The following is a 68,202-nucleotide window of genomic DNA, read 5'->3' as shown; positions in this document are numbered from 1 at the left end:
GTTTGTTGACCAATCCAAACACGCAATACAAAATTCAGTCACCACACGGAGTAAGTCGTCTAATCCGAAGAAAGCAGTCTGTGACGTCACATCCCCTATGTAGAGGCGCTTGCGTCTCTGCTTAGTCAGTCCATGCGACACCGTTTTCAATCATGACGGAAACTAAGAAGACGATGAATTGGGGTGCACCGATCGTGGAGACGAGAAGCGATGAAATAGTTGCGACTACCCAAGTTAACACAGACCTACTTCCAGAAGAGGATACTTGTAATTGGAATTTTGTGGATTTTCTTACCTCGCAAGATATGTTCCGGTACCAGTACCTTTGCCAGTAGCTTTTTCTTCTTTACCACTCGCTGATCATTTCAAACAAGACAGAAAGAAGAATTTGAGAAATTTATACAGCGTCAAAAGGAAGCAAAACAAGCTTTTCTTCTTCCACAACAGCGAGAAGAAGACTTAAGAAGGAAACGAGAGGAAGAAGAAGCAGCTAAGAAACAAGTTAGTGAAAGTCAAACGGTCCCGGTACTCTTAAACATTTTAGCAGAATTAAGGAATCTGAAACAAATGTATCAGACTTCTTTATTACGAAAGAAGAGAATAAGACCTTCCCGAGCTAAACAACCCAACACTGTGACTACACCTACCGTACCACACCCAGTCATTTCTACCAAATCGGCATCGACTGGACGCAGTCCAGAAGTTGGCCCTGGCTGTTGCAAAGGCTTAAAGCAGTTAAAGTTGGTTGCCTCCCGTTCCTGAGTTTGTTTTTTAAACAAGCAAATGCCCAAAGGCACTTTTGAGGGCCACCTACTTCTCTCGAAAAGGGATACTATTTCAATTGCCAACATCAATTAAAAGTCAAAAAGTCCTTTTTACCCCTATTGTACGTGTGATCGTATGAGTGAATGAGTGTAGGTTCCTATTCTAAAAATCAAAACCAAGAGACACTTAGTTTTATGCATGGTCTATCCTCGTCCAAACTTTACAATCCAATTCACAGCACAACAAATCACTTTAATAAGTTCCTAACTTCTTCTCTGTCAGTCTTCACTCTCTTTGTTTTCAAGATTTCTTCACTTTCACAGTTTTTTCCTCCATTTCGTCCTCACTTTCTCCCCTTCTTTTCTTCTCATGTTTCTCTTTCTGCACGTGTCTGGGTTCTTCCTTGTGGAGGGCACCTCTTCTTGTTTTCCTCAATCCATCGATTCTTTTAGATGCTTCTGTCTTTTCTTATGACAATCTGAAGACCAATGTCCTTTTTCTTGACAATGATACCAGGTATCTTGACTTTTATATCTTCTAGCCCCTGTTTTGCTTTTTTGACGTTCGGGCCACTCCGAAGAGCAATGTCCTTTTTTCTTACAGATATGCAAGTATCTTGACTTTTATCTCGAAAGGAAGGAGAGTAGTCCGTCGGCTTGTCTGAAGAAAATTTTATTATGACCCCTCACAAAGCACTGATCAAAAGTTAGATCTGTGTAGGCTCTTCTATCGTTCTGCTCGATTTGAGAGTGAAATGAATATTGAAAGGCAAGATACACATAAAACTACGACTTACCCTTACAGGGTGAATATACAGATTTCAAGTTCAACGTACCGTTGGAGAATGCAGAGGGCTTTATCACCGAGAAGTGGGATTCTTTGTTAACCACGTTGAAACACCAACGTCAAGTCAAACAAGACGATCGCTTGAGACTTTCCATTCATCACGACAGCTTGAAATCCCCTCTTTAGATCGAGTTTAGTAGACCAGCAGACCTGACACCTTCCAAAGTCATCGACAAGATACAACACGTGCAACAATCCAAGGACCAGTTTCTCATCACCGATGGAAAAGCCACACTGTTTATGACTCACGTGTCTCTTCCTAAAGGGACATGACGAAAAAAGGTGTTATTGGTAGACGACCTTCGTAGTGCCAACAATAGCCGTTGCCCACGTCTCTCCTCCTCATGGGATCGGACAACGCAGAAAAGTGTTATTCGTGGACGACCTTCGCAGAACCAAAAGGAGCCTCGACCGAATTAACAACCCTCAATACCAGATGTGTTTAGCCATAGCCCTGGTGGTGGAACGAACGTATGCCAACAAGACCGACACGGCAGAATGGAAAAGGGCCTGCAAACCTATTCGACAATCGAACCGACCCAAACAAAGAAATGAAGCAGAACTTCTGTTACAGCAAGCGGGGTTATCCAAAGACACAGTCTGTGGCATTCCTGAAATGCAAAAATTGCAAGATGTCCTAGCTTCACGCTATACCTTGAAAGTACACCCTCACGAACGACGCGGGTCTCTGTTGTTTCGAGGCAAAGATTTTAAGGATGGAAAATACATTCACGTATATCATCACGATGAACATTTCGATGCCATTAAAAGTATCATCTGATTCCTGGGATACAGTTATTACTTTGATAAATGTGACTATGGCTCTAACAATCGAGAGTAACACAAACATAATAGATCGAAATGATCAGGATCTGTGAACGCACTTTTGTCAGCCCAATATGTTACCAACAACATTGTGGACACTAGCTTCACTGCGGAAACGTGATTGTCAACTCCTGAGATTGTGCCCTACGTGTGGACAAGGCATAAGTACCAATAATGCCAAGGCACACGTATGTTCACATTGGCGAATTGCGATCACTGGATCTCAGACCTCATCGACGAAACGTGGGGCCAAGAGGGAATCGAACGTTACGCAGATTGTCATCGCCATGCCATGGTGATGGCTCATAATTACGATGGACAGTTTCTTTTGAGGTACTGTATGGAACAAGGCACTGAGCATCCTAAAGCCACTTTGAACGGAGCCAAAATCATTTCCATGCAAGTGGGACAAGTACAGTTTAAAGATGTGATGAGTTACTTGGCCATGCCTTTGTGCAGAATGTCAAAAGCGTTTGGAATGACAGAAATGGCCAAAGGTTATGTTCCACACTTTTTCAATACGAAAGCCAATCAACACGCCGTCCTAGTCCATTTGCCTGAGTCTGACGACTACGACCCCGACAACATGCGTACCGAAAATGGAGAAGCTTTCTACGTTTGGTACCAGACTCAGGCCTCAAACCCTTTTTACTTTCAAGTTAAAGTAATGTCGTTCCGACGTGGAAATTGTACGGCGCTGCTGTGGAAAATTTTGAAAACTGTTTATGGTACACGGAGGGGTCCATCCTTTGAATGTGGCCTACACCATTGCCAAAGCGTGGTCCTTAGTGTAACGCCAAAGATTCATGCCTGAAAACACCCTGGCTGTCATTACCCCTCAAATGACCAACTTTGTCAAACCTCAATAATCGGACAAAGCCTTACGCTGGCTACATTACTTGTGCGACAATGAAGGCAAATGGATTCAGCACGCCCGCAACGGAGGGGGAAAAATAAGACTGGAACGTATTTGGCAGATGGCTGAGACTTAGAAATCCCCCGTGTACGAGTTTAACGGTTGCTTATTTCACGGATAACGCGTCTAATACCTGAACGTGGCACTAAAAATCAGTATTTGCAATAAACCATGGAAGACGTGTACCAGGCCACTTGTTAGCGACGGCTGAATTTGGAACAGCAAGGATACCATGTAGAGGAAATGTGGGAACACGAGTACGATTACCGTTTGAAAATCGATCCCGAGTTTAAACGCATCGCAGAAAGTTACAAGTTGATGGACCGAGTGAACCCGAGGGCTAGTTTTTACGGAGGAAGGACAAAAATGCCACTTGTTTGCTATACCAAGCCGACGAAGAGAAATGAGATGAAATCAAATACTTGGACGTGTGTTCCCTGTATCATTACGTGTGCAAATATTGTTGCTTTCCTGCAGGGCACCCACAATTGCTGACGGAACACATCGACCTGGAGCACATGAGACAATAACAAGGATTGATCAAGTGCAAAGTTTTGCCTCCCACGGACTTGTACCATCCCGTCTTATCTCACCATTGCCAAGGCAAACTGATGTCTCCCTTGTGCCGTACTTGTTCCGAAACGTGCAACCAAGACCAGCCTTGTCAACAGACCCAGGAAGAACACACCTTGACGGGAACGTGGGCCAGCGTGGAATTGGTCAAAGCTCTGGACCTAGTATACCGAATGTTAGAAGTGTACGAAATTTATCACTTTCCCAAGACACAGAAATACCACAAGGGTGACCAAACTCAGGAACGTATTTTCACAGACTAAGTGAATTATTCTTGAAACTGAAACAAGAAGCCAGAGGTTATTCTTCCTGGTGGCAAACACCAGAAGACCAAAAAACATTCAAAGTGAACTGCTGGAAGCAGGAAGGCATCACTTTAGACCAAATCGAGAAAAACGAATGTAGGCGATCGTTTGCCAGAGTGGTGTTAAATTGTTTGTGAGGTAAAATGACACAACGACCGTGTTTACCCAAGACGGAGTATTTAACAGAACCTTCCCGATACTTCCAGTTGATTCACGACAAGGTCAAATACACGAAACACGTGGACGTCGTTCTCGATGATTTGATCTTAGGCAATTACGAAGAAGATCTGGACTTTGTACAAGCCGACGAATTTGGAAATGTCATCTTTGCAGCTTACGTGACATTCCATGCTCGCTTAAAATTGTACGAAGGTTTAGAACTGTTACAGAATCGTGTCCTGTACTTTGACACGCACAGTTGCATCTACATCGATCGCCCGGCTCAGGAACACCCTGACATCGAAGGAAACGATTTAAGAGCCTGGACAGATGAAAACCCCGACGACAAGATTCTAAGTTTCGCTAGCAGCGGTCCTAAACATTACGGCTACGAATAACGGGACCCACAAGGAGAAGTGCACACCGAGTTTAAATTGAAAGGATTGACTCTCAATTATCGCACCAGTCAAGTGGTGAACTTAGGAGTATTGAAAGCAGCCTTGCAGTCTGGAGGGGATGGAAGCTTTAAAGTGACCACCTACCAACCGAACAAGATTGTACGTTTACCCACTCACGAAATCGTCAGTCGACCCTTGGAAAAAGTCTATCAAATCGTGTACCATAGCGTGTGAGGCTTCATAACCACTTCACTTTGCCGTACGGTCACATCGATATTGGTCATCATATAAATAGGGACAATGTCCAAGATCGATAGTTCATTGTGACTACCAAGACCAAGCGAGAAAGATGAATACCTTCAGAGAAACACAAAATAACTTCAGACAGGCACAATTCAAGTCGTCCTACCATGTCGTTTAAGAAACCAGATTATTCGTGTTCATTTTTAAAAATCAATAAACGTCTCCTGAAAAAGTATATATAAACTCATGTCTTGTCTGTCTTCATGTCACAAGTGACATTCTTGGCACTATGGCTACCTTTATTGTCTCTGCTCCCTCTTCCACTTTCAAAGTCTTCGACGAACACTTATATCATGCCCGTTGGGAGGCTTTGTATCTTCGTCATCCCTTTAACATTCTCATTGCTGGACCTAGCGGTTCAGGCAAAACCGAATTTGTTAAACGTTTGATCGAACATAAACATCATTTGATTGATCGTCCACCTCAACGAATCGTGTGGTGTTACAAAGAGTGGCAATCGGCGTACAGCCTCTTGCAAGAAAGTCACGGCGATTCCATTGTGTTTATGAAAGGCATTCCTAACGAAGACAACCTAATCATGTCTGACCCCCGTCAAACCAATTTGGTCATTTTCGACGACTGGTTAGGAGAAAACGAAGATGAAATTAAATTGTGGTTTACGCGCAAAGGGCATCATCGTAAAGTCAGTGTCATTTACATTACTCAAAATTTGTTAAAAAATAAAGCCTATCGAAACATCAGTCTCAATGCTAATTACATGGTCTTGTTTAAAAGCACTATAGATAAATCGCAAAGAAGTCATAAGATGGTTTACGGTGACAGCACGTCAATTATTGCAAGGCATCATTCAGATTCCTCATCAATCCAAACAATTATTTTGGATAGAAACAAAGTAGCCTAGACACAACCGGCCTATCCCCGCGTCGTCACTCAAACCAAAAAGCAAATCATTTTGAAACCTGGAGGGAGCGGTAGTCTAGGAGTTGACATCATTCGCTCCCTCTTAAAATCCGATCCTATTGCTCCCAAAGTTCTCCCCAAGAAAAATGTCACTCCCAAAAAAAGCAAAACGAAGTCCCAAGAAGAAAAGAGCAACGGTGTCAAGACCAGGTCACAATCAAAGAAAAAGCAAAGCCCATATAAAAAGAAAAGTCCACAGAAAACATATTTTACCCGCAAGAGTTGCACTTGGGCAAGGACGCAACCTTGCATTCGTAAACCACGACCTGCAACGAAGGTGATTGCATTTCTGGTAGCCTCAGTTTCATCCACTTCTCCGTTGCTGACGATGCTAATCCATCCCAATTTGACTCCCGTTCATCCTCAGTTGATGACACCATGGAAACCCGAGTCTCCAAGAACTTCTCCAGCGTTGACACCCTCCTCCTCTTTAGCTGCAGTGGCAGCTGTTTACGAAATACCTGCTCCCAAAATTAAAGTCCAAGAGAGATCGGACATGTTACAGAGTTTACTGGATTTGTCCAAGTTAGAACTGACTCTATTTAGCCCGTTGAGAACCCCTTCACAACGTGTGATGCCTCTCATCAAGTTGATACAACAAAAACACCATCGATTTTTAAAACGGTATGAGACAAAATATGAATATCAGTGGTTTTGAGATCCTGAAGACCCAAAGATGTCATCCTCCACAGAAAAAATCCCTCTTCTTAACCGAAAGGAAAGAAAAGGAAAGGACTGTCTCATCGTTTAGTCAAACATGGGGACATGTTGCCTTCCTGTCCAAAGCTTATCCACCCATGCGAAGACAACTCATTCAAACTGCCTCCAAAGATGTCATCGATACCGTGTGCGAATGTTGTTTGAACGTCTTGAAAGGTACGATACCTTTGTCAAGACACCAGAAACAATGCTTAGGCAAACATTATCACGTTCTTCGCCAAATGGTTCGAAAGAAAATCTCCATTCGTCAAAAGAAGAAGACGTTGGTCCAACGTAGAGGAAATGTGTCTCTATTATTAAGACCCTTACTGAAAGGAGTATTTGGAACCATGTTGGAAAGACTCGTGGGAGCAAGATAAAAAGGACCTCTAAAGTATCAATATCTCAGACGTGACCCTTGACATCGAATTGAAGGACGAACACTAGCTTTAGTGTCTTACAAACGATGGATGGAATAACATCGTTGGCATGAGCAATGCACCCCGCATTTGCCTCCCAATCCCAGTTTGAACGAGACGCCCCAGTTACAACACGAATTACAGTCGTTGATGGATCGCCACGATTTGTCTGAAACATAAAAATCGCAAAAGTACGGTCAACTCTTGCAACGACTGCAACTCTTTCACCAGAAAGCTTTAGACGAAACAGCTCTACCCACTCTAAAAAGATTTTAAGACCTTGATGAAATGTCCACCACCACCATTAATACTCCCAGTGACCAAGACAGAAAAAGAAGAAGGGTTTCAAACTCCACCAGAGAAAGTAGGCAAGTTAACAACACCACCAGAGAAACTAGGCAAGTTAACCACACCGCCTACATCCAGAACTGGTTGGATTAAAAAGATTATGACCAACCCTTCTTCATCACAAAAGAAAAAGAAGGTGAAGACAGAAGTGAAAAAAGAACCGATTACCCCTGCTCAGACATCCTCCTCGTTGACACCTATTGCTCGTCGGACAAGCAAAGCATTACAAACCAAGAGAATAACACACGAAACAAAAGGGTAGCATCAGTGAAGAGTGGATAACTTAGTAACAAAAAAAAAATGGCGAAGTTGTTAGACAGCATTTGCCACTATCCATCCATTTCCGCGGATTACAGAGGAGTTCAGAAATTGTATCGTGCTGCCAACATTTGACTGCAAAGTCTCCGTTTACCTCAGATGCAACGATGATTACAAGAACAATCTACCTACACTTTGCACAAACCCATTTGAAGAAAATTTTCCATAAGTCTCAAGTGGAATGCATCGATCATCAATGACAAGCCGATTTAGCCGATGTCTCTCCTTTGAACACCTACAACCATGGCTACAAATATTTGTTTTTTGTCATCGATGTCTTTTACAAATTTGCCTGGGTCGTGCTATTGACTTGCAAATCGAGCAGCGAGTTAGTGCTAGCCCTGCAACGTGTGTTGAATCAACGTAGTCGTCAATCTCTTCGATGGCAAACGGACAAAGGCACCGAATTTCTAAACCATGCTTTCCAAAAATAATTATAGAAACGTGACATTCATTTTTTTCATCACCGATAATAATGAAACCAAAGCAAAGCCAGCATCGTGGAACGTTTCCAACGCACTTTGAAAGAACGCATGTGGAAATACTTTACTCATCACCACACCCTCAAGTACATGGACATGTTTCCGCACCTGGGGCAAGCGTACAACCAATCTTACCATCGAAGCATTGGACTTGCCCCGCACAAAGTGACTCCCGACAAGGAAGTGCTGGTTTCTGATCGCCTGTTTCATACGTCCCGGTGGGTGGCTGTACCCAGAAAAAGTGGAGTGTTGACCGTAGAAGATTGTGTGCGCATTCGCAAATCCAAACGCACATTCGACAAGGGTTACCTGCCCAAATGGACCATCGAATTGTTTCCTGGTCGTCATCCTGCCGTCTATAAATTGGAAGACATGAACGGGGAAGTGTTAAAAGGAACGTTTTACTTACCTGAGTTACAAAATGTCACCAAACACGAAGAAAACTTGTACGACATCGAAAGCATTCTCGAACGAAGAACCCGTAAAGTGGGAAAAAGACGTGTAAAAGAAGTCAAAGTGCGTTGGAAGGATATCCTCTCAGTTTTGATTCTTGGATCGACGCTACGCAAGTCATCGACTATAAAAAGAAGTCGCCATCATGCCCTTTCGCACAGACTCAGCTATTGCTACCACTCCTTCACCTAGTTCTTCTTTGCAAGATTTACAGAAACAACCCTTGTGGGTGTGGTGTGGAGAATGTATGCCTAAAACGCAACTTGTCTTTTCTGCCAAATTTTTGTAGTGTATTGTGTCATCGGTGCAGCTGTTGCCAATTTGAGTTTGTAACAAGGAGACAAAGAAGTGTGGACTATTTTATTGAACGGTTGCATCGGTTAACTGCTTCCCAATTGTTCCCTGAAATTCTTTCTGAACGGCAACAACGGGAATCTTGCGTCCAATGCCAGTCACCACTCCAACAACGACAACCCCATTTTGGGCGTAGACACTTCTCTGACTTCCAGCAACCCTTCAGACAGCCACATAACTCTGGAATTATGAACAGCCATAACCAATTTTACTTAACATCACACAGTGATAGTTCCATGTAGATGTTTCCCGAAGCGCCTTATGCTGTTACACGGCAAAATTACCTCAGGCCATCCAATTATATCACGAAGCCCATTGGAAAGTGGCATTGGTGGAAATCATTCACCCGACACAAAACAAAACCATACTGAAAAGCAAAACACTTTTCAGGTGGAAATCCTGAATGCCCAATTGCAAGAAGAAATAAATAAAGTCTGGTTTTCAGGGGACACGAGACCAGCAAGCATCCTTCAGTATATACGCATTGAACATTCCTTCAGGTTATTATTTTAGTGGTGAAAATTTAGTGGACACTATTGTGGACAGGTTCGACTTGGCCTTTGTCAAAGCCCCGAACAGAGCCAAAATAAGTGTGAACACTGAATACCATCAAGTTCCTCATCGCCTCATGATCAAATTTCAGGATAAGACACTTTGTCCCTCAGGTTAAATGGCATTTTGTTTGAAATGGTGGCTGGACATCCACAGTTGGTAGCAAACAAGTTAAGCCCCAAGATCAACATTATTATGGCTTTTTACAGGGTTTTTGTAAGCCCGGTAGAACTGAACAAAGGACTGAATTTGATCTTTGTGTACTCCGATGTGGTGGAGTATGACGTGGTGGAACACACCTCCGTGCCGTTACTGCGTGTCATTCCTTTCACAATGGATAGTAACACGACCAATGGCCAGGAAGGTGCAAACACCTATCACGTATACCGTGAACTTGTACATTCTCACAATTTGCCCGTCAGTAAGTCGTATTTTGACACCGTCAACATTGCTATAAAGGGAGATCTGGGACAAAATATTCCATTCTCCAAATGGAAAGTCGCGGTGAAACTGCATTTTCGTAAACGATTATCTAACAAATTATAAGTCATGTATCCAGTGTACCGAGGCGTTGCTCGACAGCTAGGACACGGTTTAGGGGATATGCTAAAATCAGCCTTTCGATCGGTGGCTCCGGTTGTGAAACCGATGTTGACACGAGGATTGCATACCTTGAAAGTTGCGGTATTGACACACGGTAGAGAATTTCTCCAAAATGTCATCATCGACAAACAAGACCCAAAAGAAACATTCTTGAAAGCAGGCAAAAATGTCTTACTGAAAACGGGTAAAGACATTTTTGGCCGACGAGAAATTCTTATAAATGCTGTGAACGCTACTGAGTCAGGCATTCCTGCTTCCCTGGAGAAAGAACAAGAACAATGCAGAAAGAGACGACGAAGAAAACACCCCTTCACAAGTCTTTACACTTCTAAAGCTAGAAAGACAAAGAAAAGAAGAACTTTTCGAGACTTAGACCTTTCTGATTATTAAACATTAGAAACAGAAATGATGCATGGAGAGTCTTTCGCCTGTTCCATGTCGGAACCGGATCGGTTAGTCATTCCGCCTAACATAATGACAATGCAACAATCACAATGAGTCGAATTTCATCACATCTCAACTTTGACAGCCTCAGCTCACATCGAGTTTGAAATCAAAGGACAGCCCGAAGATTACATTGATCGGAACAGTAGTTACTTTTATTTAAATGTCAAAGAGAACGATACGGATGGTAGCGATCCAGATGCCGATGAGCCAGTACCTCCTGGCAACATAATCATGCATTCTTTGTTTAGCGAAGTGGACTTGCACTTGAATAACAAACTGGTCAGTAGCAGCATGGACGCTGACCCTTATCGAGCGTACCTGGAAAGTCTATTGTCTTAAGGAAAAGAAGCCAAACACACTCATCTGGATGCTGGCATGGCATGGAAACCTGACACAGCGAGTAAGTTCGATCGCAGATAAAGATTGCACCAATAAGGGAGTTGACGCATGACAAAAGGAAATTGCTGGAAGTCGAAGTGTAGAACTGATGGATCGTTTACATTTGGACATGTGATTACAAGAGAAGTGTTTGCAGAACCGCGTAGATATTCGCCTGAGACTGAATCTCAGCAGTACCACTTTCCATTTGATGCAAACTATTACAAAACCTACATCGAGGAAGCCAGACTCTACGTGCAACGTGTGGAAGTGTTACCAAAAGTGAGAAACGACATCAGTCACACTTTGATCAGAACGACCGATAAGTATCCGATACGACGAGTACAAGTGAAAACTTTAACCATTGCCACTGGACTCCTATCAAAGATCGAAGATTATCTGTTCAAAGGACAGTTTCCCAAGTGATTAGTCATTGGTATCGCTAGCAATGCAGCCTTCAATGGAGTCCACAAACAAAATCCTATCCAGTTTAAGCACTGCGACGTGTCCAAGATCGAAGTCAGTCGAGATGGCAAAAGCTTGTGTACCAGACCTTTTGAACCTGACTTTAGTGCCAAGATGAGTTACTTTAGGTCGCATATATCCCTGTACAAAGCCATGGGACAGTTAGGAAGCAACACCAGTCATGTTTTTTTGCTTCTTCGCGTTGTGTGGATAGTATAGTTAGAATTTGAGCTTGCTTCTTCTAGTGTACGGATAGTATAGTTTGGGTTTAATTTTGCTTCTTCGCGTGTGTGGATAGTATAATATTATTATGCTTCTGCCTATTTGGTGTGTGTGGATAGTATATTGTGATTATGTTGGTTTTTGTTGCTTCTTCCCGTGTGTGGATAGTATAGTTTGGGTTTGAATTTGCTTCTCCGCGTGTGTGGATAGTACCTTTTAGTCATGTTCTGCCTTCTTGGTGTGTGTGGATAGTAGATTTTAGGGGGGGTATTTATATTTTTTTGGGTTCATTGTGTGCGTGGATAGTATTGTTTGGGTTTGATTTTGCTTCTACGCGTGTGTAGATAGTATAGTTTGGATTTGGTTTTGCTTCTTCGACTGTGTGGATAGTATATTTTGGTTTTGTATATAATATGACAAGTGAGTATAGAGTATGTTTTCCTTCATGTCCGTATTTAGAAATAAAATTCAAACCGTTCGTCGTTTGCGCCGTCCAACGGAATAATGATGATCATCCATCTATTCAATGAACTAAAGAACTGTTGGTATTGGATAATGAATGGGACATACGTGGTGGAAAGGCTTGAGAAGGAATGGATGCATGAAGTTACGAAGAGTTTGGTGACAAGACAAGTGACCAGTTTCAAAGTAGCCATGGATCTTCTCCAAGGCATGACAAAAGAGGAAGTAGAAAAGTTAAGAAGATTGATTGACCGTCAGTATGTGAGAGTAGCTAGCTTGAAGGAAGCCCTTGATGATGTCACGAGAGTCAGGTGCTTCCTAGAAGATATCTTTGAATGGAGTGAATGGTTATTTGCGAAGTGGGGCTTGGACCAACTCATAAAAGCAGAAGAACTGATGAGAAATGTGCTGACAGAAGAGGAAAAGAAGATTAAAGAAAAGTGGACAAATGAGATGAAAGAAGGGAATATCAAGAAAAAAGAAAGATTTGAGCAACTCAACAGCAACTGGATGAAAGTCCAGGAGAAGTTTAGAGCAATGGGCAATCCAGAATTGATTCCAGAGTCGGAAAAGAAGAAGAAAGGAATACTTGAAAAGTGAGGAGATGGATGAAGAAATGCAGGAAATAAAAGAAGAAGCACAAGATCCTTTTCAGGAACCAAATATGCCTCGAAAAGAAATGACAACATTTTTTAAAAAGATACTGTATCAGTGTTTCTCTCTTGTCTGTGTTATATAAATAGAAGTCTCTCTCAATTACTCAGTGTTGTGACCTTACCTCCCATATTTGCCACATTGTTACTAATCTCCCCTACCGTGACGTCAGACACTCTACCAACTCTACTGGTAGACAGGCCCGCTATTTTGCATGTTTCATTCCCTTGAGGCTATAGCGGCCAAGGGTGAGGTTAAATGTCTTGAGGCTATACAGGCCCAGGGGGTTCTGTAAAGCTAATTCCCATTGAGGTTATAAATCTTGAGGCTATAGTGCCGGGACAGCATATTGACTGGATATCCCACTGAGGTTAAAGTGCACCACTACACTACTCATAAGTGTATAAAATATAGACTATCAGTTGACAAAGATTTATATAATGCATCCGTGCAGAATGCACATATTAGTTCTCTTCAGCAATGGTACCAGACACAGTTATTAGTAAACAAGCCGTAAGTAACATAGCACCATAAATTACAGCTATGTATAGCAAATATGCACTTAATGTCTACCTTAGCAAAGAAGCTCTGTTTAGAAAACGAGCATTGATAAGGTGCTGCTGAAATGTAGTTTCAGCCCATTTATGGCATCATAACATCCGTATAATGAAAGCGAAGTTATGGCATCAACATGTTCTACTAGAAAAGATCTCCTGGTCGTCATCGAATAATTCTTGGAGTAATATGCATTCAGGTATCCGATAAGATCATTGACTTTGCGCGTGAAGTATCCACTAACAATATATCCAAATCATAGTTAAAGGAGCCTATATTAGCTATTCTGTCAGATAACGAGCGATAAGATAATAACGAGCCTCTCGGGGATACAAAGAAAATTTGTCTAATGTTCCAACGTCACGACACAGAAACAAAATGATGCATTTTAATGGAAAATATCTGATTTATTGACTGAAAAATAATAGGATGATATATCATGCATGTTAATGGATCAGATTATTGAAAGAAAGAACTATATAGTAAAAGGCCTGTCGGTAATGTAGTCGTTCAAATCTAATTAATTTCTTAATTTTCTAGAATTTGATTTTATATAATAATTTAGATGGATATTATTCACTTTATTTACATCCTGAAACATCCATATTCATTTGGAAGATCATTATTTACAAGCCCCGCGAAATACATATAAGTGAATCAATCTTAAAGAACGTGGGCATATTAAATGTGAAATCCAGTACAATTTGGATTGAATATCTGGCAATGTTACTTCACATTGAAAGCTGTTCAAGTTGAAAGACAATGTGTAATACCGTACATTGTGATGGTTCGATTCATTGTAATCTCTTCTTGACTCAGTTTAAAACATGACCACTATTGCAAAGTTCTTTAGAAACCGATAATTTTTGTCTGGAATTTCTTGATTACAGTTCAGATGCTTTCTATAATTAGGGTTGATTAGATTGGCAATAACGTATGTTTCGTTACGTTTTAGTAAAGTATGGCCTTTGCTATAATATGTTACACGGAAAGACAAGCAAAAATATATTCCCAAAATAAATTAAACGACGTTGATTTAGAACATAACTGCAGTCTATCTAATAGATACGAAATGCATAACAAGAGACATAGATGTTGCATATGCAAGGTACATATCTAACTCTCATTCAACATACACGCGAATAAGCCTGCTCAGAATATGCTCGATATAAAAAGTTAAGCATAATATATAATAGCAATCAAATTAACATCACGCATATTATAACGAGACCCATCCAAGTCTAAACAAAGAAAACGAAAGTAATATATTAAAATACAATTTTTAAGATCATGGCATCATGAATCTAAAATGTACATTGACACATGCAGAAATCAAATATGTATACTTATATATCATGTCAGGAACTGAAAAAATATAAATAAGCCAAGATATGGATTATATTATACACACATAGAACTCAAGAAATGATGAGTTCATCATGAATATGATCATCAAGAAAAGCTCAGAATTGGTACGCCAGTAGAGGTAATCATATACAGGTTGTGCATGAACAAAATGCATCAATCCAATTACTGATAGATTTGTTTTCAGAGATAGAGAATAATATATTTATTTCCAGTCAATACAATTGCAAACAAATTTTTGGGGACATTCCATTCCTACAGGATAAGCATTTACCTAGGTCTCCTCACCTTTCGAACAACTGTATATAATAATATAAAATGTGTTGTGTATAGAGCTTACTATTTTGTACCAGACAGACAATATAATTATGTGTGGACAATTGGTCGCACTTGTTCTCGACAAAATGTAAACATGATTATCTTTCCATGATATAATTAGATAATATTTGATGATATCACAGAATATGTAATATGTTGATTAAATCCCGGTATATATATATATATATATATATATATATATATATATATATATATATATATATATATATATATATATATATATATATATATATATATATATATATATATATATATATATATATATATATATATATATATATATATATATATATATATATATATATATATATATATATATATATATATATATATATATATATATATATGCGTTTTTTTGTCTCTAGATTATTTCCCGGGCTCTCCATATCCGATGCTATTTTATGCCTTCGAAAGCTTGTTGATAAATGTTAGACATTAAGCTCTAATTCGTTATTTTATCCTAATCTTAATGAATGTACAGTTTTTAAATCATCTATTTCCGGAAGATCGTTGTCACAATATGACGTCGGGCAGAGTAAACGCTTTGGCATGTATAGGTTTTGAATCAAAGAAAAGATTTTAAAAATGAATATAATTAATAACATTTTGTGTCCATTATTTGTCATTGGTTACATAATAATTGGTATGAAACTAAAAATAGAACACACATCTTATGCAACAAAATAAAATGTGATGTCCTTTAATTAGCTGGAAGCACATATCTTTTCAGCATAGTTTGATTATCCTCTTAAAGATATTACTCAGTGTAACATAAACAAAATAATAATTATAATAAACAAGGCATATACTATCGAAACTTTGGATCTGAGACTCCGCCCCAAGCAGGTCACATGCATAATTGTAACCATTAAAAAAATCTTGCTTTTGTTTACGCGAAAGTTTCATCCATTGTTTATTCTGTTGAGTATGATTTCACAACCAAAAGTGGCAGTTTTCCTTATTTTACGCCATATCAACACATATAGGTTACTTAGTACGGAGGTGATCGGAATCTAATGCCTTACCGATGGACACACCACCGCAGCCTTGGGTTGAATCAATGACAAGTTTCGAAACCACACCTTTTGGGTCAGGCGACGATCACGCTAAACACTGGGCCACCGCTTTTGTCAGTTTACTGGATAATATTTGTTGCAATTTCATTTTATTAGTTTGGATCCATAGCTAAAATGCGGGAGTGTACATATTCATAAATATAGCATTTGACGATGACGGACTTCAGTAAAAGGAAAAAAAAAAAAACAGCGTGATAAAGTTAAACATGATATAATGTTAATTTCACTAGTATCCTTATACAGATAGACACTTAGCATTGTCTAAATTGGAAATGTTGGAACGGTGAATCTGGTGAAATAGAGAAATATAATCTATGTTGGGATTTGGACCGAGACAATGAAATCCCATTCAAGTGGCTACATTATTTGTCTACCCACTCGGCAAGGCTCAAGGGGAGACATATAATGTAACCCCGCGACCAAACCCCAACTTAGATTATTTTCTCACCCAATATTTTCCTTTAAAATAAAACGAACTCTTCACTAGTGTAATATAGCTCAAGGGTCAAATGTGTACATTTGGCTCATTAATACAAATATATTAATGAGGGTTCTGGTGCTACCGTTGCATCCGAAGTACATAGTTTATAGGCGTGATCAAAGAAAAATAACAACATTAAACTTCGCATAATAATGATGTATTACCACATTTTATGTAAGGATATTATATGAAATTGACAATAAAGAATTAATAATTTTTAAAAGAATCTTACGTTTTCTGCAGTTTCAATTTTAAGACGATGTATTGTAAATAATGAAACTATGCTGTGTACTCAGCTCTACTGTAGTTAAACTTAGTACAAGCTGTAACTAAGAATAACATTTTGCTTTAGATCATTCATTGGTAATTAGTGATATGTGTCACTATCGTATATAATTCTCCCTTTCTTTCAAAGGTGTGAAACTGTTTGTGACATACTTTTATGTAAGGATATTATATGAAATTGACAATAAAGAATTAATAATTTTTAAAAGAATCTTACGTTTTCTGCAGTTTCAATTTTAAGACGATGTATTGTAAATAATGAAACTATGCTGTGTACTCAGCTCTACTGTAGTTAAACTTAGTACAAGCTGTAACTAAGAATAACATTTTGCTTTAGATCATTCATTGGTAATTAGTGATATGTGTCACTATCGTATATAATTCTCCCTTTCTTTCAAAGGTGTGAAACTGTTTGTGACATACTTGTCTTGATCTTAATATTGATTCTGAAATTAACCTCGTGTATGAAAGATCCTCCAAATACGAACCATGGCGGATAACCATGTGCTTAACTTTCAAGTTCACGGATTCTATGAATAATTTTCGGCTGTTCGCAAGTTTTCGGTAGTTGTTTAGAGAGTTGGTAGTGTATGAAATGTATAGGTCTTTTGTCTATGTGCATGGATACATATTTTCTGTCATAGTTCATTACACACAGAATTGAGAATTTTATCATATCTGTAGCACAGTCATTTTTCAGCTCAGAGTCATTAAATGTAGCTAAGAGTATACAATTTGTTGCACACGAATTATTAAAAAATAGTTCGGTAGGTCTAGCTATATTTAATGACGCTGACCTGAAAATGTTCTGTGCTAGGTCTGCATATAGGATACAATTAACCATGCTGTGCAGAAGTAACCAGCGAAACACCAAAAGGCTCGACATCGTATGCATCTGTGTCTTTGTCTTTCTCGAAATGTTTTTGTATGGCATGTTCCGAAGGATGGATTTACCTTAAGTTACTATGATTTGTTAAACATTTGTTGTTGTTCTTGTTTGATTTTAGAACACCTAGATCAGGAACAGCAGACGATAGTAAGTGTTCATCTTTCAAAAGTAGATCTGATTACTCGGACACCTTAACTGAGACGACTGGTCCGAGATGGCTAAACTGAGATAACAAAAACAACTAGATTTAAATCGCATGGGTGAGCAAACATAAATATATCATGGCATCCATGATTTAAATATAAAATACTGCTTTTTTTAGTTTGCTGAAACACAAATTCAATCAAATTGACTACATTCAAGCTGTGTAAGATATATGAGAAAATATCAACTTAACATTTTTGTGAATTTAATGTCCTAATAATCCCATAAGCTAATTGTTGCATATAACGCGAATAAAGTTTATCTCCCCTGTTACATGCATTCAACATTGAAACGTCAATAGTGATCATAACGTCATACTTCTGAACTCTTAAAATCTCGTCCTATATATATATATATATATATATATATATATATATATATATATATATATATATATATATATATATATATATATAAGCAAGTATATCATTTAATAAAAAGGCATACGCCGCATTGTAATAGATATTTACTGCAAGAATATTGCTGGTCTCAATTTATTAACTAACCAATGCTGCATCTTACCATTAGATCCATATGACCCTGTGCGATACTTTGAAGATTTAATTACTCCTGAGACAATTAAATTTCTTTTCTAAACTGTTGATGCTTACACGTTAGTTTATGTACACTGTATTTACTGAAATATTTTATCTACAACCAAACGATTTTATGAACTTTTCCTGTAATCAACTCGAGTTATGTATGTATGTATGTATGTATGTATGTATGTATGTATGTATGTATGTATGTATGTATGTATGTGTGTGTGTGTGTGCATAGATATGTATGTATGTATGTATGTATGTATGTGTGTATGTGTATGTATATATGTATGAGTGTGTATATGTATGGATGAATGGATGGATGGATGGATGCATGCATGCATGCATGCATGCATGTATGTGTGACCTGCGTGCGCGTATGCCTGCGTGCCTGTATGTATATATCGATATATAAATACATCGATCTATCTATGACACCAAACCCTCTGTTTAACGGAATTCTCTTAGGACTGAAATCTGAAATTGTTTCTTCTTTAACATTATCATTTTCCCCAGTAATCAGAGATCTTACCATCCAAGTTATTTTCATTTCCTAGTAACATTTTATGCTAACAAGACATTAACAAGCCTAAACGAAATTCAAACTTGGACATTTATTTTGGCAGAACAGATTAATTACGGTTAGCAAGTTTTGTAGTAGCCATAGAAAGACACAGAAAATGATCAAAGGGTACGAAAAGTTACAAGAACACATGACTCGAGCTCTAATACAGACTAGGGGTGGCATATTATTCTGACGTCTTTGCGCTATTACAAATCGGTTATTTCTTAAAGCAAATATTAATAGATCCTACCAAATAAATCACTAAAGAATCTGCTTAGACTTTAACTGGAAACCAATAGGACTAACGCATTACTCTTTGCAAATCATGATAAACCAATAGGTATATTATATTACCATCTCGGCATAACGTGATAACATTTTTGTCTCTATTTGGAAGGATTGTATCGAAATATAATTATAATAATGAGATCGTGTTTGCATCAACTCTCATTATACCAAGCTGGCTTGTTTCATTGGCTTGGCTCTTTCTGAACATCAAGGTCACTCTACGGATGCGTATAATCGATATTGTTGATTGCTTCCTTTTGAACTCAACATATAAGTTGATGCAATTGTACCCCAAGTGTACATCTAGTCAAGAAAGTTTGTCACATATCAGAGTTAGATATAACAACCACATGTTCTGTTCAGTGGGCAACCGGTACTAATGATGTATATGGTGTCAATATATGGCATAAAATGAGTACCACATAAATCATCTTTATTATATTTATGTAGGAGATAGGCCTGCTTTTGTCAAGGATTTATGCGCAAATGAAGTCAACATTAATATTATATCCTTGATCGTATAGTCGTATGATTTACACAAATGTTATATGCAGACATAGGGGTAGTTTCATGTTTGTTATCTCTTGCGTAAAGTTAATGGCTTCGATTAGTCAACGTCAGCGCATTAAGTACTGTATTTGTAGGTCTCTTGAGGGGTATCCTACTACTGGCTGGTATTATTTTACTTGTGTTAAGTTTATCCGCTTTATGATATAAATTTCGTATCAGCTATATATTTTAAGCGCTATATATTTCCAGTTTCTTCTGTAATTCATTAAAATGATGAATAATTTGTACATGGCAGTCACTTTACCATATTTTTCATGTTTATCATTTTCTTATTGCCTATGACGTACCTTCTTCCAGCCGATTTCTGTAATTGAGGAATATTTAAAAGCCGTAATTTATTAAAATTATTCATTGTCGAATGCACTACTTTCTTCATGCCTGACACATTCTAAAGACGTCTTTCAAAAGATCAAAGTGGTCATGTTCCTTAATAACGCATTTTATGTATCGTCCTCTAACAAGCACCGATTTGCTGCTTAAACGCAATTATACATCCACGCTGGATGGATTGGAGATCAGTCTTTAACGTCATGGTACTTATTGGCATTTCTAAGCCGTCAATCAATTAGTCATATTCCTGTAAATAAAGAATACATTTTAAGGTGCAGTCTTTTGGACCATGTTCATTATAACTTTGTGTATTTCATCTTCTGTAGAATACATCCGTTAATAAATGGACCCCATTGTAAATACATTTAAACATGGAGTTGTAAACAAGTGAATTTCTCAAAGCGATTCGCCTGATGTTAACTATTTCCTCTGGAAATCTATGAAGGTTGACCTTTATAAAAAAAATATGTTGTATTTTGGAATTTAACATATAAGCGTTCCATACGAATCATATGTCACATAACTAAGCAGAAGGCTTTCTGTAGTATGCTTACGTGACCCTTTGACCTTAAATTTAAATGGATGATGTTCAAAATTTGAGTAACAGGTTTAGTTAAAGTATTTTCGTTCTCTCATTTTTTTCCAAACGTATAGTTGAATTTCTTTCCTACCGGTACTTGGCATGAATCATTGTGAATTAAAAATAAATCATGTATTCATCAACTTTCATCTTGAAAGTCAAAGCTCACACGTTCAAGAGATCTGATGTTATCGCAGGCTCATCAGGTAGGAAATGGCATTATTGCATTCTGGTTAACTTGTAAGCTATTCAAAATGTGGCTTTACATGCAAATAATTAAATATCCTGTTGTGAAACTGCATTCTTTCACCGAAATGTTACCTTTTAGGCGTAATACGTTTACTAAAATTGTTTTATCAGTCAATTCTGTTATTATTCACTTTTCAGAGTATTTCAGATAAGTGTTTAAAACAGTCACTGTTTCTTCTTATCATTTACTGTCTTTTTACTTAGTGTGTGTTTCAATATTAACATTGTCTGATTTCCAAATCAAGTTAAATAATATGACGGCCTTGTTATAATAGCTCAAGTATTTATCTCAACGGCATCTTCATTTAAGATAAATGATATATCGTTAAACCTTTTTCTTTCTGCAAAATTATTATTGAAAAAGCTAGCTTTGATCACACTTTTTTACCGTCCACATTTGTGACATGTAGTATTATCTCCTGATCTCGACAGCTTTCGTTTTCATTTTACGCTACGCTATCCGCATCAGATTGTAGATGATGATGGAGAAAATTATGATGACGTACAGATGAGTTACAATAGTCATGAATATCCTGATGTAATTGATGTAATCTAATTTGTCTTTGAATGGATTCTCATTAACGACTGAGTATAATTTACATTTAAACAGTCAATTATTATTTTGCAACTGCAACGAATGATCAAATAAACGAGTCTCTCAAATTATATCTGAAACAAATGATTCAACGGACTGATCTAGATGTCTGAATGAACAATGTGTTAAGCAAAGAAATCATATAGTCGCAGTACCTATAACGCGGCGGAATGTTCTTCATTTCCTGTAATTGTAGTCCTCAACTTAAGTCAGCTATGCAAACGAGCTGTATACAAACAAACGATTATTATTTTAAACAAAAATCTAGAACCATGAATAAACGTTAAACTAATAAAAGCTGTAAATTTAATACGGAGCAATAGATTATCAACGGCAAAGGCAAATACGATATAATTTGAATGAGCTCTAACAAACTACCAATGGCGTATGACCATACATTTCGTAATTGAAAAATTAAATTGACGTTAGATTTTGAATTAGTTTACGAACACTGTCCTGGAAATCGAATAATCAGCAGGAGCGGTGTTATTAAATGCCGCTATTAGACTGGACAGGGACGCAATTGTTGTGCAAGATGTATCTGTAAGTACATTTGCTGTCACGATTACTAGCAATCAAACATGTTGCACAATTAATGACGACGATGAGAAATATGATGTCGTCGTCAAGAGAGAGGCGACCAGTATGAATTAGGTCGTGCAACCGTCTCAATTCATTATCTAATGTCACATGAAGTTGCTATGATTAATATGCAATACCACTTATCTCACACAACCCCGTCTTACTGCACAATGAACTCGAGGGTGGGGTGGGTGTGGGAGTGGATCAAGTACAGTTATCAGGTCACTCTCCTAGAATACACGTAGATGCAATGACGGATGTTTGGGTTAGATTTACTTTACACAACCCTGTCCTTTTGTACAAGGGTTGGGATAATCCAGAGACAAGGACACCTACTAGCTCTCTAACATTACACCTATATACTAAAAGTAATCTCTGGTAACAGTTACCTCACACAACCCTGTTTTGCTGTAGGTGGGACAAGTACAGCAATACATTAATTTTCCATTCTATACAGGCATATATCTTGATGATGATCTGGCACCAGATACCTCACATAATGCTGCCTTTTTTTCAAGGAAGTTGGGGGACTAGGTACAAGGACTGCCATTAAGTCATTTTCAGACTCTCCATGTCATGACAATTGTCTGATACCATTACTGAACCCACATACCTCTACCTAACTTTATTAAGATGCTTGGTATAAAATGTTTACAAAGTTAGAAACGTATGATGCTGATTTTTCAAAATATACAATATTGGAAGCGATGTTACCTTAAAAAAGACTTTAGGATTAGAAATAGAAGAATTTCCTCCTTGTGTTTCGTGACTGTCTGATGAGAGAATCATGTGTATTGACTTAAGTCTGTGTTAGAACATTAACGTAAGTTATTTACCGTCATCATTTACGCGAGCAGAATATATGGAATCGGGTCAAAATAATGCTTCCAGTTCAGTAGTTCTAGTCTACTTTTATAATATTTGTTCCTTTCTCCTTTTGGTGGTGATAGAAGAGTTTTATTTATGCATTGTTTGGTAGGGATATAAAGGTAACTGTTAACCTTGATAATATGAGCTCAGGGTATTGTTGTGTGTGTGTAAGTCGGCGACAGTGCACAGTGAGTAATAAGGCCTTGGTGATGATCCGGAAATGAAATCTGTGTTCTGTTTACATGCTTTTTTGTTTGCAGTCCACTATCTCAAAAACGAGCAGGTCAACCTTTGACGAGAACTTCACCGTGATCTTTGAAGGTATTTTAAATTAACATATCATTTGTACTGATTGTCACACAGTGGAAAGGTCAGTACTGAGAACCAAATGTAGAGAACATATAGTAAAATGAATCGTGTTATATGTCATGTTAGGGCAGCATTGATTTAAATTTAAATTGCTATAAAAATTGTATTATTAAAGATAGACATGATATTTTCACACCATGTGTATATTGAGTGTAGCAATTAGAAAATATAATTAAATATAAAAATTATAATTAAATTTATTTAAAAATTAATCTAAAATATTTAACATCTAAAAATAAATTTTTCCCTATAAATTCACAGAAATGGTATCTGTTGGAGATGACACTCATTATTATTAGCAGCAATGTATTATACACCATAAAAAAGCTGCAATGGAGGATTTTTTCAAAGCCTGTCAGCAACAATCTTATTAAATTCTGTGATAGCACATAATAATGGTTGTAGAATATGGACAGGATGTGTAACAACAAATGGATTATATGGCCTATTGTCATATAATGATCCCGTGACCAACACATAGAAGAAGAAATATGTTCACAGACTGGCAATGATGGTGAAGTTGGGGAGTCTGACTATACCAAAGCAGCTAGATGCATCCCATTTATGCCATAATAGTTTGTGTGTGAATTTGGATCATCTGATTCAAGAGCGTCATTCCGTTAACAATAATAGTCAGTATTGCAAAGGTTATGGTAGTTGCATTGCCATGGTGACTATCCAGACTGCATGATAAAATTGAAATTGTAATATGGAATAAATTCAGGTATCATGATATATCCTTTACACCCACCACATCCATATCAACTTATGTCTGGCAGGGAGGGATGGATGGATGGATGGATGGATGGATGGATGGATGGATGGATGTGTTGAGTAACAAGGAGAAAGGAACGATTTTGCTCTTTATTTTAGCAGACCATGCTGGTATGACAGTGCTTTCTTAAATCTATTCCTCCCCCCTTCCTTCCATCATTCCTTCCTTCATTCATTCATTCATTCATTCATTCATTCATTCATTCATTCATTCATTCATTCATTCATTCATTCATTCAGCTAGTCTAGTAAGTCATGTCATGTCACGTCATTTTCATTGCTTTGCTGTGTCCTGTACCTCAGATGGGACTGTGTCATATTTCCTCGTCTTGCTAGAATACTTTTCCTGGTTTGTGGATGCTTTTTATACAACTGATGGTAACTGCAGTCTTTATCCATTGTCTCCAGTGATCTCAGATTCCTTGTTGACAGTTTATCTCCCAAGTGTGTCACTTTTATTTTCTGTGATGATCCCAGGCTGTTCTTGAGTCTGCGTATTGTTAAATGCACTCTTGCCTCAAAGTTTCTGGAATAGTTCACCTTTTTAAGTAATGAAACACTGATTGATCTGTTCACCGCCTCACATTTCTGTGTGTTTGTGTTCAGTCGCCGTATTTCTACAATATCACAGGAGAGTTTCATTTTCCAGGATATTCTTATCATTTTCTGTCATGTTGAGATGAGTCACTTGATGAGGGCCCAGGTATGCTCATCGCATCTACCAGATGTTAATACTTCCTCCCCCACAGACCTTTGAATAATGCCGGCATTTGGAGCAGAACGTTGAATAACAGCGAAGAGTGGCATCCAGTACTTGGGGAAGATGACATTTAATTTTTGAAACATCACCACTATTGTCCTTCATCATTTGCTTGAAGATTATATTGCAACGTGCTTTAATGTCTTGGCTGACAATTTCTGTTTGAGCCTATTTCCTTCTCTTGTTCATATTCCTGGAAAAATATTTTCACTAAATATTGCAGAATTACACCGCTTGAACTGCAAACGACCCAAATGGATGGGATCCAACAGTCTTTCTACTTTCCACATTGGATGTAGAATGGTGTAATCATTTCGGAAACCAGCAGCAGCCTGTCGATCTCCATTTGTTGTTGCATGTCTAATGAGAATTTCTTGCAGCACAAACTTGTTTCTCATTTCTCTTGCCATTTTATACTCTAAATGTGGTGCAACTGGTGCTGTGCAGTCAACATGGCCTCCTGGACATTGCACATCAATACCTTTCCCTTTCAGCCATGTTCCAGTCCAACACAGCTTGTGTTCTACTGTAGTCCCCACAATGTATTGCTTCTCTGTAACAGTTTCGCAGGCAATTCCAACAGCTTGTGATGAACGTTGACCAGGTTTATTTTCATGTCCAAAGCTAATGGCATTGTATCATGCATCAAAACAACATTTATTTGCTCAAGATGCTGAACACCACGCATAACATTAACTTGTTTGACTAGTTTCAGCTTGTCTGTCATGTCCATTTTTTTAAGCTCCACAGTAGCTTTCCCTACAAGGTTGGAGGCCCTTTGCATAGATGTTCTGCTAGGTGGCGGAATGTCAGTGGCTGCAAGCAAGTATCTAGCCCTGGTGTATCTTGTAGTCCAGCTTGAAACATCATATTAAAGTGGCATGCTTTGGCCCAGGTTTATTTATTTTTATCTCATCATACAACGTATAGTCTGGTGACGTAAAGCTGCAGTTTTTACACATCATGTATGCTTCCATGCAAGTCCCCATTTTATTTCATTAGCAATTTGGAACTCTGGTCTGTCACATGTGTTGACTTGATTACCATGGCGATGAATGATATCATTCCACATTCAACATTTTTTTTCATACAGATCATACGTGTCCCATCGTGCTCATTCAAATGTGTCTCTTTCAGGTCCACTTTTGCTTTGGATGATGGTCATATAATTTTTGCAGCCCCAGGTGTGCTATTACAGTATGGTGCCTGAATTGACTTGAGACCCCCATTTGTCGGCTTTGTCACTGCTATGAGAGAGAACTTGTCTGCATCAATTATTCTGGTCACTGGAACAGATGCAGCACTGGAACTTGGTAGAGTATCAACAGTCAGATATGTGACTCCTTTGTTATGTGGAATATATCCAGGTTTAAAAACAGTTGTCTTCCTCTTCTTGTAACCTTTCATGTTTTCAGTTGCAATAGCTGCATGTAAAATACAAGAATTATCCTCTCTCTCTCACTTATATTACTAAGAAAAGGCATGCTAGTTGGTTTCAGAGAACTTCATCAACTCTTCAATACCACTGGAAGCCTAACATCTGAAGACTCCTCCCCTTCATGGGTGGAAATGATGTCATGTACTTGGTTAGACCTAGCTTGCGTATTTAGATGCTACCAGATTTCAGGTGTTACCTTTGATTAAGCTCTGGTTTAATTGCTTCACACCTGATAAGAAAAACAATTGATGTTTATGACAAAGGAATGGAGAGACTTTGCCAAAGAACAAAATTTGTCAACTTCAGGTTTTAAATTTTCATTAAAATTTAAGTTCAATTTAAAGTTTCATATCAAAATATGTCTCATGTTTTAAAATTGAATTTTCTAGGACGGTTAAGCAGTCAAGTTTAATTTCATAGTAATTAGAACTAAAAACTAATTACAGTTTATTTGAAGTGTTTATCTTGATTATCAAATTCACTATTAAACTTTAAATTTTGTGAATATATGAAATTCGGCCATTTGGAATTGGCTTGTGCTTGTGTTAGAGTGGTGTCAGCTAAAAGCCTGTAACTGTCCTATTCATGGATGAATTCCTTAAAACTTTGCAGCAGTATTTAAAAGACATTGATTTGATCACGGATGGAAGTTGTGTCCATGGAGGTGAACTTGTCTAACCCTGTCAGGAATAATGTCACACATAATACTTTCAGTTCAGTACCCATGAATGTAGTTCTAGTCTATTTTCAGAACATTTTTTCCTCTCTCATTTTTGTGGTGATAGAAGACTTTTATTTCTGCATTTTTGGTAGGGATTTAAAGGTAACTATTTATTCTTGATAATATGAGCTCAGGGGCTTGTTGTTGGTGTGTATGTCGACGACAGTGCACAGTGAGTAATAAGGCCTTGGTGATGATCCGAAAGTGAAATCTGTGTTCTGTTCACATGCTGCTATGTTGACAGTCCAGCATCTCAAAGAAGAGCAGGTCAACCTTTGACGAGAACTTCACCGTGAAGTCATCTTTGAAGGTATTTTAGATTAACATATGATTTGTATTGATTGTCACACAGTGGAAAGGTCAGTACTGAGAACCAAATGTAAAGAACATGTGGTAAAATTAATTGTGTTCTATGTCCACATAGCCTTTGGTATCTGTTTGAATGCCGATATTAAGATCTGACAACGAGAAGGGAAGGAATAATCTAGTCGACATAGCCTACGTCCAAGGAGCAGATATTAGCAATATAGTCAGTTCTGTTCTCACTGTTTGCATAGGTAAATGTCTACCACAAGAGGTGGGAATTCAGAGTTCGTCATCCTAAACGTGTAATATTTATGGAATGTGTGGTATGGTCATGCGCACAAAAATTTATCTGTATTGATTTCTTATCGGATACAGTATATACAATCCTTTGTTTAACGTTATATATATATATATATATATATATATATATATATATATATATATATATATATATATATATACCACACGTTAAATGTTGTTGAATGCCTCAATTCAGCGAGGGAACTATTTGGAAGATGATATTCTAATGCTAATTAGAATGGGGTTTTCATGGACGCTGCAATCGTTGGTTTGTGGGTTTGTGCTTTTAACGCCATATTTCAAAATATAGTTCACTGACATCTCGCCTCTGATAGCCTGTGTTTAATTCTCGGGATCGGTTAGCGCAGATATATGACAAAGCTTGCCAGTAGTTTTCATTCGATCATTGTAGTTTATAAATGACTGACATGATATCTGGTGGATGAAATGCTGGGAAAGTGTCCTGAGGAACCAACGATGAAAGGAATTCTACGGACAATCATCTTCATATATCCACGCTGGCCTAACCCGAGAATCAGACATGCAGACAGAGGTGAGATGTTACTAAACTCCACAATCGATCGCGTTAAACAACTAGATCATACAGGTCCCGCCTCTATCTGTGTAAAAAATTAAAAAAACGTTTCTTAGTTAGAGGCCATTTGCGAATAAACTAGTGAGCATGACGGTTCACAAAACATTGTTTATCAACTGTATGTTGTTATTAACGTACATACACAAACACACACACACACACACACACACACACACACATATATATATATATATATATATATATATATATATATATATATATATATATATATATATATATATATATATTAATATATACTTGTGTATGAGTGCGCTTGTGTGTGTGTGTGTGTATGTTACATTCATGACAGTAACGTCTGCTGGAAGATTTGCGCTGACATTTTGTCAGGAATAGAAGTTGGATATTAATAAAATATGAATTTAGTAATTTTAATACATTCCTTAGATATAACATACAAATAACTGTTTGATGATGAGTCTTCTTTCTACTAACGGAAGAAATGATGCTTGTTAAAAGTGTGGCGTTTCGCTTCTGTCTGCTGTAGAGGTCTTTTCAGGAACGGCCATTTAATGGTGTCCTTATCTTTGTAGAGCATCATTTGGATATTTCTGGGTGCGCAAGACGTCAAGGTGGTTTGACGTAAATATGACTTCGAAAATAAATGAATAATTACTCTATGATGTGTAAGTTCACCTTTATTAAAGTAGCTTTAAAAGTAATATAGAAGAGACGGTAGATTTATAGGAATCGAGAAACAAAATAAATCCAATAAATCTTCGCATTGCCACCCACGAACCGGGCTTTTCCCGTTTTAACTGACAAATTTGAGATATTTCAATACCGCTGGCCTTAGTAAAAAGGAACTTAACTCATATTTCCATTCAAGGATAAAAACTGTCATTTAGATAGCTTTAAATCGCTGGAAAATATATTAAACTACTGATGTACACTTGTCAAGCTGACACAAAAGACGACTTCTTTTTCTGCTGCAATAACAGGACAGCTGGTGCCACTTTTCAAGGAATTATTTTTCGACCCTCTTCCGTAATGAGAACAACTTGCACGCGTTCAAATTCGTCAACATAAGTGCAGTACAATTGTCAACGTGACTGAAATGCAGTTTTTAGAGTTCTTATATGCTAATTGTTAGTATAGGCTGTGTAACATAAATACCATTTAACTCGATAATTTGAAGTGGCAGTCTATTATATGGTTTTTAAAATCGCTACGCCAGATACTATCACGTTCACTCCATCAGTGCGTTCTGTGGTCATTGTTCTTTTCACGTCTATACTAAAGGCCTTTGTAATTAACGCTGTAAATCAGTTTCACGCTCTAAAATGTTTTCAATTTTTCTGCAATTTGTCATTTGGTCCTTAAAGGTTAAATCAGTTTCTAATAAATTATGTTTCTGTTTAGAAAGTTCTGAAGTTTAATGTGGATATACTTTCATATGTTTATTCGGAAAATATTTGATAATAATATGCATTCGTGTTCATGGGCTTCTATAATGAAGGTCAGAATTATTTTGTGAGTTGGGTCAATGTTTAGTAATCCATTGCACTTTACTATTGTAACTACTACATACTTTTTACAAGTTTAGCAAGTACATACATCAATAATTCCATTATCCTGTACCATAATCTATCATTTTTGGTGTAATATGGCAAGCAATGGGACAAGCACACGAAAGCCTTTGGCATGCCCATTAAAACTAAATGTACATAATGACTTTTGTCTAATACCCTACGCCATACTTACGTAAGTGGTGGAATCAACGTGGATTGCCAGTTATTTTAAATGCTAGTGCATATAGAGATCTCGTCCATTTATATTTAGAGTATATTTTCAAATAAATGTTTTCATAACAGTTAAGTTAAAACCACTAGCATGTAGCTCATGATGGGGCACAGGGCAATCTACGTGAAAAGTTGCATTAACTTGCAGTGTAAACTATGTACACACACGCTTAAAATTGGCAGTGGAACGTATTATCGTGTATGGCGAGCGGAAATAGTGCGCAATGAGGTGTTGTGTTGAAATACCCTGTGGCGTGGAAATTTCAAGACCATTCTTAACAATCAGACACTCGTTCCTAGCTGCAACTGGTAAATTAACTTTTGAGTATGAGACTGGGGCAGTACACATATAATCGCATTAAATTGCTTTGAAGCCTAACTTCTTAATTCGGTCAGCAACATTTACCGTATCCAATTAATGGACCAGAATGTATCATGCATGAACCGTTTCACAATAAAAACATATGGAACGTGTCACTTCGGCGGGACCATGGTCGCGTAAATGTTGCTGATAACGCTAGTACTGACAAAACGACAGGTGAGGAAAATATATGTTTGAACTGCCGCACGAACGAATGGATAATACATGTTCTGTGTACAGAACTACTGCAGCAGTAATGACAGGCTGACGAAGAGAGCGTGTTGGATGCGCATTACTCTTCTCTAAATAAAGGGACTATCTGTTTTTCGTAGCAGTCGCTTATGTCGATATCAACATAGTGTAACGAGAGAGCACCTGGCTATGGTAATTTATTCAGACGATTGCAATATACATTTCAAGCAACAAAACGTTCTGATCAACGTAACGTGGCGACTAAAAAATTTCATCAAATGTTTTGATTCCACCCTGGCAAGTCAAACGTTTATCTTGAAGGAAACCTCTGAAGACTACTGTTGATTAGTTGCATTATGTTGTGTACGTATCACAGTAAAACACGCATGTGTACTGTGAATTAAAGTTAGTTTTCAAAATCATTACTATATCAAAGGCTAGTGAAGTTAGCTCGTTAAAATGATGATAAGAATGATTGGTTTGATGCTTACGCTATTGTCCCTACGTTCTGATATTTTACACGGTTTGTATACCATAATAAAACGATTCCAAACGGTAATTTTATTTGCTCTTGACCTTGTTTTCAAATCATTCATTTTTATTCCATTATCTACAATGAGTTAGATCTTCCACAATATCATGAATTGTCGATATATTTTTGTTTAACTTGTTTCTGGTTAAGACAAGGTTTAATATCTTGTATATGTTTATCGCACCATAGCCACAGAGTTCTCCGATGGATGGTTGACCGATTATTTAATAAAGGACAATCAATCTCTCAAGTTCTTTTATCTACATTTTCACATTCAAAATAATTATATTGACTTATCGTGCATTGATTTCGTCCGTGTTAATCGTGACTTCGCGATTCTTTAATTTCCCCATTCCTTGGAAATAAATAAATGTTATCTTGTTCAAACGAAATGAAAGGCACGTGAAAGCCATTCCAAGAATAGTGAATTAAACGGTCGTCTTTACGTGGGTATATTTGTATATCACCAGTTCGTCCTGCACGTGTCTTCCCTATTGCACGATCTTCAACGCGGCATCTTCAGCGGTTTTGTTGCGAATAGTTCTTGGTTCATTTTTTCGACGATACCTTGTCTCCTATAAAACATTTTATACATGCATGACTTATGCTGCAAGCATAGTACATATGATCGATTTGAAATGTACATATTTGCGTTGTTGTATCCAAATGTATTTTGTTTCACGACAGATTTGTAATTATTATACAATACTCCGTTGCAGAACAAACTGAGATGATACTGTCTATAGGATGCCATTCAGTCATTCGTTTTTTATGTGTTTTACATCCATTCTTCCATCAATTATCCGTTCATCCATCAATCGGTTATTTGGTTCATTCATTTGTTCGATGATTGATTGATTGGTTGATTCGATCATTCATTCATCCATCCATTCATTCATTCATTATTTCATTCACATTTACTTCCTTGTAATTTATGCAATACATTGTACCCCTGAATTATTTATCAGTTTACATGGCTGCTAATTTTAATTGTATATAGAGATCTGATTTAGAAAAGTGGTAAAATTATTGCTTATCATTGCGACAGATGATGAGTCAGATATAGAAACTATATCAAAGTTTCATACATTTCACACAAAAAGGTGGAAAATATCGATTTTATTTTGTTGATTGCCACATTTTATATTAGAAGTTAATCACATAACTTCTAATTATAACTAAGACTTTATCTTGTAAACATCTGGAACCTTCAAGCATGAAAGTTTCCTTTAGGTAATCTTCTTTTTAAAAAATAAATACTAATTATGTCTTAAGGTCAAGTAGACTACAGTCTTGTTTCACAATACCTTATTCATCCGTGGTCAAATATTTGAGCAGGATCAGTTGTATTATTGCTTAAACGCATTAGATTATTTAGACAGGTATATCTTTAAAAACAAAGAAGAACTTTTTGAATCTTTTTCATATACTATATATTGCTAGAAGTAAATCGTTTCATAATTTTAGAGCTACTGGAAAAGAATACAAATTTAGAGTAAAATGACATCGAAATCAATACTGGCCCCATTTCTGGAATCAGCGTTTTACTTATCTGGTGATGTCAATTTCATTCCTACTTTACTACTACACTAATAGCATATCAAATTAGTAATCCCAACACAAACATAATGCCCAATTTATATATAACCACTAAATAGTAAGAATGGGGAGTCTGAATTATATTTCTATCCCAATAAATAGATATGTTTTGCTTGCCAAGAGTCGCATGCAAAAAAGATATATATTCTGTGTTGTCACTAAAGGATTGCGGTAGGTGCGGACTGCACGGGTAACACCATCAGAAGGGGTGATCCGAAAATGACTGTCGATAAATTGTTTGCATTTTTGTGCAGGAAGGATGTCCATGCGGGTGACACCTTGTGTTACCAAACAAGACTGTGTATACAATTCTTTAATCTTTTTGCAGGAAGGGCGTCCATGGTGGTAACGCCATGAGTTATCGCACATGACTGTCTATATAATTGTATGAAGTTTTGTGCAGGAAGAATGTCCATGGGAGTGACACCATGAGTTACCGCACTGGGTTATACAAACCCTAGAGACGCCACTGCATATGTAAGTACATACCACACGAGTTTCGAACCCGCAACATGTTTGTGTTTTTACTAAACTTTGTATTCATATATGACGAAATTTATCACTGATTGGTTAAAGACAGGACCAGCATTAATGTTAGGTGGTCATGTGGGTCTGTAGGATTTGTTGTCGACATTGTGCGTAAACCTGTATTCGTACCAACGCCATACAATACTAAAATGTCACCCGCACGAACGTTTTAAATTATACGGGATTAGATGTGCTTTTGCGTTTGGTAGTATTTATTCGCAGGTAGTATTATTCCTTTACGAATTTGTAAGTGCTAACCTGCTACATCAATGGACACATTTAAAATTGGGCATAATAAACTTATATTAAATGGCTTTACTAACTGAGGTATAAGTCAGCATCCAGTCCGTTTAAGCACATTACATCATAGCATATCAAATTCAGATTAGTAAGGCAGTGAGCCTAGCGGATGAAAGCCCTGATCATGTTCATTAAAAGAAACTACATACTTGCCATCTTCCACTACCATCCACCGTAGTAATACACATACTGATTGTTATATTCATCACGAAAGCTGACATCAATTGGTGAACGATGTTTGTAATATGCATTCAAATAATCACAAATTATTCTCTCAAAGAAATTTCAACTGTTGGGTAAATGCTCACGAACCACATTTGCAGTCTTACTTCGCAGTCAGGTTATATAATTTGTAGCTATTTTAGCACATGTTTAGAAATGAATCTTCCTAGCTAAGTTTTATTTTTCTATTATGATTTAAGTGCATACTTGTATTTCGTACATTTAGAGATAAAGTAGATGTTCAGGAAAATACGTTCATCTGGGTTAAGCAAACACAATGGTGTGACTTGTGGATAATCATTGGCAAACAATGTTAGAGAAGATATATCAAACGTCAATATCATGTCAGACCAGGAACCGGACAAATCAGTATTATTAATTACATTTTAATGCTAGATCTCAATACTTGAATTAATTATACTAATTGTTTCAAGCGCTGGAGATTATTCCCCTCCCAATTTTCCAGCACAATGGTCGCTATTCGCAGTGATGTTGACTTAAATAATATTGTCGTATTTAGTTATCATTCATTAAATGAACATGAACTCAATGAGTTACTGTCAATTGATTTTTGTATGAGTTCGTATTTTTTATTTATTATTGTTAAGTGATTTTTTTAAATCGATATCAATTTTGTGGAATTTGCAAGAAAATGATAGTTCCATTTGTATTTACATTCTTATATTTGTAATGCAGTAATTGGTTTTTCTATATAATGTTAGCTGTTCATTTTATCTTTGAATTCATGATTTCTGGCAATCTCAAAATCCTTGAACATTCGTATCGCACAAGAAATATACTTCATTTTGTACGTGATTATACCATAAGTATAATTAGGAAAATTAGTAAGAATACTTTCTTGTGGTATCATTACACACGACAGCTTGTATATCATATCTCTTATAACAATAACATGGGACCTGCCATGAAAATTCGTTTAAAAGGATGGTTTTCCCTATTAGCGTGTTCATGTATAATCGTGGTGTTATATCATATACCTTAGGATTATAATTAGACAGTGACTTCACGTTTGATAAAAATATTTATTCAAACGAAAAATATATTGGTAGTATTAGACTATGAATTATGATGACCATACGGTGTTTGTTCTCAGGTAAGCAAATACATTGGAAGGTAGATGTGAACTAGATTAGTATGCCTCTGGAGTGTTAGGTTTACGAATCCCTGCTTTGCGATGTCAATCAGCAACGGATCTACTAGTATATATGTACTAGTAATCTGGAATTATTGTTCCATCGCGCAGCTACAATGAAAATGAAACTAAAGTAGTAGCGGCATTTATGCAGAACCGAACTATCAGTGCGTGTTTGTCGGCGAAGGTCATGACAAAAATTTATCACACATTATTAACATCTATGCCAAAGAAGTCGGAATGTTGTACCTCGCCTAAAAACCAACAAGGTAAACGACCCTCTTAATAACAATAGCTTCGCTTATTTCTGAAATCAGACTACAGTAATCAGGACGACCTTGGATCGCAATTTCAGTATCAGTCTTGACCATTTATAATAAAAAGAAGAAAAAAAATCCTGCACTCGGCTACTGCTGTCACGTCAGCAAGGCATCTTAAATCAACATATCCAGATAATTAACAAACTCAGCCGTCAGCATGGGCAAGAATAGTAAGGATTACACGTTTCAAAATATACCACCGCCATGTGAGTGGATATGTGGCGTTGTCTTCGTTTTATTACTCGTTGACCTTTATTTTTACGGTTCTTTAGAGGATTGAAAGCATGTTTTATTAGCCTGCTCTTCCGGATTAAAACCAAAACCACCACGATAACCGCATGCTAATAACTGACAAACAAAATATCATGCGAGGACCCCCACCGCCAGATGATGGCTGAAATTTTCTTAGGCGACCACACAGTGCTAACAGCAATAGGTTCTAACATAACAGAAATGCAATGAGTTTCGAACTCATTTAAATCCATCAAATATGTATTGAACGTGAACAGGCTGATTTAGTACCTTTCGTGATGCACCTTATAGCTCTTTAATTATTTTGTTGTTTATACTGTTTTTGTAACATTATGTAGATCTATACATTCTGCTAATAGTTGTTCATGACTGTAAATTGTAGTGATCATCTACAGTTATATTTTTTGTACACTGCTGCGTATTGTATTTTAAGATTTTAAGTGTGCCTTTATATTGCATAGGATATATAAACCTTTCATGTGAAGTTTCTAATCACAGAAATAGCTTACAGTTCTGCCATTATTTTACATTGGATAAGTCATTCAGGAGATTTGTTAGAAGATTTCAGTTATTTCTCATTGGTTAGGTTAGGTCAGACAGGTTTTTTTACGATGTGTAGTATTTGCTTGTAGTCGTAACTTGTATTTTTATTTACGTTTTTGTCGCTTGAGCGGAGGTGTTACTCGTCTTAGGTTGTGTTTCCAATTACCTGAGCATTATTTTATTTCAAATTCTGGTTGCGATGATGTTTACATTCACCATCAACAATGATTTAACTTATGATCATAGAATCCACAGAATAAACGAAATTTAGATTAATAAGTAAGCTATAAGACCCTTCATTGTGACGGAATTGACATATAGTGTTCCACAAGCACATACATTGTTCTTAGGTACTAACTATGTCTATCATTCGATATAAATGCTGTCCAAGAAGAGCAAATTCATATGCGGTACACTTCATATGACAAAAGCTATAATGAATGCGGCTACTAATGACGAATACGGTGTTGTCAATGCACCTTAAAAAATTCCACAGAGCGAGACAGCTAATGAATAGTACTCAATTTATGTTAACGTACGAGATACGTAGGGCAGTCCTCGGAACACTATTGATGCGGCTTACCGTCTTATGTAGTAGCGCCCGAAATGGAGTGCTAGGATACAATAAGATTTAGAATATGGCAGTGGCGTAGGTCAGCTCCCCCTTATTACTTCCTATAGCGACAAAGACATGCAAAGTCTCTCAATGTTTGCGCGTTCTACTGCGTCTACTTTGTTTAACATTTACTTCCCTTCCCATCATATTTTTTCCATCTTTGGAACACATCTATTGCTTTTCTTTAACTGTTGCTGTGGTACAATAATCAGCTCTTAGTCGGAAACATCGCTTCAGCTGTCGGAGTAAATTCCAGCTATATTTAGCTCATATACACTTAAAGTCTAACACAGTACAGTAAAGAACATTGGCGTCTACTCTAAAGTAGTATATAAATAGGTATTTTTAGCCTTTCTCTGATGTTAACATACCAACATAATTAATGCAAAGAAAAAGGACCAACAGATAAAAAAAATAGATGAACTCCTCCTGGTCCAATAATGCTCGGAGTAAGCAATCAAGCAAGTAGATGATAAGCTCACTGACTTAGCGCGTGCAGTAGACACTAACAATACAACCTTTCTCATGTCCGGAGCTGCCGATATAAGCTAACGGTCATTTAGGTAACGGATTTTAATCTGATGCTATATAATTTTTACATTGGCATGTGAATCAAGAACATGTTTCGTACATTAGTGATTTATTCCATTTCTAACTCTTACGTTCGTTCGTTCAGCGCGTGACAGAGCTATACAGACAGATAAAGAATAATAAGACAATAATGAAGCTCTCAGGGATACAAAGAAATTTTATAAAATAGATGTCATTCGTTGTATATAATGTTACAAAGTCACAACTCAGAATCAAAATATCTATTTTTAATGGAAAAAGGCTGATTTATTGACTATATAAGATTAGGATGATCTATTATAAACATTTATGGATAGGATAATAAAGGAACTGAAAGATAGTAAAAGGCAGGCAAATAATATAGGTGTAATCAAAACCACTTATTTTCGGAATGGGCCTCATGTTTTATAATTTCATTTTTCACACCTTTAAATGGAAATCATTCACTTTAGTTAGATCCTCATACATCCATATTTTGGAAGATTAATTTCACGCCCCGAGAATTATAGACAACAAAACTAATGATAAAGTAAATATATATTTTTAGACAAGATCACCTTAATGATGTTGACCGGTACAATCTTGATTTAATGTCGGTCACTGTTCTGTCAGAATGCTAGCTGGTAAAATTGGAAGACATGTGTAATACCCTACATTGTGAAGATTTAACTCCACATAATATTCGTACAGTTTAGAACCTGGCCACCACTGTAAAAAGTCTATAGCAACTGATAAGTTCGTCTGGGTGTTTCCTGATTACAGTTACTGTGCAAAGAGTTCGATAATTAGGATTGAATACATGTTAGTCACAATTAGCATTACGTTTACATCAATACGTTATATCTCACTCGAAATGAGTATACTAGCATATATACAGTAAATACATCGCATTGCATGTATATGTCAATTATGGTAAGTAACAAAAGGCTATTGAAAAAAACAATAGCAAATGAAAAATACATGCAATCCAATGTGCGTGCCATTTACAATGAAAATATGAAGCGACCTATTTGCACACTTGAAAAATATACAGATAACGGCTAACGCATTCGTGTTACTTTTTGCTTAATATTGAGTGCAAACATATTAAAGATAAAATCGATCAAAAATGCAAAACACTTTCACCTCGGGTATATTGGTAACAAACGTTCAATAATTCTGTACACGAATTAGTAAAAGAGAAATGTAACACTGATCGTTGGAACTGTACAGCATAAGTGAATGAATATACCAATAATATTACTTCATTTTGTATGAGTAACAAATGTTGGCAGTTTTAGTACAGCCAGACGTAAGAAGAAAGCTGTCACCTGCCGGTTTGAAGCAAATTAACCTCGGAAAGCGTGGAATCGTATCTTTGGTGATTTGAAGCAGCTGACAATCTGGTGACAGACGGTGAATACTGTGCAGATTCTTAACCACCACATGCATGTTATTTTCTCTGTCTAGCTGTATTCCTAGGGGATACCCTTGGACCTTGCCTTCCTTGACCTTGTATTCAAAATATGCTATCCCATCTAGGCCGAAACAATACACAGTTCCAGCGTCATAACACGAAATCAAGACACGTGTCCTGGATGAGTTGAGATCAATATGCACGGTACAATAGTTAATTTTGTCACATGGAATATGGAAACATGATTTCTCCAAGCCATCTCTGTTGATGACTCCCCAGTAATAGGTTCTGGAATTATCGGTGGTACCAGCATAAACTAGTTCCATCTTGGTGAGGGCGGCTAATGAAAGACACATACGTCTTGTTGTTATATGTCCTGATGGTTGTATTTCATCTCCGATCTTCAGAAATTGGATCTTGTATTCGTCAGGAAGTGCAACTGCGACTTCATATGTATCTACATTACACATACCCCATGGTTTTGAAGACATCGCATAGTCTGACACGTGATTGTAAGAAGAATCATACAAACAGCATTTGGTGTTGTTATAGTCCGCAAAAACAACTCTTCCATCAGAAAGATAGGCTATGCCAAAGTAACGTGGGACCTTATCGTTATTCACACTACTCAACACAATTTCTTGAAACAAGTAAACATTGCCTTGTGATGCCCCATTTACCCCATTTTCTCCTTGGTTCTTCGTTACACTCAGACTGGTTTCCTCTGTATTGTCATCGGTACAATCACTTTTTACAACCGAAGATTCAGGCTCTGGGACAGGCTTTTTGTGCACTGGTCTTGTACTCCAGTGACGTGGTGTTGCCATTTTCGCCTGGATTCCTGCTGCACTCTGCGTATGTAATATAAAACAAAAATCTTTTAGAAAATTGATCTACGACAATGCCATAATGGCAAGAAAAAGAAGTATACGTATGTTTATACGCTTCCGTTGAGCAAAAATATTTAGAATATTTGATGACTTTGATTATAATACTGTATAAAGACAAAATAGACATGTGTCATCTGTATTACACAACTTGCAATATTAGCGGAATATATAGTATTGTTTGCAAAGGATAGTATATGTAATCAGATTTTAAGGGCCTTCCCTGCATAAAATTGCATATTTACATCAACATAACTGTTAAAAACGCTTCCAGTATTATGAAGTAATTACAATGGCCATGAATGGCATAATGAGAAAATACAGACTGCCTTTGTGTGGGCTCTAGATAACCCAAAAGCAGTGCTTTAATTCAAACATCCAATGTATACTTTGTAATAACAATGAATAATTAAAATCATAAATGAATACACCAAATCCGAAGACTAATCTGAAGATCCGAATGAGGATTTTATTTACGAAACCTCTACTTATTTTCAGAATGTCATTTGACCGATGACGCAGCATAATGTATTGCAATTCCTAGATATGAGTCATTCTTAATTGGAAAATGCCATCTAATAGTAAACCAGTTTGGTTTTTAAGATATTTTGAATCAACACTGTTATGTCAGCATCTTATTTACAACTTCTACATATGGACATGAGTTAACAATGAAAACAATATTTTACAAATGATCATTATTTGAAAGTATAATCCACAATAAAAAACAAACGATTTATACCACATACATTACAAGTGACATGGTATTGAAGATGTAGAATTAAAGCAATTTGATTTACCAGTAATATTGGTATATCAAATTGTGATCCGCCAATGATATTAATTCCCTTTTTTCTAAATTAATTTAAAATGACAGGCAATTTCATCGTATTTCATTCTGCTTTTGTTTCCCCCATCCCTTCGCATGCATACTGGAAAGCAACTATGCATAAATCTGGAGTGAAATAGCAAATGCGTTTGTTTTGGATAAAAGCCTTGAAATTGAACTCACACCACGTAACCTACAAGAATATGGTTTGTCGTAATTGTATGTGTGCATTTTCTTTCGGATTTATCTACATTGTTTACATAATCACTGATGAAAAGTTTCAAACCCTGTCGACATTATTGGTAAATGTATCGGTTACGTGGTACACATACTGTGATGTATTTAATGTTATGTTGCTTATATTTTTGTTTCTTAAACCTATTATAATGTTCTAAAAATGAATTAACTAAATATGAGAATGTCCAAATAACACCCTCTCTCTCTCTCTCTGTATTATTAAAACATAAAAATGACTCAGATCAACTATAAATATATCAGAATAGTTCAATTACATATTGTTGGTTCGTTTATGTGATTACTGTCTATTCAAAATTAAATGCCATTCCCCGGTTCGTGTACATTTGTGTAAATGAGGTAGCTAGCCAAGTGCTTCAGTGCTCTCCTTTGTTCATTAAAACCATGTTTAAGTCCTAAGTGTATACTATATTAATTGAATCAATGTGAAGAAAAATAGAAACCAAAAATGAAAACATTCAACTTATTAATATGCAAAGGTGATTTTGAATAGCCACATGAGGCATATAACTACATTTTGTAGCAGACAAGCTAGGGGATGTGAGGAATTCCTTAACTCTGTCACTACACAGTTGCTTGTAGTAAATCTTAACTCCGTTCAAAAGGCAGATATATGTAGTTATATGTGATATAAATATAATATGTATATTATGTACGCTGTAGCACTGATTTGCCACCCGTTTCCTTTATAAAAAACGTATGCGTGAGTTGGCATAGAATGCGGATGGAGTGTGAAACCTGACATTCAATTAAAGTAAGATTTTGAATTTCATTGTACGAACACTTTCCTGGAATTTAAATAATCAGAGTGGGGTATTGAATGTTGCTACGTGACAGTACAGAGACGAAAACTGTTTAAGATGTATATGTCAGGATATTCAGTGTCACTATCACCAGCAAATAACATGTTGCCAAATTAATGAAAACATTTGTACATAATGGGTTTTGAACAAAAGACAAATGGCGGGAATACAATAAGCCCTGTAACAATCACAGGTACCAAGTCATTATCTAACATCACTTGAAGATACTATGATAAATATACGGCACCACGTACCTCACACAACACTGTCTTCATGCTCAAAAAACTCGAGGGTGGGGTGCGTGCGGGAGTATGTCAAATACAGTTATCAAGTCTATGTCCTAGACAACAGGTAGATAAGATGATGGTTCTGTAGTACGATTTGCACCTCTGTCTTTTTATTAGGGATACTCCAGAGACAATCAAGCCTACCAACTAATCCTCAAACACTACTTTTGTGCTAAGAGTACTATCGGGTACCAATTAATTAACACAATTCTGCCTTATTTTATGGGGGACAAGCACAGCAGTCAATGCATTCTCCATCGCTACACGTATATATAATGTCGGTTGTCTGGAACTAGCGTACAAACACATGGCTACATTAAGGGACGAAGGACAAGCACTGCTTTTAAGTCACTTTTCCAACTCTGCACGCACATGTCATGACAAGTCTCTGTTATTTTCACCAAGTCCACGTACACTGCCCTGCTGTGTTTTTCTGGTAGAATATGTCGAAAACAGTAAACACCGTATGATGCAGATTTGTATGAGATTTTAACATATCAAATATTGGAAGAGATCTTACCTTAAGAGGATATCAGCATTAGAAGGGAATATAACGTTGCAACTAGCGTTTTACGCCTTTTCCTCTAGTTTCAAGCACAGGAATAAGAAACGATGAGAGGGCCACGTGTACTGACTTCAATCTGTGTGAGCCCACTTATCTGTTTTTATCTAAAGTGGGTAATCTACATTCTCTTATATCCTATCAAGTCATATGCCTACGTCCAAGGTGCAGAGATTAACGCCAATTTATGTTCTAGACGAACGCCTTGAATCGGTAACTATCTAGCACAAGAGGTGGGAATTCAATGTTAGCCGTCCTATGCGTGTAATCGGTATGGATATGTATATTATAGTCATATGCACATAGATTGATATTTATTGGTTTGTTATCGAATACGGTCTACAAACTGTTTGTTTAATGTTATATATTTATAGTGTTATGACTATATATGTTCACAAGCTTAAGTAGCAGAAAAGAAGCAAAACCAAAATATTTTGTGAAACCTAACAAATAATGTAATTATCAAAGTGATATATCACAGATGTAAGAGGAACCTAACAGTATGAAGTAAATCCAAACTAGTCCTTAACAAGGCCTATGAAAGTGCTAAACGATATAAAGTCCCTTGTCATTTTGACTATCGGATATGTAGTTGTCTTAGAGTATGTACGTGTGTTGTGGCCATTAATTACTGCCCATAGGAAACAGGTAAGATAAATCACGTAGACGCGCAAATCAAGTATCAGGTGGTTGGCAGAGAATACATATGTAATACTGTAAGGTTATGAATGCTGATGTTATAAGTGAAGGTAGTATAAGCCAGTGATGCACTTGTCGCAATCGTTGCTCAATACATCAACATATGGGTCAGCGGTCGAGTACATATAGTATAGAGTTGCGCAAATGCCAGACTACATATCACAAAGTCCAACCAAAACAATAAGAATCACAAATGAGTTTCGTTCATCCTAGTGCAGCTATTGAGTACAGGATCGGAGTTTGATTTTTGTCAAAGCAATTGCGAACTTGAGATGGATGTTAGGGTTGAGTGAGGATGGGTGTGTGCCAGGGGAGACACGTTAAAGTTTAAGGTAGCAGGAGTTATTTGGTTGAATTGGTCCAAGTTAAATTTCTAAATTTAAGACTACCATCTGATATTCTGTGCTATTCATTTCTAGCAATTACAGATATGGATATTTTGATGGATTTGGTGCTTCAGGTTGTATCTAGACATTAGAATACAAATAATATACGAATAAGTCAGCAGAGTAGAATTCAACGAAAGTGGAATATATAAAACTTCGGCCTTGATTTCAACTATTGTGATTTGTATGGAGCTGCTAATAATGGAACATTGCTTTGAAAAATAAATTAGTACACTGCGTAAGGCTTGCAATTACAACGTGAGTATCACTTTGTATCACAAATGATCATCGGCCGTTAAACATGTATTTGTGAATTTGGCGTCGGGTCACATCATTTCCTTTTGCATGAGCTTCCGTTGTCTCATCAGGTCAAATTAATGATAAGTATTAACGTTCCAAATCACATGGACCTGTTTTGAATCTCTAGTGGAATTTTATTCTATATTGCTGCAGTAGTCACACCATTATCATCGCATGTGTATATCGTCGTATTTTCCTGTTTGCAGAATACTTCGTCTCCAAAGCAGATTGTTAAGAAAACTTACATCCAAATTATATACACGTTCTTCTTTAAACCGTTTCTTTTTCATTAACACCTGGTCTATACAATCACCAAGACCATTTATTATAATTATCAACAATACATTTGATCACCTCCTTTCAGTGCATGCAATGGCTATTCTAATCACATGATTCTTGTACATGTATGGTGTATTTCGTGACCTTTCTGACCTAATATGTCTTCTGTATATGTTGTGTACATGTGTAAGATCAAATCAATCCTCATTTTACGACGCAGTAGCATGTGAGTAAGAAGTATATGAAGAAGATAAACGAAACAAAATATAATTCAACGAAACTTTATAAATGTGACGACATCATTAAACAATGTTCACTAAGAATAATACAAGGTTGAAGGCATCACAGTGGACAGTGAAGATACAGCGGTAAAGGACATGAAAATATCCTCCAACAATATGCATCTTACATAAATTAAATAATTCGTTCATAAATAAATAAATAATGCACTCATTTTTAAGGTTCAAACTGTAAAGAAAATGATAGTGAAAACTTGAGAAATAAATTGTATTAATTCTTCTTGTATGTACATCCAACATTGAGACAGATGGAACGGGTTCGCATCTTAATCAGGACAGTTAGACAAATATGCAAAACATAGTACAAAGACACGTAGTCTAGCACTAAAAGACAGAACGAAATGATCATTGAAAGAAACCCAATAAAAATAAAGCAATAACATATAAGCAGGTGTACCTTTCGATTTGCAGGTTTCGTTGTTCTACACTCGGGCGATTGAACACTGTTCATCGCTGTTCAATGACAGACTATATTGCTGAAAACAGTTTCTTAATATTTAACGTCATGTATGTAGAATGCTACAAGATCAAATATATTTATTTAGTATATTGATAATAATTTTGAACCTTTTATCCAAAAATCCAGGTGCATAGGTTAATTTATTTATGGAAATTATCACGATACGTCTAAGGAGAATATTTTTAGACCACCATAAATGAATCCCTACAACGTTACAATAAAAATGATCTAATTATTAACATCGTTTTCTATTTATGTACTCAATGTATTTAGTTTCTCCATGACTTATGTACATTTAAATTGTAATGTCAAGGTACGCTCTGGAAAGTAATAATAACAAAATGATTTATTACGTTGCAGCACTCTAGATGTATGAGACAATTTGCCAATTATCTTAGTATTGTGATATAAAGCAGCCTGACAGCAAGACACGCGATTCTGGTTCTTTGTTTAGATACAACAGCTAAACTTGATATCTCTTCCATGACATCTTTGGACTCATCTGATTTAGATTTCAATGATGTCTCCTCTCCCGTTGCAGTGTATTAGGGCACCCGAATTTCAAAGCAAGCCAATATGTTTTTAATAAAAATGACAAGAAGAGATAACTAAATTATACCAATAGTATTTATTGCCACTTTAAAACATTTACTAGGTATAAAAAGTCGACGAAGAGTTAAGTACCTTTGCGCGGACGTTCCCAGTCAGCTAGCTCAGGCTAGCTTGAAGGCGTATCCGTCTGCTACCTTTAAATTATGTCAGACCGTTAATAAGCTGATCTATCTTGGATTTCCGTATATAACGTATATTAACAGTGGTGAAACCATAAAGTACTCTGAACGAAAGAACAACAATAAGATGATATATATAGCCCTGTTTGTATTTTTAAACAAATGCACAACTTGTATTAATTCTAAAAAAATTATCTGAAATGTAAATACTTTTGTCCACAAATTGTGTGTATGTAGATAATGCTAAGAAATTATATACGAATTTGACAGTTTTATAAACACTGACGTTTGCAACTTTGGTTGCATGAGACATGAAGTGGGAAAACAATCTAACAATGTCAGTTGTTAATAATTCTGGTACTTGTGGACAGAAGGAGGCGTCCTGTCTATTTGATTTCTAATTACAGTCAGACGTTGAGGCATATGCTCGTTCCACGATCTACATTGTTGGTTATGCGAGACCGTCATGCGACGCTACATGAATACTCCAAAATGTACTTTTCAACAATAATATTTGAAGATAAGTATGATTAAATCAAATTGCTGATATTATATGAATAAACATGGGTATACAAAAGTAAAGCTGAACTAACTTGATATTCATTCCTAGACGATTTCTATATTCACTTAGTCGTCATATCAAACATAATGGTAAATGTACAAAAGTCCTAAGGAACAGAATGATATTTTCAGAATAAATTTGGTTTTTAATGAACATCAACTTTGGCAGTAAACCTCTTATTATGATGTTATGTAAGAAACAGTTCAGAGCCATACAACGAGAACAACGAAATGTAAATACCCATGATATGAACAAGAACAACGAAATGTAAATACACATTTTAGTAGATCAGACGATTAAACGTTTGTCCTTATACATAAATGATTTGAGTTCGTCTAATTAGAGGACATTATGCACAGAAAGCGGCGTAGTGACTTATAATCGCTGAACAAAGCTGTATGTAATGTGGACTGAAAACAACAATAGACATTTGCACTGTATTGATATTGATCCAGAAAGAGAGACAGAGAGAGAAAGAGAGATGGTGATAAACATATTCTAAAAGAAAACATTATTAGACTTTGTTATGAACGAGATTTCTCAATATTAAAATCGTTAGCATGCATATAATTGGTCCAGGATCTCACTACTGTTGTTGTTGTTGTTGTTGATGCTGTTGTAGGGTTTAAAACCATTTTTCAGCACACGATAGGCTATACATGGCGGTCAGTATTAATGGTGGAGGAAAAACCACCGACCCACGGAAAGTTACTGGCAAGCTTTCTCACATACCCACATTGGCCGAATCCGAGACTCGAACTAACGCAGATAGAGATGAAATGGCAGTGATCCGGAACGGAGAGCACTTTAGAACATTCGGCTACTCGAGCCTAGCCTCCCCCCCCGTGTTTATGTGAAGAGAATGATGTGATTGATACACTAAACCAGTGGTCTGAAACCCATAGCGCACTGAGGCCCGCATTAGAGCATTTTCGACGACCTAAGGACTGCATCACCTTTTTTATCTCTCAAGACACATCGTGACGACAATCATTTCACGGTCCACGCGTTGGAGACCCCTGCACTAAACCATTAATACAGTTGTTCTATTTTAATGTTCTTGTTCTATTTTAATGATAGTCTATAAACTATTTGCATAGTGTTTGCGCCTCTGGGATATATATCAAGCTAGTTTTTGTACCTTTAGGATATCTAACTATATCAAGATAGTTTTTGTATCTTTAGGATATACAACTATATCAAGTTAGTTTTTCTCTGATTTCAAACAATTTGTTATTGTTTTGCTTGGAGCTTTCGGTTGTTGATTTACTTTACAATCTGCCTTAAAGGTAACCCTTTATAAAAAGGTAACAGCCTGTCTTAAGTAACCGTTGATGATATATCTTGAACAATGCATCTTATCATACAAAAAAACGTATATCAAATAGGAGGAAATGCTGTTGTTTTTTTGTTCCCTTTTACCACAGATGATAGTTTCTTTCTTATCTCTGAATCAGATATAGGTTTACATGTTGTTAAGACTGACAAATGGTTATAAATGAACATTTAACAAAATAAAGAAAAGCAATACATAAGTATGAAAGAATTGCATGTAGCCGAACTGTTACTTGGGTTTTTAAGAATATGTGTTATTATAAAATGAGATTAAGGTAATATTGTTTTCCTTTATTACACAAAGTCCTTGAATTAGAACAAGCGGTTTGTGCAATGTTATGGACTGCCGTTGGTAATCGTGAAAGCAAAGAAGATGGTAAGATTTAGCTGTTAGGAAATTTAGTAAAAACATCTGCAGCTTGAAAACATGTGGTCCGATTAATTAAGATAATTTGAAAGAAGCTGTCGTCATCAAAATAAACTAGGCTGAGCTGCAAAAAGCAGCGAAGCAAACACAGCTACTAAATCATTTTCAAACGTCACATGTAGATGTTATGATTATTATGTGGTACCACCTATCACAGACAACTCGACCTAGTTATATAGAGATGACGTGAATGAGGTCGGTGGGGTAGAGCGAACTAACAACACATTTTCTAACTCTACACTGGGATGCTATATATTGCCACGGATCCTACACATAACTATCGCTGTGTATAGAGGATGTTGGAGTTCAAGCGGGAAAATACACTTACCATGACATTATTTAATGTCATACATATATGTTATGATGAGTAACTAGAAACACTTACACAACAAAACTTATTGCATAAGGATACAAAAGAGGGACAAACAAGCCCTTTTCCAAATCCATCCATAGATAATATCACGAATAGCTGGTATCTCTTAAACCATAACTCCACCTTATGTTAAAATTTGGCGGGGGTATGGAGGGACACTGACAGCTACCAAGTCGTTCTCTAACGTTACACGCTAATACTATGATGATTATGTGATATCACTTATTCCAACGAACACCGCCTTATAGTATTCTCTACATAATTCGGTATAATATGGCCAAAAGAGTATAATTTTGGAAACACAAAATGAAAAATCATTTGCATTTTTAAAAATAAAAAAACTATTGACAGGAATAAAAATATTAACTTGCAAATTACCAGAGCATTATAAGAAATTTGGGTCGTTTGCTTCATGTCATATTTGATTGTGCGTTTAGTTTCAAACCGGGACGAGACGAATGATGAGAGGGTTACGTGTGTTGATTTAAGTCCACATGTGCGCAGTTATTTCAATGGTTGTTCAAAGAACGCATAGCTTTACCTGACTTTTTGTTATGATCACACGGCTTGAATAGGTAATTGCCTATTATGATTTTGGGGAATTACGACCGCGTCATCTTAAATGTGTTATCTGTATGGAAACATGCTGTAAAGTCACGTGCACATGTAACACTATGTATTTTTGATGTTTTGATACGGGCTATAACAATATTTTAAACAAAGATTTCTAATTGTGAAAAGATTATGCATTACACTTAAATTGTACTTTGAGATTATACTACAGACAAAACACAAGGGGTGCTTCTCAAAGTTCCATTGCTAGCTATCTGTAGTAATAGTAATTATTTACTATTGAAATTCGTTAATTTTGTTTCCTCGAAAAACGGTAAAAGGTAAACAGAATGTATTTATTTTAAGAACTTCAATAAAGAGTTCAACGAGGTAAATATGTGTAAGGTATTACACTCTTCCGAATCGCCAGGACCATGTAGATGATGGATCGAATCTCCACGTCACAATTTAATTCCGAATTCAGTGGAATCCGTGCAAATATGGACGCGTGTTAAAATGATAAACTTTATAGTCACCAGCACCCTTTTTGTTAACAACCGTCTTCTTCCTCTTTACAGGCGCATACACAATAAGTTTAGAAATTTGCATAGTTATCGCGCTAAAAATATTTTCGTCGGTACAAACTGATGCACTGACATGTTATTCACTGAGCAATGTGTAAGAGATTCGAGAAAATCGTGCTTGTCAGTCTGAAATGATATGACATTGACGATCTAGATACGCACGTGTCATCGTACCTTGTTAAATGGATGGACTTAGTTCCTTGGTAAACATTGGTCTGATGCCATTATCATGGAACCAGTTTCTCAGTTTTAACACAACTGATCCGCCTGTTCATTCGTATCTAAAACTGCATCAAATGCAGGTAAAGAATAGAAAAATTCGTGAATTTTGAGAAGAAAAAAACATTATTTATGAAACAAACATATTATTTGAAGTGCGCTTTAATTTTCTATGATAATAAAACAAATAATTGCTTATCAACAATTAAATTATGGAACGACCTATCCCAATATACAAAGGATTACCAATATATTTCTTGTTTAAAGACATACATTATAAATGAGCAAGTACTTCTGTGACAAAAAGAAGCAATCATTTCAAACCGGATAAGAATTAACTGCTCTGCCCTAGAAATCTTTCCATATTTTTATTTTTATTAAAACTTTATCTGACTTTTTCGGGGCAAACGAAATAGAAGTATAAATATCATTTGGAATAAGACAATATGATACATCATGATCAAGACAATACAAACATAATGGTCAAGACAATGTCGCCAATCAAGAGCAAAACAATATAACCCATCAAGATCAATACAGTGTAAAACATCAAATCAAGACAATGTAACACATCAAGATCAATGCAATGTAACCCATCAAGATCAATACAATATAACACATCAAATCAAGACAATGTAACACATCAAGATCAATACAATTTAACCCATCAAGATCAAGATAATGTAAAACATCAAAATCAAGACAATGTAACACATCAAGATAATGATAATACACCACACAAAGATCAAAACCATATAACACACCAAGATCAAGACAATGCAAAACATTAAAACCAAGACCATATAACACATAAGGATCAAGACAATATAACACATCAAGATCAAGACAATAAAACACATTAGGGTTGTCGCAGAATAGAAACCGAGTGGGTTCTGGGACTAAATGAATAAGACAAGCACAGTGTGGAAAAGATGGAAATTTATGAAATGAATTAATAACGAAAAATATGTGGTGTTAAAATAAAATGATTCTCCCACGCTCTCAACATACGATTGACCCACACACTCTACACAGACAATCGCACATTGAAAATAAGCCAAGAATATGAATTAAATATGAAATACAGATACAAGAAACCTAGTTTCTCTTGCAGATCTAACACCTACTGGTAGGTAGTTCTTATTTCCTCGTTCGCAACGTCACCTGTCCATAGTTCGAGTAGTAACCGCATCAGACCTCGAACTGTTCCTCCGTACAGCGATTCGAAGGGTGAAAACCTTAAACTTTCTTGCGGTACTTCACGGTACGCGAACAGAACCGGGTTCATGTAGCGGTCCCAGTCTTCCGGACGTTCCGCGCACATTTTTAGTTAAATATGTTTTAGGGTACCATTCAATTTATCTATCAGTCCATTGCACATCGGATGGTATGGGGTAGTGTTTAGCTGTTTGATGGATAACAGCCTATTTATTTCACCCATGAGGTCGGAGGTGAATTGGCACCACAATTGGTAAGGATTTAATCTGGCACCCCGACCCTACTGAAGATGTCAACCATTACTTCAGCCACCTGTTCAATTTCAATAGTTGCTAACGCTACGGCTTCGGGATATCTGGTTGCGTAATCTACAAGAGTAAGAATATACCTTTTCTTCCTTTCGGTAACTGCTTCTATTTGTCCTACAATATCCACCGCCACGGTGTATCTATTAATGGCATCTGTCCTAAGGGTACCCTTGTGTCTCTTCCCTTACATACGGTTTTCTGGCATACGTCAAAAAGACCTACATAACTGTGTGACATCGTCATTAACACCAGGCCAGTAGAATTCAGCGACTACTCTGATGCGGCCTTTGCCTTACCTAGGTGTCCTGCCATGCTAGACTCATGTACCACCCTAAGTACTTGAGATCTGTATTTCTTGGGTACGACCACTTGCCAATACCTCTTACCCTCCGGAGTATTAAACTCCCTATGAATTAGTTTGTTCCTCCGAACGAATCTCAAGCTACCCCCAACCCTTGCAGTGTTTAATTGCGCCGGACGCGATTTTCTCAACAATAGTTTTGATGGATTAGTCACGTTCTTGTTCTCGTTTGAATACGTCATGCGAAATTCCGGAGATCGATTCAGAGACAATTAATTCCTGAAACGCGTTTTTCTCTCGTCGGTTTAGCGCTCGCGTTTCGACTAACTGGGTCAAAGCTATCCTGAAATATGCCATGGATGGAAGACGGGAACCTTCAACATTTCCGATCGTCAGATCGTAAATAGGAGTTTCCACACAAAGGGCATCAATGGTTCAGGTTATGAAAGGTGTTTGTACCGTGATCCTTGCTACGGGAAGGCCACCGATCGTCTGAACGAGTAGAATTACATGGGGACTCCCACCCGAGCATTTGTTTATACTGAACGAGACTACGTTTGATCACTACACCCGTGAAACCAGTGTCACATAATGCTACGACTTCTCGACAGTTCACGAAACCTCTCGCGATTGGTACTCGCGATTCGGGGAAAGGACACGTGCCAAGTGTATGAATACCCGGTTCTACCTGCAGAAGATTATCAGATATACCTATATTCTGTATAGCCATGTCTACCTTATGTAGACGTCCCTTTCTTTTAGGACATTTTACTTGAAAGTGACCCCATTCCTTACACAAGTAACATTGTATACCCTGACGACCTGTATCCCTAACTGACCTAATTGCCTAATTTCACAAGCTCCCTAGGCATCGGTCTCGTAGACTGGAAATCAGACCTAAAAATCTTTCGAAACCACATTCTGGATTCCCCATGAGCCTCAGCAAAGAAATAGGCCTGCTTAGCCATTTCATGTACGTTTGAGAAGATTTTCTTTTTCGAAAACGGACTTAGTTCCCGCCCAAATGTGTTCAACAATTGATCTTTGAGCAAGAAATCCGTCAACCCTTAAAATGTTTTCACCGCTTTGCTACATTCAGTCCACCATCGAAAATAGTTCGCTATTCTAACGATGAACTGATCAAAGGTTTCTCCCTTCTCGGGCTTGCTATACCTGAACCTTTTACGGAAACCCTATTCAGTCAGCTTGTACCTTTTTAGAAGTGCTTCCTTCAGGACGTTGTATTTGAACCCATCGTCTCTAGGTAGTCGCCAGTACACATCCAGCGCTTTACCTTTTAATAAAGCACTGATATGCAGTGCCCAGGCATTTCGACTCCACTTCTGGTTCTCGGCATACCACTCAAACCGATAAAGATAACTATCCATGTTATAATTTTGGATCCTTTAATTTACTAGAGGCGGATATGTTCTCCGTTTCAAGCTGTTTCTAACTTTATCTTACGTGCATGATCTCGTTGCTTTAATCTTTCTTCTGTCTGCAAAGCTTCTAACCTTGCTTGTTTTTCTCTTTCTAACTCTCTATCCTCTACCTCTTTAAGCAGTTCTATATTATCCCTCTCCGCACCCCTTTCCCGTTATATCCTTTCTTTTTCGGCCAGTTTTCTAACTCTGTGATTTTTAATCTTGCCTGCTTTTCTAACTCTACCCGCATTTCCTCTGTTTCCCTTTTTTTCTTTCTAAGTCCCTTTTTCATCCCTCTCCCTGGCTTGTTCTTCCCTTTCTAATCCCCTCGTCTTTACCCTTTTATCATGCCTCCGGGCTTGTTCTTCCTGAATAGGTTTCCTTAAACTTTCTTCCTCATACCCAAGTTCTTTGCCCAAGGCGACCAAGTCCTTAAGAGATGACATGATTAATAGTAATATAACAAATTTAATTTTACAGAAAAAACTAACCTTATATCCTGATGAAGGCAACCAAACAAAATGAACATATATTTGTACTGGACCCACATACCTAGAACAACTAAACAAAATAAACACCTACTTGATGATTATGTTGTCAAGAAGGTCACACTCGAATATAAACTATAAGTGTAGATTTTCCCAAACAAGATGATGACGATTCACTTGATCCAAAGATCTTACTTCTGACACCATTGTTGCAGAATAGAAATCAGTGTGTTTGGGGGCTAAATGAAAAAGACAAACACAATTTGTGAAAGATGGAAATTTATAAAATGAATTGATAAAGAAAAATATATGGTGTAAAAATAAAAAGATTCTCTCACGCTCTGAACATACGATTGACACATTCACTCTACACAAACATTCACACATTGAAAATAAACTAAGAATATGAATTCACTATGAAATAAAGATCGAAGAAACCTCATGGACTGCAGATACGTTCAAATAATATTATACACTACAAGAGAGAATAACATAGTCTCAAGTATGGACTCCGATTTAGATTCAAAATAATCTTATGATATTCAACTGTATTTCAAATAATGTTATAAACTATAAGAGAGATTCACATAATCTCTTGGAACACAATTAAGATTCAAAATAATCTTATGAACATAAAAATGCACCCAATTGACACAACAATTGGACCACACATATGCTTCTAGACCCTTGTACAGTGGTACGGTTTATACTCTGATGAACTACACAGTTTCACCGCGTCCTTGGGTTGGCCCAAACTTGTATCGGCCGCTCTCCCCTTTCCGGATCCACCACATGTACATTCATACGTATACACACGTACAGACAGCATACAACACCCTCTAATTAGCTACGTCTACGTCCATGGCTCCACCACATGTACAGACATACGTACATACATCCATACGTATCGACAGCACGCAGTCCTAAATACTCTGGAAACTCCAGACAGCTTTAAACAGTTCTAGTCAGCTCTAGTCATAGTCACAGTCAGCTACAATGAAACCAAACTGGTCATAATAATAGTTTCTATAAAATCTCTAGATGTATGCTAATACAATAACCTCTAATAGTGACGTGTAATTCAGAGTTCAAATATGCGTTGTAATAAATGCATTATTACGCGATAAGACATTAGAAACCGAATAAGCTTCGCATATCAAATGAAATATAAATTTAATACTTACTTTCTATGGCTGGATAACAATGGAGAGCGTACACCCCATGACGTGATCCAAAACGATCAGTGTCGGTTTGCAAGTTGATCTTACTTAATTCCTTAGGAGAGTGAGCAATAGTCATTGTAAATAACCCGTGCATATCATGCTATTAATGGCCCTCGTCGCAAGTAATTTCCGGCAAGACAATAAATCACATCACGATGAAGACCATACAACAAATAATGATCAAGACAATACAACACATTAGGATCATGACAATAGAATACATCAAGATCAAAACAATACAACAAATGATGATCAAGACAATATAACACATCAAGATCCAAGCAATATAACTTATCAACATCAAGACAATGTAAGATATCAACATCAAGACAACACAAAACATAAGGATCAAGACAATTTAACACATAATGATCAAGACAATACAACACATAAGGATCAAGACAATATACTACATCAAGATCAAGACAGTATAACACACCAAGATCAAGACAATACAACACATCAAGATCAATACAATACAACACATCAAGATCAAGACAATGTAACACATAATGATCAATATAATACAACACATGAAGATTAATACAATACAACACATCAAGATCAAGACAATGTAACACATAATGATCAATATAATACAACACATCAAGATCAATACAATACAACACATCAAGATCAAGACAATAAAAGGCATCAAGATCAAAGCAAGGTAACATATCAAGATCAATACAATATATCACATCAAGATCAAGACAATGTAATATATCAAAATCAAAGCAATACAAAATAAAAAAGATCAACACAATATAACACATCAAGATCAAGACAATGTAACACATCAAGATCAAGACAATGTAACACATCAATGTCAAGACAACACAATACATAAGGATCAAGACAATACAGCACAAAAGGATCAAGACAATACAGCACATCCAGATCAAGAAAATACAACACATCAAGCTCAAAACAATAAAACAAGACGACCTTTGATAAATGTGCCACGGTCACTTTTAGTTCGAAACGATCCGCGCAGATGTTTATTTTAATATATATATATATATATATATATATATATATATATATATATATATATATATATATATATATATATATATATATATATCGCACAGTATTTTCGTGAAAACTAATATCTCTCCTGTCTGATTGGACATGTATAACCGAAGATCTTGTTGCAAAGATTTGTTTAAATGAAACTCATTTCCATTCCTAGTTCTCAAAAATCATCACGTTCAAGGTCCCTCAAACTTGTATGTCACCTCCTACTGATTTAATTTTTCTAGGTTCTCGTGTGTGATATAATTAAAGCTTGAGTAAACAAATAAATAGTATGCTAATATACATCTCCATATAGCTCTAAATAGACACTTTGTACCTGTATACTAAAACTAATTTCCTACATTCCTATATGAGATGATACATTGGTATTATATTATTTTTATCAAACAGAAATGTTTTCTATTAACAAAGTCTTGTTCGTTGTTTGTTTCTTTACTATTTATTTTTTATAATCCCCCACATCACACCCAGTCTGTTGAATAGTGAATTACTTTAAATTGTTTATTATCCTGGTATATACAGTGGATACATAACTTTGATGATTTACACACCCATGCAAACAGACACATAGATTCACCGGTGGTGGACATAATTACAAACATTGTACTTAAAGAGTCACTTTGCATACGAATCCCAAGGTGTTTTAAATTGTATGTTCGTCTTTTATATTGTTTTTTTTAAGTAAATATTTTTGCTGCACGCCATTCTCACCCTCTGAAAAAAACACAGAAATGATAATGCTCCAAAATTTGAAGGAGAGTGAGGTATAGTGTATAATGCTCTGGTTGTCATATCATTGAGTAGCGTCGATAACAAACAGTTTAACAAACATTTTCAAATTTTCACAGCACAATCCATCTTTATGTTAAAGTATGTTATAACCAGATACAATAATTCTTCATGGCAGTAATTTCTTTAGCAGTGTGCATTAAGCTGGACAGGAGTTAAGCTATTAATTGTGTGCATACAACACTCAAATGAGACTGGTCCGACATGACATTCTATTATAGTTTAAAGCAAACATGTATGTGTGTGTGATATGGAATTTTAACGTAGATTTAAAAACAATCAGTCATGTCGCTACGATCGAAGTCTGCATAGTGGCAGTTTATATTGATGTTTAGAACAGGAGAATCATGCCGCAAACTTGCAAAATGATGTCCCACCCAGTCACATTGTCATGACACCAGGCCGACAAGTCATAACGCTAACCTCTTAATGATGAGCGCCTAGTATCATTTTGTATCAGTCTTTAGTAGAACTCAACTGGCGTTCGAACTAGTGACCTCCGGCATCTAACCACTAGGCCACCGCAAGGGTCCGTTAAAGTATATATATATATGCAATAAAATGACAACGACCAGTGCAAAACTAGTATGTAAATAGCCTAAGCTCTTTCGACTCTCACTGAGTCTTTTTCAAAAGCGAATACAAAACATAGATAAGACACGCAAATAAAACACAAAAACCGTTGTGTTTGCAAAACGTTACATGGCTGTTTCTCCTGGAATTAAACCTTTAAATGCATTATCTTTCAACTAGTTTATTTCAACTTGTTGATGTTACTGGAAAACATTTGTGTTGACCTTGAAATCGATGAAACACAACGACATCTGTTGTTTTATGTAAATGTATGTAAGCACAAAGTATATGCCGGATATTTCATTGTTATTGTGGTAATTTAGGAATAGCAAGCAAATTTAGAGACTTATTTAAAAGAAAACATGTCGGCTACAAAAGATAAGACTCAAAGCCTATTTTGCCTTGCAGCCAATGAATATATGAAAGGAAAATATAAGCTGCAACCAACCCATATTCTGAAAGAAAAGTAATTGGGCCCCACCAAAAAGTTAAATTCCAAATCTAGAAGCCTTTATCAACTTATTTGAAACAATCACTTCCTAACACACCAACCATACTATTAAATACTGTAAATTGACGAAAGAAGAAACAGATGCCCTACCGTCACTGGAAAGCAGAACAGACAACATAAATAAGCCTGCAGATAAGGATTCTGCTGTGGTAGTTATGCACAGGAAAGACTACATCAGTGATGCAAGTAGACAACTAAGTGAGTTTATCATGTTCCATCAAAAACTAAACCATGATCCAACACTGGAATATGCACAATCCAGCACTAATATTATTGAAGAGGTGTACCAAATCGGGCACATAGACCAGCAAACGAGAAACTAATTAAGCACAGGAAACCCAAGGGCAGGTAGATTGTATCTTCTTCATAAAATCCACAATTAAGGTCACTTGGTTTCTACACTATGATCAGGTAATATAGCATCTACGTTTTCCATAACCAATTAAGTTTGCTGTTGGTTTTCAGGTTGGCCTTTGTACGATATGTGGCGGTTGGGATTATATTCTGGGAAATTGTCATCAATGGTTAGGCTTATGGGTGATTTTAACCATCCCTTATAACTCCTGGCTTCTCGTCACAAAATATCCGTTGGAGGGCTTAGACAAAACTTCTGGAGACAAGGCCATGTTGCTAATCTGGAACACCGATAGATAGCTGCTGTGCGGGGTTTGTTGAGTGAGAGACATGTTTGTAGTCGAAGAGCACCTCGTATTTCTAGTTAATGATAACGAAGCTGAGCCTGGATTAGTTTGGCTTCAACGCTTGTTGTGTTGGCTCTATCAAGGAATTCCGGGCTGGAGATTTGGTCATGCCACTAGATCCGCATGATTGATCGCAGAGAACAGTGGTGTAATTGCTCCAACTGACTGATAAGCGTTTGGTAGACAGTCCAAGTTTCAAAGCCATACAAGAAAGACGTGACGACAACTGCATTGAACACTTTAATCGGTGTTGGTAGGTGTATGTCCTTGTGGTGTGTGACCCAGGTTCGGAATCGTCCAAGTGCTTTATTGGCTTTTCGGATCATTGCTGTGATCTATTTGTCCAGGGAGGCATCACTGGATATTGTGCTGTCACGGTATTTAAAACTGTCCACATTCTTCAGGTCTGGGCTCGAAGAGGACTTCTGTCTTTCCTAAGCTAATTGTGAGTCCAAATATGTTGGAACAGTGCCTGTGTGAAGAAAAGATTGAAGAGTAACGAAGCGAGTACACGGCCCTTTTGTCACCGTTAGACATGGGTAATTTATCAATGGGTCCACCGTCTAAGATAATTTCTCCAGTCATGTCATCGAGGAAGAGCCGGATTAAGTTGATAAAAATCTGAGGATAACAAGGCTTCTTGAGTAATACCCATAGTGCGTCTCTGTTGACTGTATCGAAAGTCTTTGTCATGTACACCAAGACAGCACGCGAATTCATGTTCTGTTCATGGTATTTCTCTTGGACATGTCTCACTACGAAGATCATATCAACTATGCTGCCGTCTGAGCGAAAACTATACTGGGACTTTGGGAGGTTATATTTAGACACTGCTGCAAAAAGCCTGTTGAGAATGATGCGAGCAACTATTTTGCAAGCGATAGAGAGCTAGCAGATGGCTTTTTAGTTTCTGCAGTAAACACGTGTGCCTTTATTCTTATAGAGGGTCACAAGTGATGCGTCGCGGAGGTCGTCTGGCATTTCCACTTCCGTCAAGATGATGATTATCATATCGTGTAATGCCTCCAGAGTCTATTCTCTTATAGCCTTATACACCTCATCTGGGATACCATCCTCTCCAGGTACCCTGCTACAGCTTATTTGTTTAATGGCCGTCCTCAACTAAACTATTTTTGGTGGAACTTCCAGTTGGTCGTGCGTTGGTTGTTGGGGTATTTGGTCAAGAACAGATTGGCTGACCGATGAGGGCAGGTTTAGGAAATGACTAAAGTGCTTTTGCGTCTGGTCTCAGTGCTAGTATCGTCCTTTATTAGTGCATTGCCATCTGCAGCAAGCGAGATGGCAGAGACAGACTTTGAAGGGCTGAAGATTGACTTGATGGCATTGTGGAACTCTTTTTAGTGTTGGCATAGCGTTGCACTTCATCATCATTCCTTTTCCACCAATGGTCATGCATCTTGCGGATTCCTCTCTGAGACTCAGCTTGATGGGATTTGAAGCAGTTCTTTGGGTGATTGAGTTTGTGTCATTCTGCCAGTCCATGAATCCTTTGTTCTTTCTGGCAAGTAGATCTTCAATGGCACCGTTGTTCTCGTCGAACCAATCTTGATGGGTTCGCTTCTTGGGACGCAGTCGCTAAAGCTCCTTCTTTTATCATGTCTCTAATCTTGTTCCAATTATCAGAGGCATTTCCACATATAGGTCTGTTGGTAGACATCATGGCAACTAGGTTCTTCTAAAAATTGAGCTGGATGGAAGGCGGATGAAGTTTGACAATTTTGAAGGATGTGCGCACAAGCTTACGACGCTTTGGGTGATGGGAGGCAATGCGTAACTTTAGGGTAGGTCGAACAAGTATTTAATATCTGTCCAGCATTCCGCTCCTCGCATGGCCTTTGTGATGAGTACATCCTGGGCACCGCGCTAGCCGACTATTACATAGTCTATTAAATGCTATTGGCTATATCCGGGGGGGGGGGGGCATTCAGGTGTTATTTTATTTGTTTTCCACTCCAAACATTGTGTTTGTGATTAGGATGTCCAAGTCTGCTCATTGGCTGAGTATGAGCAGGCATTTGTTTTTCATCTTGCCGAACCCATGCTTGACACGTACAAATTTTCATCTTCCGTAATCGCAGTCAACACGGGCATTGAAGTCTCCGGTTAGTATAATATTCTCGTCAGATGAAACTGAGCTAAGAACAGAGCTTAGGTCCGTATATAACTGCTCAATGGTTACCGCTGAGCTCGAGTGGGAGACGTTCCGTGGCGTTTTTGACTGTTAGGTAGATGCAGTTTCATTAACCTCTCGTAGATACCAACAGGCAGGTCTGGAAGCTGCACAGAAAAACTAACTTGATTTGATAGCCTGTCCGACTCCGTGGATCCTGTGCTTGTTCTGGGCATTTCCTTTCCATAAGAAGGTGTAGCCGCTTGCTAGCTTAGTCAGATAAGCCTTCTCGTAGAACTTGGTTTCACTCAAGGCTGAAATTTTGGAAAGCTTCTTAGCAACTAGGGCTGTTCATCTGTAAAGTTATGCTACATTCTCCTTGTCCATAAGAGTATGGATGTTCCATGCTCCAATAAGAAGTTTTATCTTTGATTGTTTCGACCGTAGATATAGACGATCTTACCAGCAATCTGGCCAGATTTTGAAGGGCAGGCTACTTTGTATGCCACCGTTTCTAGGCCCCTCCCTATGCAGGGTGAGCAGCGCTGTCCTGAAAATATCTGCTCAGCCGAACTGTATTGTTGTCCTGGGTACAAGGGCAGCCTAAGTGCAGGTCTCTGACTAGATCTATTGGCGATCATCTCCACCTATTGCGTCGCCAGTCGATCATCACCGTAGGACGTTTGTAGGTGCAAGTAAGGAACGATGAGTGTGATGACGATGAATGATAGGAAGACAACATAATCTGTGCGTGAAGGAGATTAAACTGAAACAGCCTTTGCACAGAGACAGCCAAACTCTCTCGGTCTTGGTAGTTAGAACTCAGTGGTACGAAATTATCCACGGATGGGGACACCTTCGTCTGCATTGAATAGACATGGCGTGTTCACTGCCTTGTCATGCCCTGCGCTCTCAACACATTGTTTGCAGATTCCCCTTCTTTGCCGTTTGGTCACTCTGTTCATCGCTCCAGACCAGTTTTCTGAAGCTGGTTTTACGTGCAAGGATAGGCAACCTCCTACGTCACCGAGGGTTTGAGGCCCGTTGGCAACCCTCAACCTGGTTTATCCGGTCAGTCGAAGCCGTAGTGGTGTGGCCGCTGCGCATGCTACAGCTGCTTGGATCTATAGGTGAGATTCTTAAGAGAAGGCGGCAAATAAATCAAAAGCTAAATATATACAATATATACAACAGTTGTTATTAAATTTTTGTGGAGTAAATAAAGTAATATATATATATATATATATATATATATATATATATATATATATATATATATATATATATATATATATATATATATATATATATATATATATATATATCATAAAATTCTTAAGAGAAGGCGGCAAATAAATCAATATCTAAATATATACTACAGTTGGCTGGTTTGTATGTGAAAAATCTAAACTTATTTGTTGTTTAAATGATCGAGATTTTAATTTAAATGACAAATTGCCAACATGAAAGGTAATTTTGAAAGTTCATTATATTTTATTACAACACTATTTTAGTGGTCGTCAAAATGAAAATATATTATGTCAAAAGATAACAAATAAAATAAAACCTGTTTTAGTTCGAGAGGGTTTGATAGCCTTGAAATATACATCAACAAAGACTGAATACTGCTAATAGCAGCAATGATGAAACAGGTATTGAAATCAAATGCATGAAATACAATTCGAAGTCTTTGTAAATTGGGATAACAATTCTTCAGTCGATGTAGATAATAACAACACTGCGTTGTCTTTATTAAATAAGCAGCGATCGATTCAGGCATCTACTGATTACTTTACAGTGTGTGATAATTCTCATACTTCAAATGTATACATTCATACAAAACATAACCTAATGTTTGTTATTCGTGTTTGTTGGACATCGGATAAATTCATTTGAAAGGATATCATTTTTCTGCAGAATGTTTAATGCAAGAAACGTACTTAATCATTGGTATGTGATATGTGTTTATTTCAATCCTCTCACAAAGGTTACCATAAAATGTTTTCAGAACAAAATTCTCTGCTTTCCTAAATCTGGATTCATCTTTACCTTTCTAACCTCTGAATCCAAAATAGAAAATGTTACAAAATTCATGTGAACAAAAGTGCCGTCTACTATTTATTTCACAACCGCTGTTTATTACAATGAAACAACTACGCACATCTTATCTCAAATGAATAAGACAAAGGGTCAGATTTCTAAGCTGACTTGAGAACTTTGACACATATATGTCTGCATGGAACAAGGAACGCGACATGTGTGTAGCGAAAACCGTTGTTCCTTTATGCGATCAATAAATCTGACTGATAAAACATAAAAGGTTTACAGGCTTGCGCTTTCTTTGCCAAGTTACGCAACATTCCAATAATGCAGTCCGGGGTTCTGTTTCGAGAGTAAATCATACTTTATAAGCAAACACAACTGACATAGCAAACAAAGTAAATATCAGCTGGCAGGCCAGCTTAAGTGCTAAACAAACAGACCTATATTTGCATTATGATACGTAGAGCTCTCATGTGCACTACGTTGAATATTTGGTTCACATTACAAAATGACAAAATGTTATTCTAATGTACATGACAAGAAGGTTTTATCATCACAATTCATATAAAAATGTTATCGCACAATCTGATATTGCAATATAATTGATGTATCTGAACAGTGCAGACGAATATGACAATATCTCACCTCATAAATTAAAATTGGATTCTAATTCGTCTCAGTGAAGAAAAGAAAGTACCTGAAATAAGATACACCGTACATGAAATATACAAGCGCCACTCAACACTACACTAGCCTTTTCAATTCCTTAACAGCTTTCTGAGTTAATTTTGTTGAAGACCCACGTTAGCTTGTCGGAATTTAATCGAACTGTAAGAACACAGTTTTTAAAATTTCATGTTGCTAAACCTAATTCGATGAGTAAAAACATAACCATTCAAATTCAAAGGGTACGTGCACCATATTAAATCATCTAACATAAAATATGAAACTTAAGGTTGTATTCACTATGCAGGAGAAAGGTTATAAATGTCGCCAATGTTTTACAGAAACTTCTCAGTATTCATTTTTGTAGACTTATTTCATTTAAATAATTATTACAATATTGATGAAATGTTTTGATCACGATGTCGTATCTCTCAGTTACGCTTCTATAGATGTTCTATGTCACTTAACAAGCTTTTATATGAATGCAAATTTCATTTATATTTAAATGATTAGTCATGTATTTTCTCATATTCTGATACAGTATTGTTACCCAGATGATGCGTTGTAGATTAATAATAACACCATCTTCCTAAACAAGATATATTTAAAAGTAGAACAACTTTATAGATGCCCATTCATTAAGTTCACCAGCTCACAGCTGGACAATGATGAAACAAACACACACACCCACGCACACACTAATAAAATAATGAGAAATAGCTAAGTACTTTTTAAAAGTTTGGTTCTTTACTATTGCTCACCGGACTCATGTACTTTGCAATAATAAAATAACTATTTTAATTAATCATGTGTATTTTTTATATCCAAATTCTTGATGAAAATGTAGTTATAAAGCAAAGAAAAATAGTTGATCAGTTAATTACGAGCATCAGCAGCATTACTTGATAAATCATAGCTTTGTTTGCATGAATGTTGGTTGAATCAAATAGCCGAAAGTAACTAAATGTATCATATGATCAGAGCATCAAAACAACGTCTATTTACGCAGAATCAGCATCTTTAAATAGCACATATCTATTTTGTGAGGATTAGAAGATATTGATGGAGGTATAGCGATATACAAAGGAGGTTTACTGTATCGTTGAAAACGGTATAACTAAATAATAATGCCTCGAACACAAGACTGATTTATAAATAACAATGGACTTTAGAAAACTCCATAATTGTATTATTCTGATGCATTTGCTTCAATTCTATCTTTCTTTTTGTTCTGATATGCACGTATAACAAAAATTGGCGTCTGTATAGATAGGGTTCGTTTTATATTAATGCATATATTTTACATAGCGAAAGTTTGTTTGCTTAACGAATTGTGTTTTAGAACAGTAATATGCATCTATTATTTAAGACGATTGGAAATTTTTGTTTCTTCTTCAACATTCTCGTAATATTTAGTCATCGACAGTTTCTGGTTTTCTACGAATTCAAATGTTTCTGTTTGTCTTCAGAATTGTCGCTTTGAATATTTCCATTTTATCATTCGTTTTCAAGCAAGGTTAAGACATTATATATCTGATAAGACATTGTTCTGTGTAAATTAGACCTTTAGATGTATTGTTCATATAGTATAATATTTGATCAAAACCTCAACATAATATTCCCGCTTGAGGCACATAGGCAAAATGGTCCTTACATTGTCAATTATGCTAATTAATCAAATCAGATGAGTTAGAATTATTTGAGCAATATATATATATATATATATATATATATATATATATATATATATATATATATATATATATATATATATATATATATATATATATATATATATATATATATATATATATATATATATATATATATATATATATATCGCGTATCCACTGGTCCATCTTTTAATAGTTCTTGAGACCAATTTCGTCACTGAATGGCTCGAAACACTGTGCAACATGAATCTTCATTCCGAAGTCAGGCTGGAACTGACCGTTTTGGGAGAGTTGAAGTATACGATATGAGAATGATGAATCACTATGTACACATTGACCTACCTGTCCAGTTGTATTCCACTTAGATAAGCCTACTGAATCTTGTACTCAACATATTGTATCCATCCAATCCTCAACAGAGCATAGATTGTGCAACAGAACATGAAATATGGACTCGTGTGTTTGATGACTTAAGAGCTAAGAATATTGTAAGATAATCCATACTACCACCAGACAGATGAACACAAGACGTCTCTAGATGATTTCTTGTAACACTATCGCAGTACAAACTGTTTTCTGTTTCATCACCAGTGCCAAAACAAAACCTAGTTCTTTCCCGTTTAGAAATAATCTGACTATTAACTTTCAGAAACTGAGTCATCGACTCGGCGGGAAGTGCGATCCCAACTTCGTGTGTGTGTAGAATACACATTCCATGAATTGGAAGACAAAAAAGTCCGAAAAATGTTTTTAGGAGGAATAGCAGAAATTCATGTATTCCACTAATACAACTCCAACTTTGGATAGACACATAACATCAATACAACCAGGATTTTTTTTAAATTCAAAATCTTTCACAATAACCCAACGAATATCAGCTACATATAGATGATCATGTTTAATTTTTTTCTATGCCTAACACGGTGGCAACCTTGCTGTGATCTATAGCTTGGATCATGATCGCCTTGTTTAGTTACTGCACAACTGTCATTAGTAGTGAATGGGGTCACAGTAGCGACAATGGGAATTAGCATTACAGACCCCACCCCCCCGGGTCACTCTAGCGACAATGGAAATTTAGCATGGGGAAAAATCATGGGACTCTCTAGCGACAAGGGAAATTAACATGGGAATAAATCGTGGGTCTGTTTAGCGACAAGGGAAATTAAGATGGGGAAAATTGTTGGGTCACTCTAGCGACAAGGGAAATTGAACATGGGGAATTGATCGTGGGACTGTTTAGGGACAAGGGGAAATGGACCAGGGTCGGGACCCTATTTTAATAGGGTCCCGACCTGATGGGTCTATGGAAATGGAACATATGAAAATTGAAACAAGGAGGGGTCTCTAATTTTTTTAAAATAAAAAAAAATATAAAAAGGGGTAGGCAATTGAAAGTCTATCTCTTTTCGAGAAATGTGGGTAGCCCTGAAAAGGGCCTTTGGATTTATGTTAATATGCCCTTAACATAAAGGGCATCTGCGGCATCTTCTTGTCCTCAAGCTGCGTCTTACTGCAAGGACATAAATCAGAGTCCTCTTGAGGCATCCTTGTCTTTCCACATACACTATTCGTATCCACAGACTGGTGTCTGACTTGTGGACAACTGTCCACTTGGATCGGACATACATTAGTATGTCCGTCCTGAACATCACCGAAGAAACAAGGGTGGATGATTCGACTGTGGTCCATATCTTGAGGCGCCGAGAACAGATGAATCAATGCAGTGAACTGCGTTTATTTATAGGTAGAGGAAGGATTGAAACGGATTGAGTTCATTGACCAATCCAAACACGCGTTACATAATTCAGTCAGCCATCGTCCAATCGGAAGAGAGCAGTCTGTGACGTCACGTGGTCTATATAGATTCGCTAGCGCTTGTGTGCAGTCAATCTATGCGACGGTTGTTCAACATGACGGAAACTCAGAAAACGATCAATTGGGGTGCACCAGCAGTAGAGACCACCCAAGGGAACCCGGACTTACTTTCAGAAGAAGTAAATTGGGATTTTGTGGATTTTCTTACCTCGCAAGAATTTGTTCCGGAACCTTCGTCACCTTCTTCCTTATCGCACGTGGAGAATTTTAGACAGAGACAGAAAGAAGAATTGAAGAAATTTATACAACAGCAAAAGGAAGCGGAACAAGCTTTTCTCCTACAGCAACAGCAGCAAGAAGAAGAGGAAAGAAAAAAACAACAAGAAGAAGAGCAGCAGCAGCAAAGAAACAAGAGGGTGAAAGTCAAACGGTCACTATACTGTTGGACATTTTGCGGAGTTAAGAAGTCTGAAACAAATGTATCAGACTTCTTTATCACGACCGAAGAGAATACGACCTTCCCGAGCTAAACACGCCAACCCTGTGACTAAGCCTACCATACCACCCTTAGTGATTTCAACTAAATCATCATCATCAACAGTACGCAGTCCAGAAGTAGGCCTCGCCGTGGTAAAGGCTTAAGACAGTTAAAGTTGATTGCTTAAACTTACCCCTACACCAAAAACCAAAGGCCTTTTTCAGGGCCACCCACGTCTCTAGAAAAAGAGATAGACTTTCAATTGCCAATAACTCAAAAATATAAAACCCATTTTACCCCTATAGTACGTGTTTGTGTATGACTGTGTGAGTCTACGTTCTTATTTTAAAATCAAAACTCAAAGACACTTACTTTTTTATACCTAATTTATTCTTTTATAAATATTTTCAATCCAATTCACAATTCACAACAAATCACTTTAAAAAGTTCACAGACTTCTTCTGTCTCATTGTTCACTCTGTTTTTTGAATTTCTTCACCGTCACAGTCTTTTCCTCCTCTTCCTCCTCACTTTCTTCCCTTCTTCTTTTCTTCTCCTGTTTCTTTTTCTTTGCCTCTTGTAAATAGAATTGTCTTCTTTCTTCCTCTTCTTTCTCTGAAGAATCCCTCTCTTCTTCCTCCGAAGAATCCCTCTCTTCTTCTGACTCCTTTTGTGTCTTTTTGGGCAATCTGGAGACCAATGTCTTTTTTCTTTACAATAATAACAGGTATCTTGACTTTTGTCTTTTCTAGCCCCTTTTTTTCTTTTTTGACGGTCTGGACACTCTGAAGACCAATGCCCTTTCTTCTGACAGATATAGCAAGTATCTTGACTTTTATCTCGCAAGGAAGGAGAGTAGTCCGTCGGCTGATCTGAAGAGAATTTTCTAATGACCCCTCGCAAAGCTCTGATGAAATGTTCGATTTGGGTAGTCTCTTCCATCGTTCTGTTCGGTTTGAGAGTGAAATGAATAGTGAAAGGACAAGACACACACCCTTTTATATACGCTGGTCTGCCAGGACTATAAATTAGTCCATGGTGTTTAAACTTTAGTCATATGACGTTTTTCTATCAAGATGAAACGATCCAATTCATTTGAAAAGAAAGAGGAAGAAAGGAAGAGGCAGAAACGTGATCTATCGCCTCGT

At 36.9% G+C, this 68,202-nt stretch overlaps 1 protein-coding gene across 2 annotated transcripts; it reads right to left on the bottom strand.

The window, feature by feature from the left end:
- Positions 1 to 37,595: 37,595 nt before the first annotated feature.
- Positions 37,596 to 65,314, bottom strand: LOC149788719 (uncharacterized). Of its 2 annotated transcripts, none has more exons than XM_089975755.1 (2): positions 65,101 to 65,314; positions 37,596 to 39,690 (listed from the first exon to the last, which is right to left on the bottom strand). In XM_089975755.1, the coding sequence occupies exon 2, from the start codon at positions 39,664 to 39,666 to the stop codon at positions 38,683 to 38,685; it is 984 nt and encodes a 327-aa protein (XP_089831881.1). In that variant the 5' UTR covers positions 39,667 to 39,690; positions 65,101 to 65,314; the 3' UTR covers positions 37,596 to 38,682. The 2 variants fall into 2 exon arrangements, with proteins under 2 accessions (XP_089831881.1, XP_089831880.1); XM_089975754.1 differs by lacking the exon at positions 65,101 to 65,314 and adding an exon at positions 42,421 to 42,681.
- Between the last annotated feature and the right edge of the window lie 2,888 nt (positions 65,315 to 68,202).

The sequence above is a fragment of the Sinohyriopsis cumingii genome, chromosome 11 (genome assembly GCF_028554795.1).
Source record: "Sinohyriopsis cumingii isolate HCF-2022 chromosome 11, ASM2855479v2, whole genome shotgun sequence".
In the NCBI taxonomy this organism is placed as follows: Eukaryota; Metazoa; Mollusca; class Bivalvia; order Unionida; family Unionidae; genus Sinohyriopsis; species Sinohyriopsis cumingii.
The sequence above is the reverse complement of the archived record's forward strand: the minus strand, read 5'-3'. Positions and strand labels throughout refer to the sequence as shown.

Coding starts and splice junctions, on each gene's coding strand:
- LOC149788719 (XM_089975755.1), bottom strand. CDS start 39,666: ATGGCAACACCACGTCACTGGAGTACAAGACCAGTGCACAAAAAGCCT.